The following is a 72,089-nucleotide window of genomic DNA, read 5'->3' on the forward strand; positions in this document are numbered from 1 at the left end:
TAAACAATGGCAGTAGGCAAAATGGAATAGCAGTAGCAGCAGGAGATTTAACATGGGTATGGACACAGACAGCACTGCTATCATTTTTCAAGTCACACCTATAGCGCTCACATATTCAGAGAGAGAGAGAGAGAGTTAAATCTTAATTATCTTGATTGTCTTGATCAGGAAATGCTTCTAGAGCAGGGAATCTGGTGGCAGATTCCGCCCAGCCAAACATACAGCTTCTGACTTTTCTCCTGCATAAGATAATAGATTTTAAAAACAAATGTTCAAGGTGGTCATAAATTGACATAATGGAAATATTTAATCCCAGTTCTGAAATGTTCCCCTACCATCATTCTTCAGTTATTTACAAATACTCAAGCCAGTTTTTTTTCCTGATGCGTGTTCCTGCCAGAAAAGGAGCTGAAGCTGCAAAATGTTAATTCTCAGATTTTCCATACCTCAAACAACAGTGGAGAGAAGAAGCCCTTTTGTCATATTTTCAGAAAGCCGTAGGGTTTCGCTACAGTTGCTGAGAACTCGGAACACTCTTGAGGCCCAGGCAAAAAGAACTTATTTGCATCAATAAAATGTGGCAGTAATTCACTGTGCAACGTCTTGTCACACGGTGTGGGACTCACAGACAGCCTAACAGATTATAGAAGAGCTGTGGCATATTTTCCTATATTAATAAACCTGGAGACAAAGGATGTGAGCTTGTCTGTATGGAATGACTCTTAGCACAGGCTGGCCTTTGTCAAGTATATTTGTGTCATGACTGAGGAAAAACTAATGTGAGCTGAGGTACAGTTCACTACCATCCTGTCTACCGATGATTATAGGTACCAGGAATTTTCTGAGACAACTAACAAACACTTTTTGGAGAACAGGATGTTGGCAATGGCAACGCTCCATTCTGAGGAGGAACAAAGGATGCTACTCAAAACTTAAGAACAGCGCCACTGGATCAAGCCATAGGCCCATCTAGTCCAGCTTCCTGTATCTCACAGCGGCCCACCAAATGCCCCAGGGAGCACACCAGATAACTGTGTTTGTTTTTTGTAACGAATCATTCCACATGTTTCTAGAGGTTTCTAAAGTGACTAACAATGATAATTAAGAAGTAAAACTTGCTCAGTAAGGGACATGAGCTGACACCAAGGGGGTTGTAATGGAGATATAGTGTACAATGCCTCTCTTCCTCCTACAGATCTGCTCCAGAGTTTAGTGTGCTCAGCAGGAGTGTTTCTGCAGGCCTTGGATCAAGTCTTATGTAAGCAGGCTCTTGTTGCCATACCAACACTGTAGGGATACTGTTATTAATATGACATATATTCACATATGACTATAGCAGGCATATATCAGTAGGCCTGTTGGGCTGGTAATGCAGAGGTTTGAAGAGCATGAAACTGGCTGGAATAGAGATGTTACTTACTGCTGAGGTATCAAAGATTTAAGGTTTCAGGTGCTGAGGTATCAAAGATTAAGATTTAATCCCAGAAGACTAGCACAAAAACTGCCACTGATAGGTGGTGTGTCGCCTGTACGTGGCGGGATGGTTTATCTATGTCTAAGAGTACTGCGTATGCGTGTGTGCGTGTGCAATGTCTCTTGTGTGTGTGTGTGCTCTGTGCATGTTGCTTCAACTTGCAGTTCCCCGACAGGCCATCCAGCTTCACAGTGTTGCCCTCACAGCAGCGATGTTCTCAAATGCAGCCCTTTGCTTGTCCCCAGAAAATGAAATGGTCATTCGTATGGGAAGAGGTAAAGGAGCGTACTCAGGGACACAATTCTGGGGAGGTACCTCGGCTCCCCCTCCCCCCGGCCCAGCCATTAATAACCGAGACTGTTCCTATCTGCACAGCCGTATGTGACAAAAGGTCACTGTTTCTTGGGCTGCAATCCTATCCACGCTTGCCTGGGAGTAAGCAGCGTTGAATATAGTGGAACTTCTAACCAGACATGCGTATGATTGGGCTGTTGGTTCTGCTGGCATGTGACAGAGTAGTGATACTTTTATTTAAAAAAAATATTATATTCTGCCCTGTAGCCCCAAAAGGCCCTAGTCTCAAAGCAGCTGGCAAAACATCACATTAAGGTTATTTGAAGGGCAAGAAACAACACAGAGTCACACGGTACTAGAATTATTCATGGTGCTTTTTCCACGGTATTCCTTTCTACTGCCATTTGGCCACCACGTTCTCAGCAGGAATTCCTATTGAGGACCCTGAGGCAAAGGAGTGGGGCTGAACCATTATTCCACAGCTCTCACATCTATCTTCTTATTCATTTACACTGTCTCTGAAAACTGTGCTAAAAAGAAAAGAGGGACATATTTCCAGAGAGCAGCCTGAGGTGACCCTGAGGTGCTTTTGCACTTGGCTTGCTTTCTCCCAGCTTCTCCATTCACTCTGTCTGTCACTTTGCAGACCACCTCTCAGCTGCTGAGCTGTGAAGTGACACCTCAGCAGAAGCAGTCTTGCTGAAAAGGCAGCCCATGTGACAATTGGGCTCTCCCATATCTTGAAAATATGGTCAAGATTTGCACATTTTCTCTTCTGTCATCTGTAGCTAATGAGTTTCTATGTGAGAACAAAGTACTTATTTTTGGCCCTCATCTGCTTAATGACTTTGCTTCCTGCCCTCAGCCGGCGCCGTGACGCCATGAATGCTATTCGGCCCACTAGATGGAATGACTTTCAGTCCTGCATTAGACTACCCTTTTGATGGTAGGTGGCAGGTGGCATTTTCTGACAAACTCAAATGGTTTGTTTAAGCTTTCCTGGTCGAAGATGCTGGTTTACATTCTTATTAGGACAATTCAATGTTCACCAACAACTCTGCATTTACCCTGCAGCTGGTGATGGGATTGGCTGTTTCATGAACCTTTGGCTCAGTGCAACCCACAGCTGTCTTTGGAAAAATTACATCATGTATTTGGATGAGAAAGGACTGTACACCATCTGCAAGCCAGGGAAATAGACTAGGGCTGCTGGGATGCAGAGCAACCTTTGAAGCATTGCCTTTAAAGCCTTTGTCAAAATAGTGTTGTGTTTCCAAGTGCAATTGAGAAGCATAATTAATGAACAGAAGTGCACCTAAGACTCTAGAAAGTCAAGACTAAAAGGCAGCGATTTGGGGTCCCACTTGCTGGGGGAAGGAGAAAATATTTTTCATTTAGGTATGTTTAATCATGAATTCTCTTTAATTATGATAAAATGCATATACAAGAATGAAGTGTTCTAATAATTATGAAATTTAATGCAAAGCCATCTAACTCAGCAAGGATCCCAGAGAGATCTTCTGGGCTAGCAATTGATTGAATTGAGTGCCAGCCCATGATGGGCAACCCCAAATGACTGGTATCAAAGAGGCATTGGTGGCAGAGCATCCCATGTTGGCAATACTGAAATGGCTGCAACCCGTTTACTGAAACCAATACATTTGGTTTGTATTTATGCTTTATGGTTTGTATTTATGCAACACAGCTGTATGGCATGTGATGCGTATGTTAATATTTAAGGATTTAAGATAATGGAGAAGGCTCGAGCAAACGGGTGCTACAGCCAAATACAACATAGCAAAAGTGTTTGGATTTTTGTAAGCATGCTGTAAATAATTAGACTCTTCTAGACAGGAAGAGTGTTTCACATTTAAACATGCACCAGCTGGTCTGAAGTAGAAGGGAATAATGTGTGGGGAGGAAAGGGGGCCCCAGTCTTCCTTTCCTTTGAAAAAATAGGAAGCTGCCATTTACCCATTTATCCATCTAGATCATACTGTCAACATTGACTGGCAGTGGCTCTCCAGGGTTTCAGATAGGAATCTTTTCTCTGTCCCTCGTGGAAATGCCAGGGATTGAACCTGAACCTTCTGAGCGCAAAGAGAGTGCTTTACTACTGCGCTACAGCCCTTCTCAAGACATTATATTAAAAGGTGAACACTCTAGCGGCCAATCCTATCTGGGCAGGCTGCCAGTAAAACATGCACTGCACTGGTGGCGACTGCTTTATGGCTGTTGTAAAGCAGCTGCCAATGGCACTCACTGCTTGGCCATCAGCAGGAATCAGCTGACTGAGGTAGGCTGACAGGGTAGGTGGGACAGGGTGGAGGGTAGAAAGGGGAAGGGGGAAATGGGGAGGGGTGGGCAGAATGAGGAGGAGATTGAGCCTAAGAAGGGGGTGAGTTCAGTAGTGGTGGCACCCACCAAATCCTAACTTCTTTCCTGAGTCTGATCAGCCTTCACAGGTCAATGTGGACATCTATAGAGTTGGCCAATGGTGGCTGCTAAGGCTTACCCCCCCCCCAAGGCAATGTAACAAATATTCCCTTACACTGAGGAGGCCCCAGCTCCCCTGTGGGATACAGTGGAGGCCGCATTGGCACAGCTGCATCTCTGTGCAGTTAGTTAGTTAGGATTGGGCAGCCCAGCAGACAGATTTGCAAGATAGATGGACCTGATTCAGGTCCCACAACTGAATGGCCATCCACAACTGAAGGCCAGATGCAGATGCAAGGGAGGGCACCAGGATGAGGTCTCTTGTTATCTGGTGTGCTTCCTGGGGCATTTGTTGGGCCACTGTGAGATACAGGAAGCTGGGCTAGATGGGCCTATGGCCTGATCCAGCGGGGCTGGTCTCATGTTCTTATAGGCCATCTAAATGTCAGCAAGAGTCCCATATAGTAGGCCTTGTGACTGTGATAAGGAAAATAGGTATTGTAAAGCTCAGACTAGACCAGGGGTGCTCAAACTTTCAACTTTAGGGATCCTGGACCTTTAAAATTTTGTAGGAGAGATAATTTCAGCAGGTGCAGCTTGTCATCTGTGGGATGACAAGTTGCACCTGCTGAAATTCTCGCTTCTATACGCTTGTTAAAGGTCCAGCATCCCTAAAGTTGAAAGTTTGAGCACCCCTGGACTAGACAAACACCAAAGTACAAGTGTTTGACCCTTTAATTTCTTCTTTTTTCAATAGTGGGGGGGGGGGCTGTTCATGAAATGGCCTGAAACCACTGGGGGGGGTTGCTTTGACACTTAATCCCTGCCTAACCCAATAGCACTCCTACAAGCTATTTATCTCCCATGCTGTTTTTAAATGTTTCTGTTGAAAGCCAATAGAAGCTTTTAAAAGTGCTTTATGGGAGGCATGTGGTTGGATAGAAACTGCAATAGGGGCTAGACAGTACAGGTCCCTAACCCTATGGAAGTTTGGGGCCACTTTGCTGCCCCCTATCCTATTGACTTAAAAAGTAAGGGTTAAGCACATGCATGTGCATGCTCATCTAGTTTGACCCCAGATAAAGTGAACTACAGATTGTGTATGAATGTGAGCAACAGTGCCCTGATGTATTCTTTTCAAAAAAAGGATGGTTAGTTTGGCAGGAGGGAATTTAGAGCCAAGAAGTGATGGTGGAGGGAAGGAGAGACTTTCCTCACCCACCATTTCCCTGCTTCATATCACACACACACCCCATAGCTTCTGTCACCTGCATAGGGTTTCAAATCTCTGATCTAATCTATGAAGTTGTTGGCCCTTGATAAATATTGTAGTCGAGTTCAGTGATTTCCAGGAAGATGTTGAAGAACAAATAATCACAGAAATGTTTATCACTTCCATTCCAACTTCAGTGTCTAGAAGGCAGCCAGGGAGCTGGCAACCTGAGCTTGCAAACAGGGAGGTTTTACACAGGAGGTTGAGTGGGGGAGTGTGTGATCCAGTGGAAGCATTTTCCAGCAACTCCAGGGACTCTGCAGACTTGGAGGAATATGGCCCATGAGGATATAGAAGCAGTGTTTTGCACAGAATGTGGCATGTTCCTGTTCCTACTGGCAGATATTGAGAACTAACAAGCAATAAGTGCAAGCTGGCTGCACTTTTGGAGAGGAAGGTGAGTGCCTGGAAGGTGAGTCTAGCCACCCTTCAGTTTATCAGGGAGGAGAAGTATCTAGGCAGAACAAAGGAAGTGCTTTTGGAAGAGCTACAGAATTCACAGGCTTCTAACAGGGACAAAGATAGCCACATGCAAGAGGCAATGGAGGAATGTTACCCAAAGGACAAAGGCGGAAATGAAGTGAGCAAATTTCCAGGGTGTTCCCATGTAGGGAGATTCTGGGCCTGGACAGAGGGCCATCTCCCCTGTTCCCAGAAAGGATGTGAAAGCCCAAGCACAATGAAAAACTGCCACTGCTACCCTAAAAAAGGAAGAGGCATGTTGTAGTGATGAGCGACCCTCTGCTGAGAGGGACAGAAGTTGCCACATGCTGACTGGACACGTTAGTATGAGAGGTCTGCTGTCTCCCAGGGGGCAAAGAAAAAAGAAAAAAAGTGGGATCTGATGCAGAAGTTGCCAAAGGTCATTAGGCCTGATGATGACTATTACCCACTCCTGCTGATTCACATGGTAACAAACAACTCTGCCAGGCATGATCCAAAACAAATCATAAAGGACTATGAAGTTGTTGGCCCTAAGGTAAAAAAATTTGATGCACAGATGTTGTCATCAGTATTTCTGGTGGAGGATTGTGGTGTGCAAAGGGAATGACAAAAACTACAGGTGAATAAACAGTTTTGCAGAAGGTGTTGAGAAGAAGGGTTTGGTTTCCTGGACCATGGTCAATGCTTCTGGGATCAATGTCTTCTGGTGAGAGATGGGTTGCATCTCTTGATGGCTAGGGAAAACGTATTTGGGAAGAAGCTAGTTAGCTTGATCAGGAAGGCTAACTAAGCCAAATGGAAGAGGAAGATGGCTGCCTGATCAACATGATGCTGAAAGGGGAATGTGGGTGATGTAGAGGCCACTGGGACCTCAAGGAAATACCAAAGTGAGGAACAAAATGGAGAAGCAGAAGAAGGGTTCTACACAAGGTGTAGAGACCTGAAACCTGCATAGAACCTCCATTTTCAAGCATGCTTAATATTCAAAGCATGGGGAATGAACAAGGTGAACTAGAACTGTTGCTGCTAGTAGGCATCTCTGAAACCTGGTAGGATGTGATACATGAGTGGAAAGTGACAGTTAAAGGGTATAATATATTCAGGAACAGGAAAAAACACCAGAAAGGGTGGAGGAGTAGGGCTGTAAGCTAAGGAAGATTTTGTCTGTGAAGAAATCCATAAAGGTGAGAGGGAAAGGCCAGAGGAGACCATTTGCATAAAAATAAAATGGGAAAAGAAGTGACTGTGAGATAGCTGTAGGAGTCGGTTGCAGGCCATCTAGTCTGAAGGAAGACCTGTCTCAGTTCCAGAGCCAGACCAGATTGAAATGGATCTTGAAAATGAGTATCTTCTAGAAACCTCTGAAGCTGGTTCACCGCTATATACTCAAGCACCTTGACCAGAAATGGCAGATGGGGAGACTGGCTGATAATTCTCAAATATATTCATGTTTAGGGACTGGATCATCTTTAACTTCAGGGAAACTGGAACTGGCCCTTCAAGCATCGAAGAACTGATCACTTGCCCCATTTGGCCAAACCCCCCCCCCCAGCGGCTGTCGCTAGCTAGGATAGGCAAGATTCAAGCTTGCATGTGAACAACTGGGTACTTCTAAGGATCATGTCCAAGTCTTCAGGCTGCATAAACAGAAAAAAAATCCAAAACGAAAGCAATTGCAGTGATATTAATTGTAGGACAAGTCAAATCAGCATCTAAGTTGCAATGGGTACAAGCAATTTTTTCTGCAAAGTCTGATCACAGTCTAGTCACAACCTTGATCCATAACATTGATCTGATTTTTAAGTTACCTTGAGCTTTTTTAAAGAAAGGCTCACTACATACATTATTTTAATTGCAGATGTGTATGAATTTATTGTGGTTGCTCTCTGATGAGGGTACCCAAAAGGTTCTCTCCCATGTACCCCAAAATAATTGTCTTTTTTCAAAATTCCTTCATATGTTTTAGATCTGAACCTGGGCTTTGAATACAGGTTCTGAGGCTTAGCTAAAAATAAATTATTCCATAAATGTAATTACAATATGAGTTGGAATAAAGCCAAATGGAAATATTTCTTTCCTCACTTGATCCTGATTTATTTAAGGAGGGGAGAAAGACAAAAGGAAGAGAAGGAGGAGGGAAAGATAAAACGTTAATGGGAGATGGAGGTAAAGAAAGCGGATTCCAGGGACTAAGACATGAAGTGTTGTCTACAATAGTAGGTCTCCTCAGGTTTTCTCCAGAAAAGCTACAATGATTTGAAAGAGATCTATCCAGATTATGTGACTTAAGGACTTTAGAGGAAAGTCAGAAAATAGACACAAACCCAAACACAGACATACTGAAAAGCTTAAGGACAGTCTGCAGTCCTTGGATATCTTAAATCCAGATTTAGGTGTCTGAATACGCAGAAAGATCTTAAAATATTTAGTAGTTAATAGGAAGTTGCTGGGTACATGTTTTTCAAAAATTTGACCTATTTGGACTTAGATGGTCCCTGAAGGGTTTCAGACTACTTGGTCTCCTTTGGATGCAACATCAGCCTCATAAAAAAGGTTAAAAAGGATGAAGGTTTCCAGCAAAGAAACTGACACTTTGCTACTGTCTGCAGTTTTTGCCTTTCATCAGCTAATTTCTCAAAATTGATCTCTTGGGTCCCAGGCACACTTCATAGATTATACATTAGTGAAAGAACCAAGATACATTCATGAGAAAAGTGCCTACAGAATATGTCGACACAATGAAAGCACTGTTTTCACACACATGTACGCCGAAACTTGTCACAAAGAAAACAAATGTTCATGTTTTTATATTCTGAAATCCACAAAAACCACTACCCGAAAACCCAGTTCTTTTTTATATAGGAGGGCTTTCTCAAAACTGAAATTTTCTATGCCAAAAAAGGGGAGATATAAGAACTGAGGCATGTTTTATTTTTCTTGCCTTTATGAACTCACAGCCCAGTGCTGTTGGGTTACCCTACTAGCGGCTACAGCAAGGAAGCTATGCCTTCCCATGCACGCCAGTGGATCCTGGAGGACCTACAAAGGCAGGTAAGATGGCATGGATGGGGAAGGAGGGTGGAATGGGGAGGTGATGAGGATGGGGCGTGACAGATTGGCACAGGAGGAGGCGGGTTCAGTGGCAGCAGCACCCACCGAATCCTAATTCCCTTCCCAGGTCTGATCGACCTTCACGGGACTATAATAATAATAATAATAATAACAGGTATTTATATACCGCCTTTCTTGGTCTTTATTCAAGACTTTATTCAAGGCAGTTTATATAGGCAGGCTTTATTAAATCCCTTATTAAATAGGGATTTTTACAATTTCAAAGAGGTTCTTTCTTTCAAGAACGACTACATTCAAGGTGTTTCATTCCGATCTGGCTTCACATTCTGGCCTCCATCCTCCCACGCTCAGAGCAGATGGAATTGCTCGGCTTCAGCTTGTCAGCTGCTTCAAGGTCGCACGGTGCCGGTGGCCTCGAACTGGTGACCTTGTGGATGTTATCTTCAGGCAGACGGAGGCTCTACCCTCTAGACCAGACTTCCTGCCCACTTTGTGTGCTTGCGCCAGCAATATCAGTGGCGCAGGTCTGGGTTGACCCATAGCAGCTGCTGGAGCTTACTCTGGGGCAAGGGGACAAATGTCCTTCTACTCAGGAACAAATGTCCTTATCTCTGTATAAACCTCCTGGTAGCCTATAGGTCTCCTCGGACATATGCTAGCCATATAGCTGCCCTAAGTCCAAGGAGAGAAAAGGAGTGGGGTTTGAAAAGAGGGGATAGGATCCTGACACATGCTGGTACCACCTGAATCCACTCCCTCCTTGTCTTTTCCCTCCCCACCTGAAAAATGCACCTGCCCTCCATCTCCCTGCCCACAATACAACCTTCCAGCACAGTCTGTGCTTGGCAGCAACAGGGGTGCAAAGCTGCTGTCACTTTGCAGTAACTGCAACTGGTCTGGCAACAGCCTGATGCTTGCGCTGTCACTGGACCTTTTATGACAGCAGAGTACTCATTCTAGGTTTGTAATAGGGCTGTAAAGCTGCAGTCCTATATTCGTATTCCTGGTAGGAAACTCTATTGAGCTTAATTGGATTTACTGCTGAATAAAAATGCTTAGGGTTGCATTTTTTTGTTTGCAAGAATTCAGCACAAGTTTTTCTGTCCTCCCAAACAGATGGAATTGGATAGATGAGTTTACTATAGGTACCATTACAAAATGAGAAATCCTGTGCATTCATTGAAAATTGTACTTTGGGTTTCAGCCAAAGGCAAACCTCAGTAGTTACACAGCAATGCAACTGCATGGAGACACTGTTCAGGCAGAAGCAAAGTATAGGCATGCCCCTGTACCCATGGGTGTTCCATTCTAGAACCCAACCCTCCCCCCCCCCGGTTAAGTGAAACTGCAGATATGAGAGAACACCATCCCCACCTGCCAGAGGCCAGGGGAGGCTTCTGAGCCTGGCAGAGGCTGTGCACATCTGCCCGTTGCCTCTGCTGGGTTCAGACTGACTCTTAGAGTAAAAAACAGTGACTTCCATTTTTTTTTAAATTGGAAGTGACTTTTTAATGCTTTATAAGGCATTAGGAGGCCTGGGAAAGCCCTCAGTGGTGTAGCTTCTTTTGATTCTAAGAGTCACTAGAGGCCGTGGGCAGATGTGCACAGCCTCTACTGGACTCAGAAGACCCTCTGGAGGTGAGGGGAGCAGAGCTCCCTTTGCCTTCATTGGGGGTATGCAGGGGAGCACACAGGGGGACTAATCCAGTAGATAAGTGAAATGGCAGATATGGGATCTGCAGATATAGGGCCCTCCTGTACTTGATGATTAAACAGGAGAATAGAACCCATAGTAATTTGTAGGCCATAAAATATAGGAAGGGAACTGAAAATTAAAGTGAGAAATGAATTTGAGTAGAAATGAAGAGTATGGAAGGTAAGGAAAGACCAAACACCAATCTATAGAAGCAGATCATTCTCAAAGCAGGTGGGATTCATTGAGGGTAACAGTCTATCCTCCATATCTACTTTACCCAGGCTTCGCGCACTGGAGAGGACACTCTGTTCCAGAACACTATTCAGAGCGTGATACCATAGTCTTCCGAGACTGAAGGATGCCAACAAGAATCTTCAATATGCACAGGTGGTGAGAGACATGTGAAGTGTTTAGATTTGCATCTTCTCTGCCTGTCTTAGAAAGGCACCTGTCTACATATGCTTTTTATTCCATAAGCTCCCTGAGATTAGCTTTCACTCCCCTTAATGCTTGGCAACTAACTGAGAAGCAGAAAAGTAAGAAGAAATAGCTAAGTCCTGCCCCCTCCCGCCCTGCTCTCTCCCCAGCCATACTTTCCCCCACTTCTTCCTGCCCTCCCCCCACTCAGAACACCTCCCCCCTCCCCCCATGCCCCCTACTCACTTTTCTACCACCTCACGGACCAGGTGACTGCCAGGCCACAGAACATAGGCCCGGTGTCGGAGCTGGCCCACTGTAGGATCCCACTAAGCTAGCTCCACTACCGGGCCCACAATGAGAGCTTGCAGATGTGCTTTACGGCATGTTTCCAGCAGTGCATGCCGATGGCGAGCTGGCACACACTGTTCGGGATGGGGCCCTGAATCATCTGAAATATTGAGAACCAGGATGGTGTAGTGGTTCAGGGGTCAGACATAGACCTGGAAGGTTCAAGTTCAGCCATGAAGCTTCCTGGGTAATGTTGGGCCAGTCACCATCTCTCAGCTTCACCTACCTCAATAGAATTGTTGTGAGGGCAAAAGGAGGACAGGAATGAGGCACACAATCTTGGCTCCTTGGAGGAAGGGCAGTATAAAAATACAATAAAAAAAATAAGCATGGACAGGCCACCATCTCATGAAAGCTGAATGGAGCAGCTGACAGCTGCTCCAGGTACAGTAGGACTGCATTCTGAATACCAGATTCTGGGGCCAACATCAGAGGAAGGCCAGCACCTTTATGCCCTGCTGGGAGTATCCAGAGGCATCTGGCTGGGCCAGCGATTTTCAGTCTTTTTCATCTCCCAGCACACTGACAATGCACTAAAATTGTCAAGGCACACCATTAGTCTTTTGACAATTGACAAGGCATATCATGCTGCTGGGGGGGGGGGAGTTAACATCCCTCAATATCCCTATTAATAAATGATATTTATTTAATAAATTTGCCAAGCTACCATGGCACACCTGTGGACCAATTGTTTACACACTGGTTGGAAATCGCTGGGCTGGACATCGATAGAAACAGAATGAAGGTGTATCTTTGCTCTGAGCCTAATTTTGACCCAGTGAAACAATTCTTTAAAAAAAAAAAACTTATATTCTTGCACATTAGCTCTTTGGCCATTCTATAACAAAGTGATACCTCTATTCTCTTCAGTCTCAAATTTCGTTACAGCTGCAAAGATTGGTAACAAATGCCAGTAGACTTTTGCCAAGAACAATAACAGACCTTTCACCAGCATTCAGTGTCTTATTGGATCCCTTTGGGACTGTGCTGCACTTATACGCATTTACACATGGGCTGACTTCTACCATGATATAACAAGCATTACTAAAAATCCAATCCTATTGTCCTGCATTAGTCAGTTATCCAACTTCAGGACCATGGACAGTCACCCTGGTCAAGGGTAAAAAAGCCCAGTTGCCCACAAAATAAATAAGACATTCCTTAATGCCCTGTGAAAAGCACCTTCCTTGCTTCTGTCCTGGCTGTTCTGTGGGTAACCCTGGCCTCAAAGTTAGAGGACCAACAGAACAGTTGCAAGCCAACAGTAACCAATAACACCAAGACTGAAACTTCTGCAAGCAATCAAACTGAATCTGCTCCTTTCTTGCTTTCTTTCATTAATCTCCTCTTTCTCCACCTCTTCGTGGACTTCAGGTAGATTGTGCTACACACTGTGAAAATAAGGCTGCATTCATTTTTCAGCTTCCAGTGCTGAAAGCAATAAATAACTTTTTTTAAAAAAAAATCTCCTTCTAGCATGCTTGGGTCACATTCTTTTTTCAGGTTCTAGCATGCTCGCCAAGCTAGCAATCTTTCCTTTGAGCTTGAAGCTAGAAAACAAGGCTGCTTCCATTGTATGGAGAATAGCATGGTGCCACTCTAGCCACTGCATCTCTGTGAAAAAAAACCATATACTTTTGAATTAGACACCATTTTTTCTGCCATTTGTTGTTTTTTTTAAATAGAGGTAGAAGCATGCTAGAGGCATGCTAGTGAGGACACCTCCTGCTATTTTCTAGTTGAAAAACAAACACAGCCTAAATGTCATTCTCCTATATGGCTCCACCTGAGTTGTGGCAGGTAATGTATTCTAAGTTCTGTGCAGTCTCTCTAGGAACCTTCCCTCAATCTCATCAACTCTACATTCTCCAGGTAGCAAATTAAATGATGTTCAGTGCAATCCTAACTTGCACTGGAAACAAGCAAGCCAGGAGGCTTGCGCTGTATCCAGCGCAAGATTGGGGCCAGAATCAGCTCAGCTGGATGCAAGAGGAAACTCTTCCCCTTACCCCTGGGTAAGCCACCATAGCCCCAATGGGTCTCCTTGAACCTGTGCCACCTCAGGAGGTGACGCAACTGTGAGGAAAATGGAATGGCTTGGAGCCACTCTGCGCTTCTTGGGAAACAGGGTTGGGATCCGGCATAACTGCTGGATCCCAGCTCTGCCTCCCACTCCCTACTGGACCGCCCCAGGACCGCCCTCCCTCCCACCACCCCGAAACGCCTCCTCCCCACCTCCCCAGACCCCTGTGCCAGCTGAGCTGGCCAGCACAAACTCACCATCCCCAGAGCCTGCAATGGCACATTTAGGCCAGTGCAAGTCTCCAGAGTGGTGTGAAAGTGCCTAACTACTACTTAGGATTGTGCCCTAAGTCACAGAAGGGAGTGGCACATACAAAGTATTCTTGAATGTATGGGGGGGGGGGATTGCTTCTTTAGAAAGTGTTGTTTTTTTTTATGAAAATTTTGTTACTTTGTGTCCCTCTAAGGCAGTGGTTCTCACACATTTAGCACCAGGACCCACTTTTAAGAATGAGAATCTGTCAGGGCCCACTGGAAGTGATGCCATGACCGGAAGTGACATCATCAAGCAGGAACATTTTTAACAATCCTAGGAATAACTTACCTAGGAGTAACTTACCTAGGACACTTACCTAGGAGTAAGTCCAATTGACTAGCTTTGTTAAAAGTATATAGTAGTTTGTTAAAAGTACAGGTCTGTAACATTTCCCCAAATGCAGTCACATCCCATGTAGCATCAAGTCTAATATATTAAAAATAAAATATTGAAATGAATGGAAACCCACCTGAAATTGGCTTGTGAGCAACCTAGTGGGTCCCGACCCACAGTTTGAGAAACACTGCCCTAAGGAATTATCTACATTCAAGTACTTTCCTGTTGGCAGTCCCATTTTGGCTATAGACCTATCAGCAGAAAATCTCGACCTCAGCATTCCAGGAAATAGATGCTGTTACTTGACTTGAGTCTTTGGGACAGGACAGATTACAAGGGTCATAACTAAATAGAATTCCAATAACTCCCTTGGAATGAACATTGCAAAATGTAAATGGTGTTGAATCTATGGATCAATGCGAAGTTGAACATCAACCCCAATGACTTTTACAATGCAATCACCTCTGTTGTAATGAGAGGCAAGCAGTTCTCTGGAGTCCTTTTTGAATTTATCCATCTGAGAAGAGTAGGCTAGCATTTCCTTTATATCATCTGTTCTTCCCATAGTAGAGTATGGAATGTCAATGTGTCTGAAAGGAAATTCTCTTTATGACAAGAATTATGCGCAGCAGATGGGCTCAACTGAGTGAGGTGGGTCAGAGAGAGGGGATGTATTTATAGAACAGTCATGCCCCCAACTAAAAGAGAAGCTCTTACTAATTCATGTTCTTTACAAGTTGCTCTGTGTGCATAAGACTCTAAGACACCATTCTCTCAGACTGTGTTCGTGCATCACATTTAATGACCCCAAGCTTGCCAACAACCCTGGTAGCAATGGGAGCTCTTGGGTCCTTCCCAGCCAGCCATATGCTTCTATTTCTTTCACTGGAAGAGTTCCAGAAAGTGGCTAGACACTCATAGATTTTCTCTCAGGGTTTGAAGGCAGTATTTTCACTATTAATGGCTGTTCGAAGTATTTGGGAAATTTTGCTCCCTTTGAACAGAGTGTGTATGGCAGGAGAGCCAAACCTCTGCTAAAGACATTGAAGATATATTTAAAGCAAGGGTCTTGGGCAGGGGTGCTCAATAGGTGGATCGCGATCTACCGGCAAAATCGGTAGGCAAAATGAGTAGATCGCGGAGTGCCGACCCCCACCCCTTCAGGTGCCTCTGGGAGGAAACGCCAGGAGTAAGGCCCATTGTACTCAATGGGGCTTACTCCCAGGTAAGTGTGGCTAGGATTGCAGCCTCACAGCCTAATCCTAGGCATGTCTACTCAGGAGTAAGTCCTGTTATACTCAGTGGGGCTCAAGGTACACCAACATACATTGTACACATAAATGTTATATGTTATGATGGCGCGAACATTGTAAAAAAAACTCTGGTAGATCTCCGGGCCTTGCTGGGTTTCAAAGTAGGAGCCAAAAAAGTGTGAGCACCCCTGGCCTTGGGTATCCGTCCCATTATGGTGGGTTGGACGCTGACCTTTAGAATTCTGGGGAAACATGAAGCAGGATAAATGCTACACACATTCGCTTTATCTTTGAAATCAATTTCATATGTGAATAAAGAGGAGGAAATGGGCTTAACCTTTTAGGTAGTGCAGCAAATGGCTTCTCGGATTGTGTGCACAAACCTTGAGAAGCTGAAGAACCTACATAGCTGAAGCCTAAAATTAGACCTACATGTATGTCATATATAAACATTACCCTAAAGGGAGGGAAAGGAAGAATATTACTAGACTATTGCATTTTAATAACATGCACATCCATTTCAACCAACTTCCTTCTGGCTATCCAAAGAGGAAATGCCTCCTGAGGGTCTCAGGGAAATGCAGCAGGAAACCTGGCTAAATTGTCTGCCTGATGAATTCATCACAGGGGTCTTCTCCAGGAAATACCAAGTTTCTCCCACACTTCTTACTCTATGAAGGATATATTGCTGTCAAGAGGCCTACTAAGAAAGGACCCAGTTCATTCTCATAAAAGCCAATGAGAAACTGTGGCAAGTGTCTGACTTCATAATGATCTATTTGATTTATATTCCACCTTTTGGCCCGTACCGGCTTCAATATAGGTTGGAAATTTCCTAAGATACAATTTCGATCCAATACAATCCAAAAGAGTGTGTGTGGAAAGAAACCTGCCTGTGAATATAAACTTCCCTGCCACCTGTTTATGCAGTTGCTGTCTGCACCCACCTCTTTGATGCTCTCTGCACCCACCAAAAACATGTTCTGTGGGGTTGGGGAACATCGGCCCAGAATAGGACTGCATAGGCCACAGAAGGCAGCAGAGTTAAGGGAAGACTAGCAAAGATTTCCCCTGCCTGTACAAATGGCCTGGTACAGTCCTGTTCTGGGTAGTTCTTTTTTGTCTCGGAAAAGGAGCTAACAGCTCAATCCTACCCACCATTTCCAGCATCATAAATGATATGGAGCCACTGTAAATGGTGTGCCGCTGCTGAGTACAGTGGAAATCATCAGCAGCTCTCCACATGCACCAACAGCCTACCCAGGCCACACCAGAGCAAGTAAGGTAATGATTGGGGTTGGCCATGGGTGGTTCATAGGCAGTCTGGGACAGGGAGGGGAGAGGTCAGGTGGCAGACAGTGGGCTTGAGGAGGTGAATCTCAGCAGCAAAAGCACATAGTAAGTCTATCCCTGATTTTACAACTTGCCCCACTCTTTTCGTCTCTTCAGTTTCTGCCATAGAACTAAGTTATTTCCCTCTCTAAAAAATGATTTAAAAGGTGCTTACTGCACTGTTCAGAGGCCATAGGTATCGGTTTTCACCATGTTGTAAACCATGTCACAGCAGCCGCAGGACATTGCTATGCTTATTACTCCTAACCACTGCAATTTTAGCGCGTCACCCTCCCAGTGCGCGTCACCCCCCCCAGTGCATCTGCTTGGAAGTGGAGAGGTGTGGCAGCATAGCTCTTCAAAAGAGATGTGGTTTGGACAAGGAGAGTGTTGAATGAGAGAGGTCAAGGGGCAGGAGCAACTGGAGAAGTCTGCTCTTTACTGCAGGGACAACAGTGGGGCAATCCGCTCACTTCTGTGCACAGCAGCAGTCTTTAGTGACAGTGGAACTCAGAAACATGGTGCCTGCAACAGTGGCACTTGCAAAAGGAAAGAAAAAGGCTGAAAAGCCCTGCTGTAGGTGACAATCGCACAGACTTTAGAGTCGGTGTGTCCCTTGCCCAGTGCTTACATCTCAATAATAGCTGTTAGCAGCAGAGAGCAGGGCTTTCAAGACCAAACTCTAATGCATTCCTCTTTGAAATAAATTTGGCACAGTTCCATGCTGTATCTCCTTTCCTAGAAAGCTATATCCATAAGGGTTTTGGTGTGTACATGATAATTGTGTAGGCATGTGAAGAGCAAGGCAATATGTGCTCTGTTAAAGAAATATACTATACATTGAGACTCTTGCTCTGCACCTGCGTGTGTGTGTGTGTGTGTGTGTGTGTGTGTGTGTGTGTGTGAGAGAGAGAGAGAGAGAGAGAGAGAGAGAGAGAGAGAGAGAGCACAGCTACCTTAATTTCTTTTCCAGAAAAAAAATACTATGTTCCTCTTTTTAGCAATTTTTCCATTATCTTTGCCTGATAGATCTATATATTCAGAAGCTAGCAGACCCATTTCAAAATTACTATAACATTTCCCTCTTTAAATGTTAGGAAAATCTGACATTCACGATCATGTATTTGAAAGAGCATTCCTCTCACCTTCACTTATGAATTCTAAATAACAGACAGTGAAATCATTAATTTACAGGCTTCTGGGAATGGGACAAATGTCATTCTTTCCTTATTCCTTAGCATACTATGGATGCCAACCAGAAAAGTTTCTCAAAGCATAAAACATATGATTAGACCTACTAAATGCCAAAACTATATTTAGCACGAGACATTCCAAAGTGTCTTGCAAAGCTCTGCAGTATTACAACTTTGGTTCATTTTGTTGAAAGGTTTCTTGACACAACTCCATGGAGAAGAATGGAAGCTCAGGCAATGTGAGATGTTTGCATCAGTGAAAGTGAAACGCCCATTTAAATCCTTGATATAATACCTGCTTCGATACTTTATGTAATCATAAATTTTATGTTGCTGGTTCATTTTCAGTAAAATCATGTAGAAAAATTCAATATTGAATGTGTCCTTTCATGATTGGACTTCAAATGAATCTCCCCAGAGACATGACTACAACACGACAAGTGCAAGCATATACAGTACATGCCAAATCTCCTCTAGTGTGGCCAGGTTCTTGCCTGGAGATCCCGAGTGCCTCTTTCAACGCCACAGGGCCCTGGGAGAGTATGGACCTATTCTTCATTCCAGCAAATGCCATCTACTATTCCATGTAGAACAAAATTAGAGTCCTGCAAGCTGTAGTAGGTGAGGGAAGAAGGTGGGGAAAGCAACTGGTGGAGAAATGGGGGCGAGAGCTGCATCTTCCATTGTGTCTCATGATGTTTGAAGGGAAAGCCAGGATATCTCAGTGAAGACCAGCAATGCTATTTTTCATTTTTGTGGAAAGCTCTTTATAGAACTTGTTATGAGCTATGGTCAATGACAATCGGTTCAGTAAAGGATCAATCTTCGACAAATGAACCAGTAATATTAGCCTTTCAAGTTACTGTCAGATCAGTTGTTCTTCACTTATTTCCCATGAAAGCATGGCAGGGGGCGTTATGGATGATGCTTCATAATTTTGTAATAAATTGCACTGGTTTTACTAGTAATAGGTTTGTGTTGTTGTTGTTTTTTTGTTTGTTTCTAAGGTATGATATGACTGATCAAGAAGTTAATAGCAAGGACCATCTTTTGGAAGAAACATGCTCCATGATATTAATGCTCCATGATATTAATGCTCCATGATATTAATGCTCCATGATATTCCAGGGTTTTGGCATCACAATTCTCTACTTTCTTCATTGGCTTCCTTTTCACCTGAGAAAACACGTTGGATGGATCAAAATCTCTCCACATCTGTGTAATGCTGACCAGTTGCCCTGTGTAATTCTTATTATTGGTGCTATTCAAAATGTATCATGCATTCTCTGATATCAAGTCCTGTGAAACGGATGCTTCCTTAACATTTTATTCAAGGAAGAAATGTCTACATGCCACATCCTTTAAAAAGGGGCTTCATTGGGTGAGCTAAAGAGAAAACTTCTGTAGCATCTTGTCAATTAAGTGTCACCATTAACACTGTTTCCTTTTGTTGCCTGTCAGCAGAGGGAATGCTGGTCTTGGATCTAGGTCTAGTTGGTCCAGAAAAATGAATTTCTGATGCAGATTGAAAGGCTGCAAAAAGGAAAGGGGAAAAAAAGAGGGCAAATAGGTTTAAGGGATGATAGCTTGGACAGCAGCAGAACTAGATTTTCATACCATTCTTTCCAGAGAATTTTTTCCTAGGCAGATATGTTAATGTCTAGACCAGTGATTAACCCAAACTTAATTTGTTCACAGTACCCTTCATGGGAGAGTAAGGGCTCAATCCTATCCAATTTTCCAGTGCCAGTGCAGCCGTGTCAATGGGGCATGCACCGCATCCTGTGGTGGGGAGGTAGTCAAAGATGACTCCTCAAGGTATGGGAATATTTGTTCCCTTACCACAGGGTTGCATTGTGGTTGCACTGGTGCTGAAAAGTTGGATATGATTGGGCCCTAAGTCCTTTACAGCGCCCCTACAGTTCTGTCACCATCTTAGAGACATGCAGCTGGAACCTCCAGGGAAATATCTTGTGGTGTGCAGCACCCATGTGCTGTGGCACTCCAGAAAGCCGCAGCACACAGTTTGGAAACCACTGGTCTAGGCCATCATCTTACCTAAAGGCTACCTGAGCAATGTGATGTAGGTTGTGCTACATGAAGGCCACAATCTTTGCAAATTTGTCTGAGAGAATTTTTTTTTCTGTGTAAACGTGCATAGGTTATGTAATGAATCTCTTGTGTTCTCTGATCCTTTTTGCCTATTTTCCAGTATCTGGGGCAGTTTTGGCTCGCCAGCAGCAGTCTGTGCCATTTGGATGCTGGGATCAGCTTACAGCTTTGGCCCTTTTGTTACAAATGTCATTTGCCATGAGGGGAATTCAGTTTCTCTTCCATCCAAGACAGTGAGTTCCCACCATGCCTGATGACTGGCTCACATTCCTGTCTGTCTTTTTCCACTCCTCCAATCAGCGAGCGCCACAACATCACCCCAGCAAATGTAAAAACTCCAAGCACACAGGATGTCGTTGTAGTTCCCTTCAGCAGCCCAAGAACCCACTGTGTGGGACTCAGAAAGGGGCATCACTCACACAACCTTGCGTGAACAGGGCTGGACAATCCATCAGGCAAGGTGACTTAGCTAGGGAAAAGGTTTAGCTAGAATGCACCAGGTTTTCTAGTCCATTTTGCAAAGTCCTCCCTTCTGGCACCAACTTTCCTTTGTGTGGCAAGCAGATTGAGTAGCATTCCAACCTCATCTACTTGACATTTGTGGTAATTGCACCTTTTGCAACCCTTTCCATTCCTTGCTTCCAACCTTTTCCCTCAACCTATCACTTTTGAACCACTCCTATTGTTGCTTAAATAAAACTAGTTCTATTTCAGCCTTGTTCTGCCTGGTAAACCAGGGAGCTTCTGGTTTAAATCTCACTTCTTCCACAAACTCCATGGAAAGCCTTGGAAAGCAGTATATCTCATCTCCCCTTCAACATGGAGATAATAATCCTGGTCTACTTCACAAGGTTGTTGTAATGATTACGGAGGCAAAAATAGGAGACCCTAAGAACTCTCTAGCTAAATCAAATGTGAACTAAATGCACTGAACCTTTGTTTGTTTGTTTAGAAATTATGCTTGAAAAAAAAGATGAAATGAGGTGAAACCACAGTGGGAGGTTAGAATCCACCACCACCACCACCACAATTTTTACTTGAAAATTTATAAGGTTATACTTAACTTTCTTCATTAATTCTGGCTCCAACTGTGGAAGGATTTACAAGACCAGGTTTTGCACAGAGTGATAGAAATGATGAAGTGATAGCCTGGCCACTTGACATTTTCATCACTTGTTGGCTCAGAATCTGCTAGCTTTTTCAATATGTGCAAATGGTTCTCATCAATAGAAAGAGAAGAGTGCCGGTGGTGAGTTTATGGGTACATGGTTAGCATGCATAGGTATTCAGAGTGTTCCGAAACCACATATAGTAACAAGGAAAAAAAATCCCATTTCTCTTTCAGCGCCCATAGAAGAGATTTCAGAAGAAATGCTCCTTGAGGATATTTGACCAAAAGGCAGGGTTGTTTTTTTCTCATTTGGAGCCCAAAGAGAAACCCCAGAGCAGCTAAAGGACTTTGAACAACTCACTGAAATAGATACGTTTGGCTGGAATTTGAACGGGCTTAGCTAATATTTAAAGTTTTAGCTACATATACGGCCCTGGCAATGATAAGAAATTGTTAGACAATCACATGCTCACACAAATGAGCCAACTTATTCCATGGATTCCTCCCCCGCCCTTAGGACTGATTCTTGTATGATTTGTTTAGTGCCTTCTGGAGATATTTTACTTCCCTCTGACTCATCAAGACTTCAACTAGTCAAAAACCAAAGTTAGGAGGAAAAGAACCACCATCGGGCAAGTAAGGGCACAATCCTCACTTGTGCTGAAACAGGCAGGCAGGCACAGCTGTATCCCCTGCAAGTTTGGTGCTGTCTGAGGCTCAGCCTGAGGCAAGGGGAAACTTTTCCCCTTACCCTCGGGAGAGCTGTAGCAGCCTCAATGGGACTACTCGGATCTGCACTATCTGACGAGGTAGCACAAATCCAAGCAGCTCAGGACTGCTCCAGCAGGGCCTCTGAGAGGAATTTTGTCAGGGGGTACAAAGTTTCTTTTGGGCCCCTTTGCAAAGGGTGAAGGTGAAACAGCAGGGGAGGGAGGTGACAGGTGAGCAGAATGGAGGCAGGGAGTGGGAATACTCCTTCGTGGCAAGCAGATCCACAAACCAAAGAGCTACTGTAGCAGGCCAGTTTCCTCCCAGATCTGACGCTGAGTTAAGGGGTGTCACGTATGCATGGCTTGCCAGTACCTGCAGGCCCATGCTTGTGGTAGTGTTCCCAGCATCCTGTGCAGGCAACAAGTCTGGATAGGAAAATGCAAGATCCCAGGAAATTTCTGGGCCCCCTCCTTTGGTTCCTGGGCCCCTTTTCTGACCTGGGCCTGGGTACAAATTACCCCTTTACCCCCCCCCCAGGCCCTGTGCTTCTGGCTGCCCAGGAACAGGGCTAGGATCAGGCATAAGTGCTGGATCCTGGCCTTGCCGCCTGCTCCCCATCCACCCCCAGGAATGCCTGCCTGCCCTCCCCCTTCCCCGAAATGCCTCCCTCTCACCCCCAACCTCTTCACACACACCCCAATCCCCACGCCAGCTGAGCTTGGCTGACACAACTCACCTGTCCCTGGGGCCTGCTTTGGCGCAGGGAGGCCAGCACATCTCATGTGCTGGCCTAACTCCCCTTATGTCAGCGCAAAAGTGCTTTACGGCACTTTTGTGTCAATGATGGGCCGGCACACTGGCCCATCTGCCCTTCAGGATTGCTCCCTAAGCCAGATTTCAAGATCTGTGAGTCATAATCACAGTGGCTATGAATAACAATAGGATTTTGCAGCTGCTTCCTTCATAGTCCATTTTTCCTGTTCAAATATTTTTGAGGTACAGTACTGACTACATTCTGGAGCTCGTTCAACTTCTCTTGGTGAATTGCAGCAAGACAAATTTATTGCTTCCATTGCAACTGATCATACTTGCTGTGTTATGAATGCCCTGTCTATGATTTGACATTTGATGGCTGTTTCAGACATGGAAGTTCCTGTGCATTGCCTGAGTGGTGAACATGCATGTGTGAACTCACCTTCATGGATTTCATTCTAATTGTCTTCTCAGTATAGTGCTGCACTGCAGAGTTTATAGATGGTATGCATGATATTGTCAGAGTTTATCAAGGTTGGCCCAAGACCTCCTGGTAATGAAGATGTGTACCAGTGCTGCCCTCTTTTCACCTGGAGATGTATCCACCTCTCCTCCACACTTCTATTCCTCCCTTATCTAGTCCAGGAAGTGGAACTTTGGATGTTTGGAGGTGGTGTCCCCAGCCAATCTGCTGCCTAGGGAAATGCTTCAGGAAGCCTCAAGGATAAGCAGGGTCTGAAGTTTATAAAATGTACAAAAAGGTAGTGTTGACCACTGCACACAAGTTTCTCTGCTTGGACAGAAATTTATTCATAGGTCGTTTGCTTCTGAAGTAAAGAATCAAAACTAGATCCTCCTGCACTAGGGTGGAACACACTGTTAGAAATACAGAAAGACAGATTAGAGACAGGAACATAATAGCTTGCTCTGGAATATTTCACTCAAAGGGCTGTGTCCCAAGGAAGCAAGAGCCAAAACACACATGACTTTTATCCTTTCTTTTTGATGTTTTGTTTGTTTGTTTGTTTTGAGCGCTTGTACATCACTCATCGGCTAACAGGCTCCCAGAGCAATTTACATGAAATCATTCAATGTGAAATCATTACAAAAGTAAAGAGGTGTGCCTCTCTGGCTTCTTTTCCTTTTCCTCCTCCTCCTCCTCCTCCTCACAGGACAGTTGGTGTTTCTCTATGATAGGGAAGAGCACAGTCCAACTTTGAAAAAAACACCAGCAGATGGAGGTAGCAATGATGACTCTTCTCCTTGCTGATTTTCCCTCCTCCTCTTCCTTCTCACAGGGCAACTGGTGTTTGTAAGGGGCACACATTTTCACAATGGCTCTGGTTCTCTGATTGTAATTCTACATGGACATCTTTATCCGTTGCTTGTTTTTCCATGCACTTGATGGGGTTCATTCCTCCCTTGAGCTGTGATTAGTTTTTTTCCACCTGGTTCAAGGAATATTTGATCATGAATTCACATGACAATTTATACATGTGAGTTCAGAAGCAGACCTGAATGCTACTACAAGTATTCAGATACTGGATCAGGCAAGATCAGGCTAAGATTTCCCACAGATGCACTCAGACATTCAGAGAATGGAATTACCCATTTTCGAGTGACAAACCACCACAGAACAAATCCTACCTGAGTGACAGCCCAATCCTATCCCCCACTGGAAATCAGGTATGTTTTCTTAATGGTAATTCAGTGAATCTGGAATTAGTTTAATATTTTATCTCGGAGAAGAGACACAAAATGTTCAAGTGTGAGTTGGTTTTAAAATTCCTAACAGAATTGGATTCTTACACTGGCAATGAAATCTGCATTCAGGGTTGTAATACATCTTCATGCAACTCAGTGAAGATTTATGTCATTGCCAAAACATTCGGTTTGGAAATAATATTCCCTGACTACAGAGACCAAGCTGGTGTAATTTATTATCTTTCAGAAATCATATTTTTGAAAGGAACCAGGTGCCTATGAGTAACTCTCCTGTCCTCTCTCCACTCCCAGCTCCACTGATGTGGTGAATATGTTCTGGGGGAAAAAGGATCTATCAGCAATTAATGGCCCAATCCTATCCAGTTTTCCAGTGCTGGTGCAGTTGTGCCAGTGGGGTGTGCACTGCATCCTGTGGTAGAGGGACAGTCACTAGGGCCTTCTCAAGGTATGGGAACATGTTCCCTTACCACGGGGCTGCATTGTGGCTACACCAGAGTTGGAAAGTTGGACAGGATTGGGCCCTAAGGCTGCAGCCTTTAATTTGTTTACAAGGGATAAGCCCCATTGAACACAGTGGGGCTTACTTCTGGGTAAACGTGTGAAGGGTTGTACTGCACTGCAGAACAGTGTGTTGGTTTTTGGGATACAGTTGCTGAAGGAGAAGATTTTTTTTCATTTTTTGGAATATATATTCTTCCCAAGATGTGCTGACAGTTTCTGTTTACTAAAAAGATACATGAACGTACCAAGGAGGGGAACTAGTAAAACCTTCTGAGCAAAATAGAGCCAAGTGAAAATTTTATGAGTTTTTTAAAAAGCAACAAGAACCTTAGAAATCTGGCCAGATTTCAATTGCAAACACCCAAACCACAAGAGGAAGATGCTCCCCAAAGCACAGGACTGGTGACCCGATTATGACTTGCGCTCCACACGTGGGTAGTAACCACAAGGACAGCCACTTCCAAAGGAGCAGGCTGCACCAGTGATCTCCTTCATCTGAAGTAGATCTCGATGCGCAGATTGCCATCTGCTTTTATTTTTGCAACTATCATGCAACCAGCAGTGTTGTCAACAGCCATCAGCAACTGAGCACATGGAGGGCAGAAGACATGAATCCTGGCAGGGTTGGAATTGTGATCGGGATGGAATGCCGCACCCGAGAGGCCTAAAAAGACTCTAGGACAGTGGTTCTCACCCTTTTTAGCCCGGGACCCACTTCTGAGAATGACAATCTGTCTGGGACCCACCAAAAGTGATGTCAGCAACCTGGAAGTGATGTCATAGCCAGAAATGACATCAACAAACAGGAAGTGACATCACTGATGTCAGAGCCAGAAGTGATGTCATCGAGCAGGAAGTTCTTGCCTAGAAACTCAAACTGTAAATGACAAGAGACAGTATTCCAGCTCAGAAGCTTCTTCCAATTCTCCCTGCCCTCACTACCATTGCTATCAAGCAAAAAATAAAACATCTGGAACAAAATATTTGTGTATTTATTTACTACTATTTTTATTTCTGTCTTTATTTACAAAATCTCAAGCTACTTCTTGTATTGCACTTGAAACTAACAAACACTGATGTGTTCAGATCTCCACCTACACACTCCAGCCCAGTCTAGCTGCAGGGAGGGGGAGCTGCTCTGTCTTGCAACCCCAAGGCAGCCCATCCCTTCAAGGCAGCCAAGCTGACAAAGATTGGTAGGGAGAAGCCGGGCTGGCTGGAATTGGCCCCCTTGAGGGAAGCCTCCAAGTACAGACAGAGGTCCAGCTGGAAGGCAGCAGCACGCTTTCTGGGGAAAAGTGGCACACTGCTTTCTTTGCACAAGTGCAAGCCGCTCTCAGTTACATCTCAATGCTGGGAAGTTTAAAATGGTGATGCCCAGGCTTTGCCCACTTCCAAAATGGCGCCGCCTAGGTCTTTTGCCATCTTCCAAGATGGCTGCCACCAGCTTCTCGCGACCCACCAGAAATCGGATCGCGACCCACCAAGTGGGTCCCGACCCACAGTTTGAGAACCACTGCTCTAGGAAATGGGCCTGCCTCATGGTGACAAAGGAAGTCAAAAAAAGGCAGTCACTGGTAAGCCAGCATCTAATTTAAGACATCTCATCAAATCGGGTTGGAAAAAGAAGGAAGAGATGAGAGGATGTGTGGGCAGGCAGATAAGGAAGTGAGAAGACTGGGAGGGAGAGAAGACGAAGGCCACACAAACCAGGTGTAAGAATGGTTGTTGCCCAAGCAAAGATCCAGGCTGCTTCTGAAAGTATTGCACAGTCAGACTAACAGATCCTTTGGCCTGGTCTGCCTGCTGGTGGTACCCTGTGGGACAAAGTGAGGTTCTTGCAGGACCATCCTAGTCCACATAGTACCCCATGCACAACATTGGTCATGGAGTGCAGCAGGCAGCTGAAACAGGTCAGACCGGCTGATTGCTGCAGGAGCTCCTACTGCTAGCTCCTCTGCTGGCAACTAGCATCAACAAATGTCAGAGCCAGTTCAGCTCTCGTACACTGGAGCTCTCCTATCCTGTAGATGCAGCCAGGCTCTGCCTCCCTCAGGGCCCAATCCTATCTAACTTTCCAGCACTGATGCAGCTGCAATGCAGCTTCAAGGTTCAAGGAACAAACTTTCCCTTCCCTTGAGGAGGCCTCATTGGCTGCCCCCCAACCACAAGATGCAGTGCGTCCCCATTGGTATGGCTGCATCAGCACTGGAAATTTGGATAGGATAGTCTTCTTAAAGGGCTTGTGCTTGAAGCTTTGCTTGAACACTTCTTGCTTGAGCACTTCTGTCGTGCTCAGAAGCAGCTTTGGATGACTGTGATCTCTGGGGAAGACCTTCCAAAGGCTCTAACTGGGAGCTTTGGCAGGCAGACCGGTGGCTCTGGGGTTCAGAAATCCTGAGACACTGCTTCCCTCCCCACCCAGCACATTTCTCCCTGGTGAACTAGGCCATCAGTTCAGCCAGGGTATAATGTCCTCCATGACGTCTCCACCTCTGCAAGTATTGTTCAGACTTTTGGAGGAAGGGATGGAGATCAGGCACGGAAAGAGCAATCCAAAGTCAATTACCAGCACAATACACATGCATTCCCCCCCCCCAACCTAAAAAGGGCGAATATATCTTCCTTCACTCCAAGACAGCTGACCTTGAAAAGCTCACCAGAAAGAGCACCAGTGCACAGGCCACAAGTTTTCTGGTTGATCCTGATATATTGAAATGTTGTTCTGGAACTTCCCTGAGTATTAATGGTGCTTGGGTATCGAGCCTACTCATCACTTAGAAAACACAGCAGATTTTGTTATGAGCAAATTCACATTTAGAATTTGCAGCTGGCAAATCTCATCTGGTCTTAAAGAGCAGAAAAAGTCTCATGAGGGCCAGTTCCCTTGACCCTGAAAACAGCCAGATTGATGGAGCGTCAAATCTCAGGGCTTATTCTCTCAACCAGTTGTGAATATAATAGCAGTACTTCAAAGTAGAAACCAAAGATGGATATAGAGGGAGACACTGATATAGATAAAGGGAGAAATATCAACGGAACACTTGCCTCATCCCTTGGCCTGGATGATTTATAAAGACTGAAGCAGTAAATTCTTCCTTAGTGCAACTTTTAATTTAAAAACAAAATGCTAATAAGTCAGGACTCATCTCCTTCACACGCACAAGCACAGAAACTCTTGCTCTTTAAACAGTAAAAATATAAAGAGTAGGGAACACCAGTAAGTCTACTCCTTCTCCCTAATGCAATGCCCCACCATTTGTGGGTTGCTTTTTTTAAAATACACATTAGCCTCTTCTTGGAAAGCTGCATGCTCCTCCTCTCTAGTGTTTAAGCATCTATCTCCCTGATTTTTTTTAAGTGACAAACATGAATACAGTTTTTTCCCATAGCGTGGAATCCATATCATGCTACTAGAACTGGATTTGGTCTAAGGAAAATAATCTGGTCTTTTAAATCATCTGTAAGGGTCCTAAGTCATCTGGCTGTTGTCACTTTTGAGAGCCACATATTGTCAGGCTGTTTCTTTACCATTCCCAGTTTTTTCCTCTCCAAGATCTTAAAGAAAACATCTGTCTTAATATTTTTTTTCCCCTACATGTTCAAAGAAATATGTTACTCTTTTTTGCCTTCCTGGGAAAATCTCCAGCCTTAGATATACAGAATATGTGCTCCCCATTTTCTTAGTGAGACGAGTGGCATCACTAAGGGAATGTGGGGGACGTGGACCACACTGGGTGACACCCCAGGGGGGTGACACCACTAGTGGCCAAAAGTTTGGAAACCTTTTGGAAAATTTGTATTTATTAATACTATCATTATGTTATATATCATTGGAAAGGTAATTGAACATTTTAATAACAGAGATTCAGAGGACACAAGGGGGTCTGTGAAGGGGAAGGACATTGGGGAAGGGGTCTATGATAGAGCACCTGCTTTGCGTACAGAAGATCTTAATTTTGATACCCAGTGTCACAAATAAAATCAGAAAAGACCCCTGTCTTAAAACCTGGAGAGCTGCTGTAAATCAGCACAGATAATAATAATAATACAGCTATTTATATACCGCCTTTCTTGGTCGTCAGATTTCTCCTTTAATTCAAGGCGGTTTACATAGGCAGGCTGTTCTAAATCCCCATAGGGATTTTTACAATTAAAGAAGGTTCTATCTTTCAAGAATCACAACATTTCAGATGGATCTTTGCTGATCTGGTATCACATTCTGGCCTCCAGTTTCCTCCCACGCAGGCTGACAAGCAGCTCCTTCATCTCTCACTTGAAGGGCCGCCAAGAGGCTTACAAGTGGAATAACTCAGCTCGGCTTGTCAGCTGCTTCAAGGTCTCGCCATTCACGGCGCCGGTGCCCTCGAACTGATGACCTTCGAATGTTATCTTCAGGCAAACGGAGGCTCTACCCTCTAGACCAGACCTCCTGCCCATATGGAGATAATACGGAGAAAGATCGACCAATGATCTATTATATAAGGTAGCTTACCTAAGGTCCATTTTCAGCTTCCTGGGATAGGTGGTAGAGAAACCTGACAAATTAGTACAAGACTCAAACTGAATATCTTCAATCCAGCACATCATTAAGCCTGTTGAAATAAGTAATCTTGAGCATTCTGTGTTAAGACTGCAACTATAGTTTTTTAACATTGAGCTGGTGACACTTTCATTGGAAACATGGCTCTAACCTCATGTCTTCTGGCATTCTTTAACATGATGACTGCATCATTTTTTGTAGATGTCATGCTTTTTTCTGGTTGTGGATGTTAACTGTTGAAAAACATTCCAAAATCTTTTGACTTGTTTTCTTTGGACTTGAAACATCAACAGATAAATTGAGGTAGTTTCAGAAACCTGTAGAGCCCTTCTAGTGTGATGCCCTTTCAGGGTGATCCTAGCCATGTGGGAGTTGCTTTTCCATGATCATATTTAAGAGTCCTGACTAGATGGGCAAGGGCCAACCACATGGGTGTGTGTAACTGGCACTCCCTCTCTCAGCAAAATGCCAATTCCATAATTAGGATGCATACATTTAGACCCCACTTGGCTGGATCATTTTCCACTCGTGGAAAAGTTGCTCCCATGAAACCAGAGCAACATTTTCAGGGCCTCTGGCTTACTCTCTGCAGTGTTTTCTTATCTATTCAGATGACTAACTTACTGGTTAGTAATGCTGCTTGCCCTGTTACAGAAAGCAAAAGTAAATCAATGTGAACATGCAGTTAATGGCTTTGTTGTGGATGAGAATTAGAGTTCCCAAATGAAACAGAGCAGGCTTTCGGAGTTTTGCTGGAGTCATTGTCAGGATCTTACCGTCCCCAAAAAGGGTGGCACTAAGTTGTCCAGGACCCACAGCCAAGCTTTGGGCAAAGGCCTCTTGTGTCCACATGAAGCTCACATACACTCAGGCACCTCCCATAACCTGGATCTTCTCTCCCCACAACATTCCTCCCCCCCTTCACTGCCAAGCTTACTTACCTGGTTTTCTGCCTACTGCAGCTGCAATCCTATCCACACCAACCTGGGAGTAAGTCCCATTGATTATAGTGGGAATTACTTCTGAGTAGTTGTGCATAGGATTTGGCTCTGGGTACACTAGTGAATGGTGAAGTGCATGCTTGTTTATTTCCAGGAATCCTCTGCATCTAGTGGGTCCCTGAGCCAAGCTGGTTGACTAGGGGAGTAGGGGGAAGGAGGAAGAACCTATCTTCTGTGGGCTTTTCTTCCTTCCTCATCACTCTCGCCAATCACCCTTGTTCTTGAAAGACCCTCTGGGTCTTTGTGGAACAAGTGTTGTTAGAGGGGCGGAACGAAGCAGGAAGGCATGGCTTCTGAGAGAAATTTTATCAGGGGATACAAAGTTTCTTTTGGGCCCAAAGAGGAAGGGGTGAAAGAGTGTGAGGGGTGGCAATGGAGGTGGGCAGAATGGGGGCAAAACAGCTGGAATAGACTTTGGAGAACAGGAGAACAATGGAGAGCTGAGGTGAACCTGTCTTCCTGGCTTTGGCAGCTAGATAAGGAAACCAAACACACTCCGAAGTCTCTCTAAAATCTTTCAAATATAAGAAATGATTGCAGGAGATTAGTATCGTATTTAGGCTCACACTAGAATGGAAACACCAAAACTGACTTCTGCATCAGCTGCAGTCCTACAGCTGTGTCCTTGAGCTCCTCTACGCTCCTTCATGGTTTGTGGATCCACAAGCCAAAGAGCTACTGTAGCAGGTCAGTTTTCTCCCAGATATGACATTGTTAAGGAATGTAAGCATTCCTGGGCCTGGTGTGTATAGCCTGTGGCAGTAGTCGCCCCCATGTGCCCACAGTAATGCCCCCAGCATCCTACATGGGCAGTGAGTCTGGGTGAGCCTGGAAAATGTAAGATTCCAGGAAATTTCTGGGGCCCCTTCTTTGGCTCCTGGGTCCCCTTCCTGATCCTGGGACCGGGTACAAATTATCCCCTTACCCCCCCTCCTCTTAGGCCTTGCAGGAAGGGCCTACGTAAGAAGATTGGTGTTGATTCCTGATTCCTCCAGGCCAATCCTAGAGGGTTGGCAACCTTAACTGCAGTGTACAGCAAGACATTGTGATATTATCCGCTGCAGTGGGGATGACTATATTACCCCAGCAGATAGCTAGGTACCTTCCTATTGTCAACACATGCCCAGAAAAGCCAGGAGGCCCATAGGCTTGGAGATAACAAAGAATGCTAGATAAGTTAATTGGAAACTTTCTGGCACAGCGGGAATATCTTTCTAGAATATGATCGTTTATTCTCATATTCATTGACTTGACTTTTCCTTAAAAGGAAAAAAATACACCAGTTAACTGTGGCTTAACTTAAAGTCCTTAATACACATCCGCTTTATGCTCTTTACAAGCTGTATGCCAGTTTATAAAATGAGGCCAGGCTCAAAGGAATATACTCAAGGGTAACTGGAATTAGCAGGGCTGGAAAAAAAACTAGACTGCTGCCAAATAAATATACACTTCATGTTCCCAGGAGGCTTGTCTGTGGTAAGGGCAAGCTGAGTTTGCATTTAACTGGAAATGCAGGATTCACAGAGGTAAGCACTCTTGACTATGTTAGCACTATGTTAGCTCCATTCATGACTTGTATTAAGCAAGCACTTAAAAAAAAAAAAAAAGAGTATTTACCATGACCCTGGCCCTGCATTAACTTTGTGAATAGGGTTTGTTCAAATGCAACAGAAATTAGAAAAAGGGGGGGGGGGAATCATTCTTCAAAACGTGTCTCAATGTGCATTTTCTGCCTAAGGCGACAGTGCTAAGCACATTTACTGGGGAATAATGCCACTGAACTTAGTGGGCCATCATTCTGAATGCAATTAGGATGATATCAGTGATTGCAAGGCAAAACCCACAGAATTCAATTATGACAATGAGGGCATTGGAATCAAGGAAAGTTTGCTCATGAAAATGAATGGAAACTGGAGCATGGCATACTGTGTCAACAGTCTGCTTAGTGTATTCAGTGTATGTCAGCAACTTTAGAAGTTTTCTTCTTGGCCAAAACTGGAATCCCTATTAAAAAAAATGCATTGCCAGATAAAGCTGAGAAAAAATATTAGATTTCAAACAGGAGTAACAAATAGAGTGAGAAGTAGAAACTCAGGTCAGCGCATGGAGAGAAGACTGGAGGTGTTCAGAATATTGTTATGGAAATTGGAGATTCTGTCTAGAATCAGTCTGGACTTCTTTAATCAAAGATTTCCATTAAGACTGTTCCATAATTTGTTAGTAAAATGAGGACACTATGACAGCCAGTCCTGATCTATTGTTCTAGGGATTATAGACTTTCTGCCTTTCTGTCCCAAGAGGTATGTCAGCAATGTATTAGATATTGTCAGGGAAGTGTTGATCACAACCAGAGCAGAATCTCATCCCGTCTGAAAAATCTAGAGAAGGAAGAGAGCAGCAACATTTTGCTAATTTCTCAACCAAACTCTACAACAGACAATCTAGTCTTAATGTGTTTTACTTACTTACCGTAGATACTCGCCTATAAGGCAAAAAATTTCTTCCCAGAAAAGCAGCCTGAATCATTGCCCCGCCTTATCTCCGGGGCAGGCAAGCAGTGAGGGTGGGGGGGAGGCGAGTGAGCCAGCCAATCACTATTGTGGGAGGGAGGGAGCAAGTGATCTTCTGCATAGAGGAAGCTGTGCAGGCTGGGGCGCTGCTGAGCGTTTGCAGCTGCCTGCGGGTGTGCTCCATGTGCTCCTTCAGGCTGTTGCACAGCTGCAGAAGCTCCAAGGGCAGGGCAGGGCAATTGCCACCACAGGCCTCTTGCTCAGCACCAGCGCCCACAGAGGCATCTCTGGAGCGGCACCCAAGACAGAGCAGGAGACAATGAGCTGTGTGTGGGAGGGGCCCTGCAAGGCATTCTGGAGCACTGCCATTATTCCATTATCTTTCAAGTATCCCTAAAGGTCCTGTTGAGTGCCCCTGGGGGTACATGAACCCCAGGTTGGGAACCACTGTCCTATTAGTATGTTGTTTACAGTGCACTTAATACTCTGACAGTGTTTACAAAAAGGTTTTGGAGACCAGAATTAAAAAAGCTACTGAATACAAATGTATTTTATGATCTTTTACTTTATTTTTAGTAAATTAGATGGTACAGTTCTTAGATAACAATTACTGGACATTTTTTCAGGATCTGGCTTCGGGTAAAATCAGACAAAATTATAGTCAGACACCTCCCTAAGTTAAACCCCCGACTTATCCGAGGGTCATAGCAAATTCCATGATTTTGGGCTCAAAACCTGTCCTCGACTTATCTGTGAGATTGACTTATGGGCGAGTGTCTGCGGTAGTTTTCTTTTGTGTGGGGCCATGAGATCACTCACATCATCTCGGCCCCTAGGTGGAGAAATTTGTTATGTGAAAATACCCCCTCTTTGTCTTTTAGTTCTGATCTTTTTCTATACCTAGTTATGCTATTATAGACTATAATATCACACAAGCCCAACTGTTCTCCCAGCATACAGGCCACATTTCCAGGACTTTGGTCAAGCCACAAGCCCATTGTTCCACAACCACCTCCCCCCCATAGTCACACCTTATAGGAGGAATTCTTGTGTCTTAATCCAATCACTTTTTAAGCATCTCCCACAGTACTGTATGCAAACTAGAACTGCCTTCCATGATTTTGGTGCTGAAATTCAGTTTCTGATTCATTGTACTGTACCTACATCCTGTATTTGTTCCCCTTTTGAGGAAGCCAGCCATCAACCCCTGACTGAATTTTGCTGATAACTGATACCTACATCCTGATCCCCATTCAAAATTATACATATGAAAGCAGTACCCCAAGCACCCAGCCTTGTGTTAGCAATCAAACTACCTTCCAGCTCAGCACATAAGCACTGTCTACCAACCCCTTATAAGAGAGGGCTTCCCCCCCCTCTCTCTCTCCCTCCCCCTCCCTCTTCCTCTCTCCCCCCTTCCAAGGCCCAACATATTTGTGTTGTGTCAGAGGGTCCTCTCCACAGGACTCTCCCCCCACCCCAACTGCTCTACAGGACAGGTACCTATCTTGCGCCTGGAACTCGTTCCCTTCTTCCCCCCCCTTTTCTCCCCTTTTTTCCCCATCTTTAGTTAGCAGCTGGGGATGGCATAGCAGGGACCCCTAAAATCATTACCTACAACCCCCTTCCTTTTTCTGATTTCCCCGGATAATACTCTTCACACATAACCACCATGATAGCTAGGTACACTGTATTCAATCATTAGGACCAAGAAACATACCTTTATCATTTCTCCATGTGCATTTTTACCTTTGTGCTTTTGTAATAAAACCATAATCTTTCATTGAAAGTTATCTTTCTCTCAGTCTCCTCTTTAAGCAAAAGGGAATTTCTCTGCATTACGCTGTCTTGTTATCCAGCCTAAGGTCCTGATGTTCCAATAAGGGCAGCATAATAATTCCCTTACACAAAACAGTCCTTTTGGTAACTGCGACCAGAACTGGACGCAATACTCCAGGTGTGACCTTACCATTGATATGTACAATGGCATTATAATATTAGCCGTTTTGTTCTCGGTACCTTTTCTAATGATCCCAAGCATAGAATTGGCCTTCTTCACAACCACCACACATTGGGTCGACACTTTCATCAAGCTGTCTACCACCATGCCAAGATCTCTCTCCTGATCTGTCACAGACAGCTTAGAACCCATTAGCCTATTTGTGAAGTTTCAATTTTTTGCCCCCATGTGCATGACTTTACACTTACTGACATTGAAGCGCATCTGCCATTTTGCTGCCCATCCTGCGAGTTTGGAGAGATCCTTCTGGAGCTCCTCACAATCATTTCTGGTCTTCACCACTTGGAAAAGTTTGGTATCATCTGTAAACTTGACCACCTCGTTGCTCAACCCTCCAGGTCATTTATGAAGAGGTTGAAGAGCGCCAGTCCCAGGACAGATCCTTGGGGCACACCGCTTTTCACCTTTCTCCATTGTGAAAATTGTCCATTGACACCCACTCTCTGTTTCCTGGTCTTCAACCAGTTTCCAATCCATGAGAGGATCTTTTCCAGTAGCCTTTGGTGAGGGACTGTGTCAAACGCCTTCTGAAAGTCCAGATATATAATGTCCACGGGTTCTCCCACATCCACATGCCTGTTGACCTTTTCAAAGAATTCTAAAAGGTTCATGAGGCAAGACTTACCCTTACGGAAGCCCTGCTGATTCTCCCTCAGCAAGGCCTGTTCGTCTATGTGTTGTGAGATTCTATCTTTGATGAGGCATTCCACCATCTTACCTGTGACATATGCTATCCTTCAGTCCTCTGGCACTGTGGCCGTTTTGAGGGACAAGTTGCCTATTTTAGTCAAGATGTCATGCTGTCATGTCTGTGTGGAGTGTGGAAGAGTCAGTTGGCCAAAAAACAAAATGGATAACATCCTTGAGAAGCTGGCCTGAAGCTTGCTTGCAGCTGACTGCAAGAGCCTGGAAAGCAAAAGAGCCGGCAGCCAGGATGATGACTGCACTGTGAAGGGAAACAGCTGGTGAAATGGAAGTTTTATGAGATTGTCTCATGGAAAAATACTTGTAATTTAGTTATCTGCTGATGCACTGATCCCCCCCCCCCACACACACACACACCCCTGTGCCTGTTACGGTATCTTATTTTTCGTGTAGTCACTCTGGAAGTGCAGCAGGTGTTTCTGTACTGTACTGTAATGGTTAAAAGGTACTGTAATGGGTGTGTGTTCTGCCAACCTCCCGGTTCTGAGCTTTGCCTAGAAATCCTATGCCCACTTTAAGACTAATTAGGTGGCTTGCCTGTAAGTCTGCAGGGTCCCAGCTCTCCACGCAGCAGTCCTTCCAAGTACAGCAGCAGCACCTCAGCGCTTTACTGCTCAGCACTCTGTTTAAGTAATCAATTAGTTAGTGAGCCAGATAACACAGGCCAACACACATTTTGCTCCCTTAAACGTTACACCAATTACTGGGTATGTTTGGGGTGCCAATTCCAAAAATGGCATCCGTTTTGCCCTATCACATCTAGTTTGGAGACATGGCATCGCCTCTTTAGTGAATGGTTTAAACAGCTTCCTTATGAGGAAGCCTACACCATGGTTTCCTCATAATAATAATAATACAGGTATTTCTATACCACCTTCCTTGGTCCTCAGATTTCTCCTTAGACTTTATTCAAGGCGGTTTACATGGGCAGGCAATTTAAATCCCCATAGGGATTTTTACAATTTGAAAGAAGGTTTCTATCTTTCAAGAAACCACAACATTCAGATGTTTCTTTCTTGATCTGGTTGCACATTCTGACCTCCATCCTCCCATGCTCAGAGCAGATGGAATAGCTCGGCTCAGCTTGTCAGCTGCTTCATGGTCGCATGGTGCCGGTGGCCTCAAACTGGCGACCTTTGGATGCTATCTTCAGGCAAATGGAGGCTCAACCCTCTAGACCAGACCTCCTGCCTCATGAGGAAGCTGCTTGAACCATTCACTAATGAGACTATGCTATGTCTCCAAAACTAGATGTGACAGGGTAAAACAGATGCCATTTTTGGAATTGGCACCCTAAATTCATATCAAACCACCAAAAAGTTTGGGGAAAACTTTTCTGACCCTCATTAGCCAGTTCATTGGTTTGTTAGCAGAGCCATGGGTCAGTCTGTGAGTCAATAGCCAGTAAGTCAGTTAGCCAAAAGGTCAGTCCAAAATGCAGAGCCATAAGTCAGTCCATGAGTTAGCACTCCAGTTAGCCACAAAGTCAGTCTATTCAGTCAGCAAGCAAGTCTCCTTTCCACTACAAACCCTTCCTGCATCAGGTGCTCCTTATAATCCTAGAGACCTCATTGGCTCTAGTGGCTGCAGCTGTGCAGCACACCCTCTGCTCAAAGCCCAGGCCTTAACCCTTCAAGGGGCCACTGCTGACACCACATCTTATCTCCTCACCAGATCTTCTGCAATTTAAATACAGTGTGTGTGGGGCACATGGAATCATTATTTACATAGAGTTCATTGCCATCCCTGGTGACCACAGGGTGGTAGAAAAGGAACATGAAAAAAGAAGACAAGGACCATGTCTAGAAACCACCCAATTGTGGATGAAACACACTTAAGTGCTGCCAATAATCATAGGTGCACTAGGAACCATCTCTGCAAATTTTGATGACTATTTGCAACAACTGAATGCACCAGCAATTACACTCGCTGAGTTGCAAAGAGCTGCTGTTATTAGAACTGCATCAATTATCCATTGATACCTGTGATGATCCTAGGCCCAATCTTCGCAGGCAATACCAGTGATACTGTGATTTTTATTTTGTATGTTCTTATTTCGCCTCCAGTTATCACTGTGATTGTTCTTAACTTGAATAAAAATGTTATATATACAGTGATGCCTCGCAAGACGAAATTAATTCGTTCCGCGAGTCTTTTTGTATTGCGAAAATTTCGTCTTGCGAAGCACGATTTAAAACAAACCAAAAAAAATGTAAAAAGATTCGTCTTGCGAAGCACGGCCATAGAAAAATTCATCTTGCAAGTCACCAAAAAAATCACAAAACGCTTTCGTCTTGCGAGTTTTTCGTTGCGCGAGGCATTTGTCTTGTGAGGCATCACTGTATATATAACATATATAACAGCTCCGGCCAGCACTGGACTAGTGCGTGGTGGTTGCCTGGGTTCTGCGGCTCGGCAGTCTCCCAGACCGCCAGGCTGCAGAACGGGAGGCAGAGGCGTGGCCGGGGGCATGGGGGAGGCGTTCTGGGGAAGGGAGAGGCATGGCCGGGGGCGGGTGGGAGGCATATCGGGGGAAGGAGCGAGGCGGATCCGCAGAGCCAAGCTCCGAAGGATCCAAGGCACTTGTGCAGGGCTGCACACCCTTCACGAACACCTTTACTTTAACGCCAACCTTTTGGTCACCACTAAAGTGAGTAGCCCCGTTGTGGGGCTGCTTCCGTTACTCGGGGGAAGGAGACGAACATCCCCTTCTCCCGAGGAGCCTCTCGCGGTAGCGCAGGAGGCGCAAGATCTGGTAGTAGCCCTCCATGGAGCCGCTGGACCTGGCGCTGCGGACAGCTCAGGATTGGGCTGTCAGTCTGTTAACAGATGTCCTAAAACAATTGCAGGCAAGAGCCACTGCAGTTCCTTCTTTTATGTATATATTTTTTACCCTAGAAGGAAGAAATGAAATCAGTTTGATATCAGTTGCTTGTGGATAACATGAATTGCCTTTGATCAATACTATTCCTGGAACTGAGATTATCTCTGGTTTCTCACATGGTCATCTGTTCAAACATATGCACAGGATAAATGGAATGGCAAACAACTGACTTGGAGGTCAAAAGTATGCAAATTCAACTAATCTTCATAAATTTTGGATGCCACAGAAAAGGGAAAATGTTCTAAATTCTGAAATGCCCAATCTTCTGGAAAAATCTGGCAGCGTCAGACAGAAATAAATGCCTCAATCTCAGGAGGGTGTATGGGGTGTTGGTGCTTCTCATTTCAGGTTTCAGATCAAAAAAGAAAGGTGAGGCATCGTGAACAGAGGAAAGAGAAACAGCCATTGTAAATTCCTATATATTGCATCATTTCGGAATCTGCATTTTTCAATTAAAATTTTGCATTAATGTTAAGTTAAAAGAAAATAGCTGACTGATCAAACATATCACCCAAACATATGAGCCATCTGTAAACTGGGTAAAAAGGCGCTTTTTCAGTTGGTGCTCCTCTTATATTTAGCCGGGGGAGAGGAACTGTCCTCTCTTGATTTTCTCATTAAACCACTTTGTCACCTTTTTTTTTAAGTGCTATATAGGTATTCATAATAATGTGCTTTTAAATTGGTCACGTGGCAGCTCTAGGTGCAAACTGCAAGTGAAACACTTGTTTAAAATTATGTAACCAAATGGAAACAAACTGCTGTCAGAAAAAAGAAAAAAAACCTGTGACATAGCATTCCTAGCATTGTACCATTTCTGATTCCAGGTGGGAAAAATTGTATGATTTGAATGCTTCCACACATTTAAAAGAATAAAAAGGAACTCGCTGCACCTAAAAGCTTAGCACACTAGGCTAGCTTGCTTTGCGCTGAGTGTTTTCAATGTGAGGGCAGCATTTCTCATTTTACTTTCATTTCAGTTTCTTATGATTATGGACCCTATTCTACTTCTTGTGTGTAAGGGGCACAGAGCAGTGCCATTTTCTTCAATTAGCAGGTCCACCCTCTGCCCCCACCCAATAAGTGCAGGCTGTTGCTTGTGTGTAGTAGGACTAGTTTCTGAATAGGGAGACTATTGTGCAAAGGCTGTTAGGACACACTGTACATTTAGAGATTGGGTAAGTGCCAATCTACCGTTGACAGTCCCTGTAATCTTATATCATAAGCCCTCTCCCATTCAAAACAGAAAAGTCACTTAAGTTTCTCCTGACAAAAACTAAATGTGTACGTGGGTCTGCCACCACCACCTAGTGGGTCCCAACCCACAGTTTGAGAAACACTGCACTCGTCTATGCCAGCCGCATTGCAACTTTATCAATCTTTGTTTCCTTCCCCCATTTATTTTTGATCATCCTTGCAGATTGTTGTAAAGCATCTAGTCTAGAATCTGCCACCAATGTATTTACAACACAGTACTGTATTGGCATGATACATGCTTAGTAGTTTAAATTATTTGAGGGTTAGTACAGTGAACTAGCTAATATATTGAGAAGCCTTGCTAGGAGGCTAAAGTAGGTAAAGCTCTCCATCTACTGGTGAAAGTCAATATACAGTAGTAGGTCATGTAACCACCACCACAAATTTTGCTAGGTGCAGAGCTCATTGAGGCAAAACATTTTCTTTGATCAGCATCTGTGACTCTTTTCTTATGTTATTAAGCTATTAAGCACTGCACTAGCACAAACCAAGTCTTTGCAAACTTTAAAGAATTTTTAAAACCAAATTATTTTAAACTGGATTTATTGTGCACATCTGTGAAGACAAACTGATTGGTTCTACCTTTACTATTTAAGTAGAATATTATTTATAAAAGAGATGGACATGTTAAAAACAATCATTGTATTAGAAGAGGGAGCAGTGACTACTAAATGAATTGAGAGCACTGAATGGTAAAGAGGAAGGAAGGGAAACTGGTGGGAAAACTCTCTGGTGAGAAAACTCTGCTGCAAATGCAAAGGAATGAGGGAGGGGAAGAGTCAGGTGTGTCATTATTATTATTATTTATATACTGCTTTTCAACAAAAAAGTTCACAAAGCTGTTTACAGAGGAGATCAAATAACTAATGGTCCGTGTTCCAAAAGGGCTCACAATCTAAAAAGATGCAAAAGAAAACCAGCAACTGTCTTTTTGGCCTATGTAACAGATGTTACATATTTTTGTGGAAAAAACTAGTAATTTCTTATTTTACTTCCTTAAGAACTTTTGCGGGGATGTCACCAGGACCCAATGATTAGTTAACTTTAAATTTGTCAATATTATACATTCTAGAACAAATAATTCACTCTACTTTTCTGCAGTCTCCATTGAATCTTCTTTTATTTCCTTGCTATCTATCAGTCCAGCCACATCCTTTTCTGCTTTTGACATATTTAAAGTTTTCATGGTTTGCCTTGATGTTTTTAGCTATGTGCTTCTCAATCTTTTTTCACATCCGTTCTTGCCAGCTTGCATTTCTATTGCCAGAGTTTGTGTTCCTTTTTATTCTCATTTGAGCAAGACTTCCATTTTCTGGAGGAAGCTTTCTTGTCTTTTATAGCTTCCGTGACTCCACTCATGAGTCATGCCGGCAGTCTTTTGGACCTAGTGGTTCCCTTCTTACTTGGTGGTATATACTCGTAGTTTAGTTGGGATTCTTTACTGTGGTTTTAAATAAACTCTTTGGAAACTCCCCCATTTTGAAGTCAAAATGCCTGTGTTGGATCTTCTTGGAAATTTTCCAGTTACGTATGCACTAAGCTGTAAAACGCTATCACTGTTTCCTAGCAGTTCAGCAACACTTGCATCTCACATGAGATCCTGGACACTACGTAATATGTATTCATCCCTTTCATTTCCACCTCTAACCAACTGCACAGAACATCCAGGTTTCTACTCTAGCCTGTTTCTTGTTGCACTGTCACATGGGTAAAACAAATAGATTTTAGAAAGATTTACTGATCTTCTCCAAAATAAAAGGAGATAGCTTGCAATGTCTGAGTGCTTGGAGAAGAAAACAGTAAGAGAATAGTTTTAGGTTATATAACCATCCCAGTGATCATTATTAAGAGAGCGTGAGTGATATTTCTAAAGATGACATGGAAGCTCCATCTGCTGGGCAAGTTAGGGACTTAACTGTTAGCATTTAATAATGGAAGTCAACAGTGTACCACTACTAGAGACATGTGGAAAATTTGTAAGAACCTCTCTTCCACTGAGCCCCCACTCTTACTGGCAGGTGGACATGATCGTAAACACAGCAAGAGTTTCCCCATGTGCCCATTCTCTTGTTTCCTGTACCATTTGGCAGTGAAATAAAGATTACTCATTTGCACCCTGATAACAGTACAGTAGTCACTCAGTTCCAGCTTTACGGGTATTAAGAGCACACCTACAGAACACACACTACATTTGATCACCATAATAAGTGAAGGGATTCAAGAGGCTAAGATTCTTCATTCAAGAGGGTACTGAACAAGACACACTTAGAGCCCAATCCTGAGCTCCTGGGGCGCACAGCTGTGGCGGCACCAAAAACAGCTGCCGCCGTATCCTGCACACCTCGGGCAGCCACGGGCAGCACCTTGGGGGAAGGGGACTTTTTCCTTCCCCCTGGGTAAGGGAAGTAGCCTCGCAATGGGGCTACTCCCCTTACCCAGGGGAAGGGGACAAAAAGTCCCTTTTTCTTGAGGTGCCACCTGTGGGTGCCCAAGGTGTGCAGGATAAGGTGGCAGCCATTTTGGGGCTACTCGATTCACCTGCAATGGGACTGCTCAATTCGCCTTTTACAGGTAAAAGCTTCACACTTTTACAGGTTCACGCTTTCACAGGTAAAAGCAGTGTCGAGTAGTGAGCCCCACACAAAGGCTCAGGGTCCCGCCTCCCTCCCTCCCCCCTGCCCGCCCACCTCCCTGTCATGCCTCCTCCCCGCCCTCTGCCCGCCTCCCCACCTCCCTCCACACCTCCACTTACCTTTCCGCCAGGAGGCGCTGGGCTACCACTGGTGCTCAACCAGCGGTAAGCCCTGCAAACATGCCTTATGTCTTGTTTGCGACAGTGCGTGCCAGCTGTGAGCCAGAGCACCGAGCCCAGGATTGGGTTCTTAGTTATGGCACCTCTATAGTGAATTCCTCTTTGGAACAAGTTCCACTTCAGACCCCTGTGATTCTATGCATACCTCACCTCTAGCATGGAGTTCTGATGCTGACATTGCAGTTGATTAAACCACAGCTCATTGGGACACAGAACAGCTGTAACTGTGGTTTACATACCCCAATCACACAAAGATATGCCAAGTGTTGAACCTCGGTTTCACATCCTGGTTTAAGCCATAGTTTGTATGCCACAGTTAAACTGCACCTCTGGGTTTAGATGAGCGGCAGATAAACCAACTAATGTCCATGTTAAAGGTCTGTACAGGATTTCAGAAATAGAAGAGTTAGATGCCACATTTGCACAACTTAGAAAAGTTAGATTAGTTAGCCACATTTACAATTACAAACCAATCATGATTTGTTCATCATGTGGAGAATCTAGGAATAGAGCTGGTTATAGGAAGTACAACTGCTAAATTGCAAACTCTTTTCAGGGACAGAATAATCCCATTTAAGACATGTAAATCCATAAGACTGTGCCCCTTAACTTTCCAACATAAGCAGCTTCATCTAATCAGCTTCAGTTTAATTTATGCATCTTCTCCAGCCCATTTCTAACTGCATACAAGAACATTACTGCTACAGTTAATCTGAAGTAGAAGAGAGTATATATAATGCTAAGTCCATCTGAATTTTTCCTTTGTATACCTACCAAGACTAATATTTAAGAGCCACTCAGTTCTAGTAACTTACTGAACCAGTTATGCAACTTGTGCTTAATTTGCTCAAGCAGAAGACATCAGAATGTGCCACTGATCTGAACAAAGCTGGTAGGCAAGAGTTCAAATTATCCACGCCCAGCAAGTAATCAATCTGTGAAACTCCTTGCCACAGGATGTTGTGATAGCACCTGGCCTAAATGCCTTTAAAAAGATGGGACAAAATTATGGAGGAAAATATCATCACTGGAAGTGTCTGTTTTGTTGTTTATTTTACTCAGAAGTAAGCCCATTTTGTTCAGTAAGACTTAGGCAGTTCTATCTTACCAGAAACACACACCTCTAGCCATCACAGATCATAAGCCATGATGACTATGTACAACGTTCAGATTTTAGAGGTAGCCTCTTTCTGAATTCAAGGGAACAGCAACAGGATACAGTTATCTTAAGTGCTCCCCAATGTATCTGGTGGATCACTGAACCACAGGAAGCTGGACTTGATGGGCCCCCTTGGTCGGATCCAGTAAGGATCTTCTTATGCTCTAGAACAGGGGTGCTCAAACTTTCAACTTTAGGGATGCTGGACCTTTAACAAGTGTATAGAAGAGAGAATTTCAGCAGGTGCAGCTTGTCATCTGTGGGATGACAAGCTGCACCTGCTGAAATTCTCTCTTCTATACACTTGTTAAAGGTCCAGCATCCCTAAAGTTGAAAGTTTGAGCACCCCTGCTCTAGAAACTACTTTCCAATACTGTACAATGCCCAGTGTCATAGCTGCCTCTGATGTACTACTGCCTAGATTTTCAGCTGTGAACTATATTTACAGGCCCTTTGCACTGACTGCCTGCTTGATCACATAATCTGATACTGTTCCTCATTAAGTATAGTCACAGGCAGTTACAACTGGCTCAAATGAAACTCTAAGATGCAATTTCAGAACAAGCTAATAACAGCAGTTTCCTCAGACTTGATAGATGGCTTAATAATTAAGGGCCCAATCCTATCTAACTTTCCAACACTAGTGCAGCAGCGATGTAGCCCCAAGAGAGGGGAACAAATGTTTCCATATCTTAAGGAGGCCTCTGTGACTGCCTCCAATCACAGGATGCAGTGCATGCTCCATTGGCATGGCTGCACAGACACTAGAAAACTGGATAGGATTGGGCCCTAAATTCCTTGAGTTTTAACTACTCAGATAAAAATGAATTAGAAGCACATTTTATGCAATAACTTTGTAGAGTACTTTTAGATTTTATTTTGATCATTTGTCCACAAAATATTGTAGTGCGAAAGGAAGCGAGTTAGTAGCAGAAGACAATTTCACTGAAGTAGCAATGAAGGATACTGTCCCATTTTCAAAAAGATTTGAAGTGGATAAAGGCAAACACATGTTAAGAAACCCTTAGCAATGAACTGAATAGTCTATAAATCTGGAACACCAAATCTCTTCAGTTTATAAAAGACTACTTTCTCTTTTGAAAAGACAGCAGTTTCACGATAGCGAATTCACTGTTTTGAGAAATAAACACCATTAGGTATCCTGATGCAAGAACAAGTGTTTACCATGCTTCTGTCATTGGGAAAACTATAACGGATTGCTTTTTACCCACATGTTGTCAGGTTTGTACCAGCTTTTCATGAAGCCTAGTTTATAAAACACTCTGGAAGTTATATTTTTCAGCTCTTCCTTCTGAATTTAGTATACTTAGTTTTCTTCTTTCAAGTATACTCCTACCATAAAGTATCAAACTTACTTGCTATCAAGAGGAACTTCAGCTTGAATTCAATATTGATGTTTCAATGAATTATTATTTTAAAGTACCTGATAAACAATTCCTGTTTTTGAACAGGAAATAATTTTAGAACTAAACTAGATACACACCTAGCTTGACTATGAAGAGCTTGTGTTTTGTGCGCTAGAATGCTTTCAGTGATTGATCAATTAGCAAGTAAGCTGTTCAACATTACGAGAAACAATCCAATCAACATCAAGGTTCTTCTTCCAGTCCATGCAAGAGTTTTGCTCTACTTTTTGCAAGCTGAGTATCTAGAAGATACATTTTCCCAGTTGATCACATTCCAGATAGCTTTGAGATAGTCAGGTCTAACATTTTTATACTGAAGATAATATGCATGCTCCCATACATCAATTCCTAACAGGGGAACAAGACCTAGGAAAGAAGAGAAATATACCTCTGAAAATATATACATTTTATTTGGCTAAGAAGTTATACATAAAATACTTTCTACATAATTATCAAAATCAGCTGTGAACACCACTTGGATCAGACATACATCATTATTTAAAAGTTACTCGGAGTACCTAGTAGAGGTTTTGATTTGGCTTGAACAAAGGCAGCAGTCCTCAAGCCACTTATTTTAGCCTGCTGTACTGTGCAAGTCCAGTGCTAGATGGAGCCACAATCATGAAAAAGCAGAAGTGCAGAATACATAATGGGTGTACAATTCAAATTCCTGAGAATCTCATTTTTACAAGGAAGCTTTCTAGCCTTTTACAATACTTGAAGAAAAAGTGGAAGAAATTTCTGCTTAAGGGTGCAATCCTATCCTTGTGTCAGCCCAGCTGGCTTGTGTTGGCCTCCACAGGCTGGCGCTTCTCTGAGTGCCGGCCCAGCTTCCTCCAGAGGAGGCGCAAACGTGCCTTACGGCACATTTGCAACCCTCCTGGGTCAGCGCAAGGGACTTGTGCCGGCCCAAGTGAAGGGCAGGATTGTGCCCTAATTTGCAGAAACCAAAGAAGTGACTGAGGGCCCAATCCTAGCCAACTTTCCAGCACCGGTGCAGCTGCAGTGCAGCCCTGAGATAAGGGAACAAATATTCCCATACCTTGAGGAGGCCTCTTTGACTGCCTCCCCACCACAGGATGTGGTGCATACCCCATTGGCATGGCTGCACCGGCACTGGAAAATTGGATAGGATTGAGCCTTTACTCTCCCAAGAAGGGCACTGTGAACAAATTAAGTTTGGGAACCACTGGCCTAGACAGCTACCACAGCCAATTCAGGCATGGCCAGAAAAAGGAAAAAGCAACAGCCATCACCACCACCAACAATTTCAACATTTAAATGAGAGCTATAAAACCACAGATGGCTTTTTCCCACCTTAATCAGGATGAGCTACTATTGATTCAGGAAGGGGAGGAAAGGATAAAAGAACAAAACAACCTATGTAGTCAGTTTAAGAATTTAAGAACATATGTAGTCAGTTTAATTTAAATTTAAGAATTTAAATGACTGCCTTCTACTTTTTCCTGACCATTTGCTTCAAATTGTATTGTCTAGATTTTTTAGGTTGGTCTCAGGATTTTTTTTTAACATAAAGGTAAACTAGTTAAAATTAGTGTCCAAGCACACTGTTACTACTAACTAAAAACAGCTGATTAATAACTACAGCAAATTGGGTCTTCCTGAACTTTCCACATACTGTGCAACAAAAAAAGGTACCTGACAACTTCAGGCAGGTTCTGGGTAGAGAAACTCACCTGTGGTTCCTTGGAGGGGATCCTGATTGGAACATGCAGTAATCTGCAGTCGTCCTTGTTCTTTATTAAAACCAAGCCAACCCCATCCAGAGCCTTGAACCCCAACTGATACAGCTGTCAATTTCTCCTTGAAATTTGCAAAGGAGCCAAAATCACGCTTCATGGCTTCCATTAGCTCTCCTTAAAATAAACCACACACAAAAAATACACAAATAATTAATTTTCCATTTAGCATTCCAGAGACCTGCTTCCAATTAATTTAGCAGAAAACAAGTCGAGGCAGATACAATAGTGGGGAACTCTTAACCATGCTCAACAGAAGTAACCCCCCCTCACCAATTCCCCTTAATCATTAAATGCAACACCAGCGCCACTATTTACAATAGTTGCCAGCTTTCTTTTCAGCTAAGATGTGGTAACTAGCTTCAAGCACATTTTGAGAGAAAATCCTGGTTACCACCAATGTCAAATGGTAATGCTCAATCATGGCTAGGTCAGAATTCATGTCAGAGAAAGGAAGGGCTAAGTGGAGAAGGCACATGATCCTGCACTCTGCACTTTGGTTAAGAGATCTTCAGGATTACATCTGTACTGGTCTTGGATATGAACCTTTGCATCTCTCTATAGCATCTGGTACATCTCAGTGCAGACTATACTAAACAACTGCTACAACAGTTAATCAACCTTGTCAAAAATTGCATTTTGATTTTTTGCTTAATGAGCTTCTCATTTCTAATAGTGACAAACCATTTGATACCATGACCCAACATCACATATGGATAGTCATCTCAATGCAAAGAACCATGGAAGCAGAAGATGGCTACACACAGAAACAGCATATGGTTTTATTAGCTTGTGCACAGGAGCTCACATTACAATGCCAAAGGGGGAGGGGAACAGAACACATGGTCATGGTCTGTTACTTCTGTGCTAGACCTGAGCTACTGTATTAAATTTTTTTTCTTATGACATTCAGGTGGATGTTTTCCAAGATCTCTGCAGAAAGCCAACAAGTGTATGTACACTATTAAAGCTAAAAATATTATACACACACCGCATAAAAACCAGGCCCATCATTGGATCTGATTTCTGAGTAAAGGTATTGAAGACTAAAACTCATCAGCTGATATTTAACAGCAATAAACAAAATAGAAGAATTCATGCTATAAGCAGTAGAGATTCATTGTTTTACTACAACATCTTGATCCTTCCTCAAAAGCACCACTAGGACTGAGCTGCCCTATGCTAAAGTAGTGCTCAAACCAGATCTCCAAAGTGACAATGTAGAAAGATCCAAGTAATTTTAGCTGACTATAAATGAGGCATGATTTTTTGAGAAACAAGTTTGTTAGGTCTCCTTAGTATTTAAAAGTTACAATAAACCATTTTAAGTGGTCACAAACCTTTAGGCTCCCCTCCGCCATTAGGAGAAAGGTTTGTCCAGAAAATTGTGTGATTAATGTGACCTCCACCATTGAACTTCAAAGCTGGCTGAAGAGACACTTGTGCAATAACATCGCCTGGAGATACAGAACAGAATGTTAGGTGGACCACCATCACCAAAGCTAAGCCTTAGCGTAAAGCATATGTATACATTAGTCCACTTATTTACCAACAAAATTCTGAAGTAGATTTCTGCTTGTAAAAGAAACAAACACATGTTGACAAAATATAAATATAGTATATTTGTGTATGTGTGTACACACACACACACACACACACACGTATATATATGTGTGTATATATATAGTATATACAAATAAAAAATATTTGTAAATATATTCACAACTATTCATAACAGAGACTACTCTATGTAAAACACAGTCTACAATATACTTCCAGTACAGGGGTCATAAATTTTAGCTTGACCCAACAGCCAGTTGTCATTTCTGGTGTCAAAAAATCTTACCTCTTATCTTCCAAAGAGATTGAAAAACTTGAGGGAAGGGAAATCAGAAGTTATTTGGAAGGAGGGGAATCTGGTTCCCCTCCCCACTGTATCCATCCCCATCCATGAGGCATTTTCTTCAATTCTTTCAATTAAAAAAATAGGAATTGGGGGGAAATGTTGAGAAATTATACAGGTGGTGCCTCCTTATCTGTGGGGGTTTTGTTCCCGCACCCTCCCATCCCATAGATACCAAAAACCAGATAATGAAATCCACAGTTTTCGGGGCCCACTGGAGCTCCATACGCCACCGAAGCCTTGCTTCAGTTGTGTCTAGAGCCTTGAAGCGGTTTTTGGTGAAAACTGGAAGTTGCCGAAAAGGGCTCCGGACAATATTCTGAGCCTCGGAGAGGCTGTGCATGATGGTGCATGACCTCTCAAAGGCTCAGAAAATCTCCCAGACATGACCAAAATGAGGTTCAGGTTGCGTCTGGGAGATATTCAATGGGGCGATCTGGGGGTTCTACATCTGCAGCAAAGCAAATCCGTAGATGCTGAATCCATAAAGAGGCTGCATCTGTAGTTTGTTTTTGAATGAGTGACATTTGAGAATAAGTTTTTAAAATAGTGTTTCAGCTTTCCTATACTACTGCCAAATTTTTAACTATGCAATTACTCTAGGTCGCACTGTGTAAGAATACTTCATTAGGCACAGATTTCTATGGCTATGATCCAAAGCTGCTCAGCTCTAAAAAGCACAGTAAGTAAATACAGTGTGGATCGGAGGTGTTAATTCGCTCAGTTGCATTTGGCTCCTTTCTAGTGAAGACGGGAAGCTTCCAGAAAAAAATGGGTTTCAGATGCTTGTGTGTATAGTCAGCAGTCCCAGAAAAAGAATGGGATGATGAATGCATGAATGCTTTAAAAAAAAAAAAGCCACACGCAACCTAGGCTATAGGAGTGTACATTAGTACAGTTCAAACTTGCTTGCTTTTGGGATTTAGAGCTTAAAACTTTTTATACTGAAACACTGTTTCATCCAATTGCAAGAAGAGCCTTCAAGAATCGGACTGCAACTGAATTTACCCTGAAGAGGTGGACACAGCTCAAAACACAACACACACTGGGCTTTTAAGTGTTTTTTGTTCTACAATAAGTCTATACAGTACTTGCCAGAGGCTGGTTTTCTGCTTTGTGTGGACCCTCCTGTTGGTTAGATTACATATCTACTGACCACCCAGGATGCAACCAAGGGCAATTACCAGGAAGCAAGACAGTGGACAATTACTTGCTTATCATTATCTGCCAGTCAAACTGAAAAAGGGTGATCTTTTAATCATTAAATTCTCACAGTAACAGTACTTTTCCTCCCTTATTTGGTTCTCTTAGCATAGCCTCTATGAAACACATGTTCCAAGTCTTCCTCTCAGCAACTGTCCTTCAGATTCAGCTTCCTTGGGTTTAAAAGGTAGTTGAGGGACATGGTACTAACAATGAGTAAGTGCTGTGACTGGTAAGTTGCTGCTATTTCTCTCCTGTATTTATCTCGAGCCAATTTTTAAGATTCAGGGAATGTCAGAATCAGTTTGGGAATTTGAGGGGCAGCTACTGAAATGAAAAAAAAATTAGGGATGTGCACAGATGCTAGCACAACCCTGGACCACAAAAGGTGTTCTTCACAGTGTTTAGTGACACATTCAAACTGTATTTCATGCTTGAAAGGCAATGACCTACTGAAGTCACTATGGCATAACAAGAAAGAAGTTGGAATTGACAGAGAGGAGGTCTCTGTCATTACTCTGAGTCATTGGTTCCCAAACTCCTACAGGGGAGTTGGGAACCAGGTGGGCAGGGAGAGGAGCAGTAACAATGCTGCAGAGATCACAGTGCTGCCACTGACAAGGGACTTTTACACTCGCCTGGGGACCAGCGCTAGCCCCCTGCAGGATCCTCCCCACCTCCCCCCGCCCTAGAACACCTCCTCCCACCTACCTTACTGCCACTCACCGGGCCACGCAAACACTAAGCAGTAGAGCACTGGTATTCCACCAGTGCTAGCCCAGCACCTGCTGGCACTGGGCTAGCTCTGGTGCTTCGACAGTGCTAAGCTTCACAAATGGCACGTGCCTTATGGCTCATTTGTGACAGTGTGCACTGGCGGTAAGCAAGCGTGCACTGCTTAAGATTGAGCCCTTAAGTCTCAGAAACCCTGCAGTTCAGGAGGAAGAGACAAGAATTTCCTGCAAGAAGATGCAATTAACTAAGTCTTAACTGCTTACCTAGTGGCAATTGCTAGCTGCCCCAAGTAACTGGCAAAATCTGATCATTGTACACTATATTTACTAACAGAGTGACAATATGCTCGTTAATAAGAAAAAAATGTAAAGTCTTCCCTTTTAGCAGAGTGATCTTAATTAAATGCTTTTAGTTCTCAAAATTTAACAGTAAATAGTAAGGAAAGATTTGAGATAATAAATAGGAGCTCAAGGTATAAGCTATTGCCTTCAGAGCTTAAGCTATGAACTCTGGTTTCACTGCATTGCTGCTGGAACGGTATATATACAAACAAGAACGAGGTCCCAGACCAAAATGGCTTCTAATTGTGGCACAAAAGAACAGGGGGACTTGAGATAGGCAAGTAGCAGCAACTCTAGAGGAAGAGCGAGACAACTCTGACTTAAGATTCTCCATACCTTTCGCTAAGGCTTCTTTGTATTTTTCTTCTGCTACATTCAGGTTATTGACATATGCAGCATGATGTTTGCTGTGGTGAAGCTGCATAATTTCAGCACTAATGTGGGGTTGCAGGGCACCATAATCATAAGGCAAATCAGGAAGCGTGTGCTTTTGCCTTGAGACCAGGCACCCAAGAGGTACAGTCAGTTTAGTGCCATTTCTGAAAAACAAATAGAACATATTTGACTATGCAACAGCGATGCTTTCATTTCCTATTTACTGCAGAATTCTTACCACTTAAGAACTGTCAAAGTTCCTTACATCTTTACTGCTACTTGTCCTTACAATTATCATTGTCACCCTCATTCCCCACTTAACAGGGACCTGAAGCTCAGAAATCACAACTTCATACTGCTGAAGGGGGCATTGAAAGCCCAGCTCTTTCAGATCCAACCATCATTCTCCATATCTGGGACTGTACTCTCATATTTACATGAAGGACTACCAAGTGGAAACAGATGTGCAAGTTAAGAAAGAGAAATTGAGCAGAAATCTTTGCTCTCCCTGTGAATCACACGCAGGTTTAAAGTTAATAATCCCAAATAAAGTCCTGGAAGTCTAGTAGGTCACAGAGCCCATTTATGGGTTTCTCAAAGGTACATGGGCATGCTGTGATCAGTAAAGGGTGGTCTGCATAAATAAATGGTTTTCACGAAAACAAATTAGTCATTGATCAATTCTGGTAAAAATGCGCAAGTACGGTACAGTTTTAAAATATTATCTATAAGTCCTAATTGACAGCAACATGTCCAAAAATATTGCAAAGTACTTTAAAGAACTTGACCATTGTCATTTTGAAGTACTGCTGTATTTAAGGGTTTACAGAGCAAGAATGCAACTCACAGCTTTCTGCACAAAGTAGACATTACAGGCATCTTTACCCCCATATACCTTTCCCATATGACATTTATTCAACTCCATCTGTTCTGATGGAGAACAGAAGCAAACTAGGCCACACAGTTGTTCTAGCTAGAATAAACTACAGTAGTTACATGCAACTCCCAGCCTATACCTTCAATACAATTCATTCACTGGGATTGTAGTTTAAATGCCACTAACTTTTTTTCAGCAAGTGTTGCTAAATATACTGTGCCTATAAACAGGCATATATCTCATTTTCACCACATGGGGACACGCTTATACAAACATCAAGTGTTGAAAAATGAAAATGTTAATACTAAGGTTACACATCTCTTTTAAAAAGAAGAAAATATTTTTTTCTTTTACAAGGTATTGAACTATGGCACCTGCTTGTTATTCACACCATCACAGATACATCTCTAGAGTAGCTGCACAATTGCACTTGCTCACTCCAAACCAAGAAAGCAAAGAAAACATGTTGACATTCACAGACAAGACTAAAAAAACAAAATTGACAAAACTGACTTAAGATCAGGATGGCTCCAGTCCATGAAGCTGAACTGAGGCAGTTGCCTCAAGCAGCAAATTGGGGGGGGGGGGCCTGCTAGCCACCCACCTCCAGCTGCCCACTCACCAGCCTCTCCCTCCCACTCCTTGGATTGAAAGAGGCAGAATGGAGGGCCCCCCCTCAGCCTCCTCTCCTCCACACTTCCTCTTTTCTCCTCTCTTTCAACCCAGGAGCCGGAGAAGCTGAATGGAGCAGCATTTGACACACTGCTTCAGGTGCCAGAGGCCTTGCCCAGCCCTGCTTAAGAGCTTAGCTCCAAAAGGGAGAGCTGTCAGAGCTCCAATTTGCCTGGAAGCCACATTCATCTAGTGGCCTGAAGAGTCTTAATCCCAGATATGGAAGAGTTCCTTGCATTCTTCCTTAGAGCAGTGGGGAAATGAGGCACCTGCACATGCTCTCTCCCTCTTTTATTATAGCTCCGTATTAGTGGCCCTGACTTCCACCCATTGTGTCCAGGGTGAACAGATACCTTCTTTTTTCCAGGACATGTCCTCTTTTTAGCCTTGTGTCCTGGAAAAGAACTCAAATGTCCTCCTTTTCCCTGTAAGTGGGCAGTACATAGCCTTCCTGTAATTAATAAATTGTATGTAATATAGTTTTTTAAATTTAAAAAGTAATATAGTGTTTAAATATTAGTATTAGTGATCATGTCAAGCCCCGACTTTCACCCATCGTGTCCAGGGTGACCTGACATCCTCTTTTTCCAGGACACATCCTCTTTTTGTCCTGGAAAAGAACTTAATTGTCCTCCTTTTCCCTGTGAGTGGGCAGCACATAGCCTTCCTGAAATTTATAAATTATTTGAAATATAGTTTTTGAATTTAACAAGCAATATAATAAATATTAGTATTAGTGATTCAAGTCAAGCCCCAGCTTCCACGGCCAGAGGTCATCTTTTTCCAGGACATGTCCTCTTGCCCTGGAAAAGAACTCCTCCTTTTCCCTGTGAGTGGGACCCTGCAGGCAGCACACAGCCGCCTTGCAATTAATATATAAGCAATAGTTTTAAATTTAATAAGTAATTTGGGGCACAACCCTAACTCCTTACATCAGTGCTTTCCAGCACTGGCATAGCGGTGCCAATGGGACGTGTGCTGCATCCTGCAGTTGGGTGTCACTCTCAGAGGCCCCCTCAAAGTAAGGGAATATCTGTTACCTTACCTCAGAGCTGCATTGCCCTTATGTCTCTGACATAAGGGGTTAGGATTTCGCCCTTTATTTTATGCACCCTTTACAAAGTGGGCACTCTGCACTAGTAGATTGGCTTTGGGTGCAACCCTAACCCTTTATGTTGGTGCTTTCCAGCACTGGCATAGTGGTGCTAATGGGACGTGTGCTGCATCCTGCAGTTGGGTGTCACTCACAGAGGCCTCCTCAAAGCAAGGGAATGTTTGTTCCCTTTCCTCAGAGCTGCATTGTCCTTATGTCACTGACATAACGGGATAGGATTGCGCCCATAGTGTTTTAACTGACCAGGTTAAATCCATCTATGAGTGTTTTTAGCTTTTATGCTGTCGTGTCCTACTGTGCTGCGAGGGGTCCACAGGTGTGCAACAGGAGGGGAAAGGGTATTTATCAGTAGGGTCAATGGGGGGTGCCAGCCCTCCCTTGGCAGCGTGGTGCGCCCTGCCAACTGTCAAGACCCCGATGGTGTGCCTTGACCACTGTAGTGCCTTGAGATGCTAAGGGCTGGAAGAGCTGCTGCCCCACAGTGTTCTTGGGTGTCCTGCGCTTTGGGGTGCCCGGTCCGCTTCAGGGGCTATGGCACCTGGGGTCACCCTGCAGGCGGGGCAAGGAGGCGCTGCACATGCTCTCTCCCCCACGCACCGCGGCTGCGCGTGAGTGGCCCCACCCCCAGCCAGCGCGCCCCTCCTGGGCTAGAGGCTCCCCGCCTCCTTCCCCCACCGCCCTCGCTCTCCTCTCCGCGCCCGCCTTCCAATCTCCCGCCTCTCTGGGCGCCAGGCAGGCAGGCCCCCGCCGTGCCCTTGGCCAGGGGCGAAGGGGGGCTCCTCACCTGCCCCAGGAGACCAGCCGGCAGAGCATAATGGCGGCGGCGCCCCGAGGGGAAGGAGAGCGGGAAGGAGAGAAGCGGCTTCCCACGGACTCCACGGAAGAGTCGCTCGCCCTGCCCCGCTCCTGGCAGCCGGCCTTGTCGCGGAGCGCCTGCGTCGTCCCGCCCCGCCTCACCTCGCCCCGCCCACCTCTCCCGGCTGCCACTGAGCGGAAGGGGGGAGGTGTCTCTTCTGCCCGCCTGGAGCACCAGTGACCTTGGCCGGAGACGAGCGCGGGCGCTCGCCTGCTGCTGGCGGGGCTCTGGAGCAGCTGCAGTTCCCGAGAGGCCGCCTTGGAAATGGCTGCGGCTGCAGTCCTGGCCGCACCTTCCTGGGAACATAAGAAGAGCCCCACTGGATCAGGCCATAGGCCCATCTAGTCCAGCTTCCTGTATCTCACAGCGGCCCACCAAATGCCCCAGGGAGCACACCAGATAACAAGAGACCTCATCCTGGTGCCCTCCCTTGCATCTGGCATTCTGACATAACCCATTTCTAAAATCAGGAGGTTGCGCATACACGTCATGGTTGTACCCCGTAATGGATTTTTCCTCCAGAAACTTATCCAATCCCCTTTCAAAGGCGTCCAGGCCAGATGCCATCACCACAACCTGTGGCAAGGAGTTCCACAGACCAACCACACACCAAGTAAAGAAATATTTTCTTTTGTCTGCCCTAACTCTCCCAACACTCAATTTTAGTGGATGTCCCCTGGTTCTGGTGTTATGTGAGAGTCTAAAGAGCATCTCTCTATCCACTTTATCCTTCCTGTGCATAATTTTGTATGTCTCAATCATGTCCCCCCTTAGGCATCTCTTTTCTAGGCTGAAGAGGCCCAAACACCATAGCCTTTCCTCATAAGGAAGGTGCCCCAGCCCAGTAATCATCTTAGTCGCTCTCTTTTGCACCTTTTCCATTTCCACTATATCCTTTTTGAGATGCGGTGACGAGAACTGGACACAATACTTCAGGTGTGGCCTTACAATCAATTTGTACAATGGCATTATAATACTAGCCGTTTTGTTCTCAATACCTTTTCTAATGATCCCAAGCATAGAATTGGCCTTCTTTACTGCCGCCGCACATTGGGTCAACACTTTCATCAACTTGTCCACCACCACCCAAGATCTGATCTGTCACAGACAGCTCAGAACCCATTAGCCTATATGTGAAGTTTTGATTTTTTGCCCCAATGTGCATGACTTTACACTTACTTACACTGAAGTACATCTCCCATTTTGCTGCCCATTCTGCCAGTTTGGAGAGATCCTTCTGGAGCTCCTCACAATCACTTCTGGTCTTCATCACTCAGAAAAGTTTGGTGTCGTCTGCAAACTTAGCCACTTCACTGCTCAACCCTGTCTCCAGGTCATTTATGAAGAGGTTGAAGAGCGCCGGTCCCAGCACAGATCCTTGGGGCACACCGCTTTTAACCTCTCTCCATTGTGAAAATTGCCCATTGACACCCCTTCTCTGTTTCCTGGTCTTCAGCCAGGTCCCAATCCAGGAGAGGACCTGCCCTCTAATTCCCTGACTGGAGTTTTTTCAGTTCTGAAAGTCCAGATATATAACGTCCACGGGTTCTCCCGCATCCACATGCCTGTTGACCTTTTCAAAGAATTCTAAAAGGTTTGTGAGGCAAGACTTACCCTTACAGAAGCCATGCTGATTCTTCCTCAGCAAGGCCTGTTTGTCTGTTTTAAGATTCTATCTTTGATGAGGCATTCTACCATCTTACCCGGTATAGATGTTAGGCTGACCGGCCTATAGTTTCCTGGGTCCCCCCTCTTTCCCTTTTTAGACATAGGCGTGACATTTGCTATCCTCCAATCCTCTGGCACTGTGGCTGTTTTGAGGGACAAGTTGCATATTTTAGTCAAGTGATCAGCAACTTCATGCTTCAATTCCTTAATAACTCTTGGGTGGATGCCATCAGGTCCTGGTGACTTATTGATCTTTAATTTATCAATGAGGTCTGAAACATCTTCTCTTTTAACCTCTATCTGACTTAATTCCTTGGTCAGGAGGGGCCGTTCGGGCAGCGGTATCTGCCTGAGGTCTTCTGCCATGAAGACAGATGCAAAGAACTCATTCAATTTCTCTGCCATCTCTAAGTCTCCTTTTATTTCCCCTTTCCCTCCCTCACCATCCAGAGGGCCAACCGCTTCTCTGGCAGGTTTCCTGCTTCTAACATATTTGAAGAATTTTTTATTATTCCCCTTAATACTGCTGGCCATGTGTTTCTCATAGTCTCTCTTGGCCTCCCATATCACCTTCTTACATTTCTTTTGCCACAGTTTATGTTCCTTTTTATTCTCCTCATTAGGGCCAGACTTCCATTTATGGAAGGAAGCTTCCTTGCCCTTTACGGCCTCTCTAACTTGGCTAGTTAGCCACCTCCTGGACTTAGTTGAGCGCTTCTTCCTTTGCAGTATACACTTCCGCTGGGCCTCTATTACTGTTGATTTGAGCAACCTCCATGCTCTCTGTAGAGACTGGACTCTTTTTACCTTCCCTTTCAACCTCCTTCTAACCAGCCTCCTCATTTGAGGGAAGTCCACCCGTTGGAAGTCAAGGGTTTTTGTGAGAGATTTGCCTGGTATTCTTCCCCTGACATGCATGTCAAAATGGATGACAGCATGATCACTGTTCCCCAATGGCTCAGTAACATTGACATCTCTAACCAGGTCCTAAGTACCGCACAATATTAAGTCCAGAGTCACCTATCCTCTGGTGGGCTCCATGACTAGCTGCTCTAAGGCACGGTCATTTAGCATGTCAAGGAATCCGGTCTCCTTTTTGTGACCAGAACACAAATTGAGCCAGTCAATATAATTGAAGTCCCCCATGGTTACAACCCTGTCCCTCCTTGTCACCTCCCTGATCTGTTTCCTCATTTCAAGGTCCCCTACCAGTTTCTGGTCTGGAGGACAATAGTACGCCCCCAGTATTACATTGCTCCTCAGGCCTGGTAATTTAACCCATAGAGATTCTATGGAGTTGGACCCACCTTCAATCTCTACTTTGTTTATAGTTTATAGTCTATATAGTATATAGAGTTTATAGCCCGGGATTGCAGTATCCCACTGATTCTCTGCATTCCACCAGGTTTCCATTATGCCCACTATGTCAGTGTTTTCCCTGGTCACCAGACATTCCAGTTCTCCCATCTTTGCTTGGAGACTTCAGGCATTTGCATAAAAGCATTTGTACATGGAATGCCTCAGGATGGGCTGCTTATTCGCTCCTTTATCCCTGAATCCTCTCATTGTGCCAAATCATCTATCACATCCCATCATGCTACCATTCCCAATTTCTTCTCCTACTCTGTCTATGCCTTGTTCTCTAACCTCCCCATCCTCGTTCCATAGGGATGAGGAGTCCCAAACCGGATGCCCCTTGGCTCCTGTCGGCCTTCCCCTAGGGATCAGTTTAAAAGCTGCTCTGCCACCTTTTTAATGTTATGCGCCAGCAGTCTGGTTCAAGTGAAGCCCGCCCCTCTTGTACAGGCCCCGCTTGTCCTAAAACGTTCCCCAGTGCCTAAGGAATCTAAACACCTCCTCCCTACACCACCATCTCATCCAGGCATTGAGACCCCTGATCTCCGCCTGCCTAGCTGGCCGTGCGCGTGGAACAGGTAGCACTTCAGAACATGCTACCTTTGAGGTCCTGGACTGACTTCTGAGTAGGCACGCAGAGGATCAGGCTCAGGCTGCAGTCCTAGCCACACTTTCCTGGGAGTAAGCCCCATTGACAATGGGACTGACTTCTGAGTAGAAAGGCATGGGATGGGGCTCTGCCTCTCCAGGTTGCTAGCCCTGTTGAATGTCTGCCCATCAAATAAGCTGCTTGGCTTGTCCACTCTGCTATAGGTAGGGGTGTTTTTGTTTGGTTGGCTGTTTAAAAATACATAAAAGCACAAAACACTGGCCTTTTGGTGTTAAAATGTCCAAATAAAAACACTAACCACCACCTTTCAGTGTCTTAAGCCATTTCTGTGCAATGTGGCATATACACAACAGGGATCAACTGTGTACACCTGGGCAGAAATGGGTTAAGATATTTCCCAGAAATTAAAATAAATTGCTTTTCCCTTTAGAAGTACTATGGCTGCACCACTGAACGCTTTCCACATGCGCTGCCTCCGACGCGTCCTCGGTATCACCTGGCAGGACAAAGTTCCAAATGCAGTCCTGGAACGAGCTGGAATCCCCAGCGTGTATACACTGCTGAAACAGAGATGCCTGTGTTGGCCTGGTCATGTTAGAATGGGCGATGGCCGGATCCCAAAGGATCTCCTCTATGGAGAACTTGTGCAGGGAAAGCGCCCTATGGGTAGACCACAGCTATGCTACAAGGACATCTACAAGAGGGATCTGAAAGCCTTAGGAATGAACCTCAACAGATGGGAAACCTTGGCCTCTGATATTCTGCTTGGAGGCAGGCTGTGCAGCATGGCCTTTCCCAGTTTGAAGAGACACTTTGCCAACAGACTGAGGCAAAGAGGCAAAGAAGGAAGGCCCATAGCCAGGGAGACAGACCAGGGACAGACTGCACTTGCTCCCAGTGTGGAAGGGATTGTCACTCCCGAATCGGCCTTTTCAGCCATACTAGACGCTGTTCCAGAACCACCTTCCAGAGTGCGATACCAGTCTTTCGAGACTGAAGGTTGCCAACAACAACAACCTGCTGATGCTATGTCATCTACCTGGTACATTTTTAACGTGATTATAATGTATAATTATAATGTATTATAATGCACCCTTGGAATGCATCCACAATTTGCCATTTTAAACAAGAAATTTGGGGGAAAATATCACCCACAAAACACCCCTAAGTATATGCAGTCATCAGCCTGCACCAGCCTTGCTGGACCCTGCAGATGATGGATCCTTCACAGGGTTAGAGCTGTATGAGGCTTCTTAAGATGAAATCCTTTTATTATTCTCTCATAATTCAGGTGGATTTCTGAGGTGGGAGAAAGCGCATGTGGCGGTGCTGCCCACAGCGAGGTGAGCACACCATCTAACCCAGGTCTCGGTTTCCAAGAGTGATGCTGGCATGGACCTCTCATGGCGTCCTTTCTTCACAAGGCCATCCTATAGGCAAAACATGACTCCCTCACAACAATGCACTCCCTTTGTGATGAGTTTGTTGATCATTCAGATATTCTGGATTGGTCCAAAATATCTCAGGCATCCATCTGCAAGATATCCATGATTATGGTGTGGAATGTGCATGTGTGTTTGATGTGTGGTGCTTTTTGTTGTTTAGGCCAGATGCAAGAAAAGATACTCAGCACATCACATTGCACTGATAATAATCAAATGAGCTCTGCAGCACATCTGATTCCTCCCACTTCCAGTCCATACATGCTAGGGGATTTATATCTGCTCAATCACGGGGCATGTATGCACAGCCAACACCTTTTTTTTTTTCGTTTGTGCAGCTCATCCACAAGGCTTCCCAAGTGATTTACTATACATAATAAAATCAAAAACACCAAAAGCAGCCTGTTAAAACAATGACAATGCACATAACCCAAAATCAAACTTAAAATAATAGTTGGGGAGTAAAGTGTTCACTTGGTACCCAAAGACCAACAGTATAAACACCAGTCAGACCTCCCTAAAGAGAATTCCATAGCTAGAGCACTCCTCAGATAGCGCCTGCATCACTTTGAATGGCAAGGGTATCTAGGGGAACCGTTGCAATTATGACCTTAGTGCAGTCCAGTTGATTTAGGAGGGAGTACCCTGCTCCCAAGCTGTGTGGGGTTTAAAGAACTGAACACCAGCACTTTGGATTGTGTCCAGAAACAGACTGGGGTATCCCCAAGTATGGTGGTAAGCCAGTATAGCTATTATGCACTGGGAAGATATCTTCCCAATAGTTGGTCCCAGTTTGTTGCTTTGCTACTATATTTTGAACTAACCCTTGTTCCCAGACAGGGAGCCCCCACAATGAAGTCTAATATGAAGGTAATCAGATTGATAATAGATGACATAGCCAGGCTAGGAGGCCATAGTGTGGTACACCAGTCTTAGCTAATGGCAGCAGAATCGATCTAGCCATGAACAGAGCCACTTTGGGCAGCATATGGCGGGGCACCTATGTGCCTATCAGCCACCTCACCTAGTCCCCATTTGCCACTATTCTGCTTTTTTTGCCTGCTGCTCTAGGGGTACAGCAGAATTGAAACAGGAAATACCACCCCACTTCCACTTCTCTCAGCTCCTTTGTTCCAGTCCCACTTGCCACTCTATTAGAGAACAGCAGAGTGAAGAGGAACAGGTAAGTTAGGCAAGATTAGGCAGACAGCAGGCTGTGTGCAGGTAGTGTCATCTCCATCACTGCATCCTTCCCTAAATTGAAGCAGAGGAAGCAAGCAGTGGAGTAGGAGGAGGTAGTGGTGTTATTCCCTCCTCTCAACTGAAACTTAGGAGGCAGGACAAAATGTGTACACCTGTGGACCAGGCCAAAATGGGTTAAACCAGTGAACCATCTACTCACAAAACCTGCAAGAGCTTCAGTTGGTCAACCCTTCATCTTAGATTTCAGTTACTGATTAAGCCTCAACACTTGAGATGTTGAGGAAAATAAGTTAGATGTAGTTATAGCAGATGAGCCCTAATTTACATTAATCAGTTTTATGTAAATATTAGAAAGCGTAGAATATGCAACTCTGCAGGACCCAATAGCACAGGACCCATAGGATCAAGCAGTAAGCCTGTAGTATTAAGAGATCATGCCTGCTGTCATCAGAGTGGCAACTATGCCAAACTAGATTTCCAGTAGTGTGGGAAGCTATGGCTTTTACAACTTCATATAATTCTTCTATTCAAGAAAAAGACTATAAAATAAGCAAGATGAACACCTGCTTAATACAGACTTGTAAGCCAATAATTCAACTTAAAGGATATTTGAATTCTTTTCAGCAGTACAGAACACACATAGCTCTGGCATTCTGTTGAGGTGGGAGAAAACAGTGATAATGAAATAAAAATGTACAACATAGCTTTCTGCACTTCTAATTTTTGTAAAAAAACCCTGACATTTGCAGAAAAATATCTTGTTTGGTTTTTATTTATTGAAGGTGCATGGGTAATGACTGTGGCTGCTGACGCTATACTACCTGTACCACCTAGTACACTGTACACTTTTAAAGTACTCATAATTTATAATTATAATGTAAATTTTGAATAAAAACGCATAACTCCATTTTCTGCACTTCAAACTTTTGGAAAACACCCAAATCCCTAAAAATATAAAATTGTTTTCTCCCACCTCAACATGAGTTGACCAGTCCTAAGCTTAGAAATCCTCTTTTCAAGTTAGAAACAGAAAAATGAAATTGCTTGTCACGAACTATAGTCAATTCCATGCCTCCAGATTTTAATTCTTATTTCAGATAGCTTCTATAATGGGCAAACTGGAAAATAAGGTAACAGCAAAATTCTTATTTCTCCTACTTCCCCCTCCCCATGATTACAAATAAGTATATAAATTACACAAATCTATGCCACAAAAAGCCTTCTAAAAGATTTGTTACTGATAATCATCATGCTTGCTCTATTGCAAAATTTTATTTTTATCCAACTACCTTAAGTAGTGCAGATGAGTGAACCATGGGTTTGTTGTAATAGAATGGTAGATCAGTAAACTTCATTAGTTACAACAGTGAGCAAGTATGTTTTTGAAGCAGGACATTAAGCCTGTTGCAAAAGGCTTACAGAAAATCATGAGAAGATACTAGCATCAACTGGTGATTTACAGCCTCAAAAGTTTCCATTTTGAAGTTCCTCAACAAGCCATTTTGGAGTTCATATGGGTACAACCCATGGAACACTACCCAAACAAAGGGACCTCTAGACTTTAGTTTGTAAGGGCCAGATTTGTCTTTCATGTGGCAGGTAATAGTATTGCAGCTGTTTAAAGACAGTTGATGTGTCAATTCTGGTTAATTGCTCCTAAAAATGATAAAAATTTACTGATCTGAGGGTTTAGAAATCTAGTTCTTTTATGGAAAGTGTTTTGCATATGTATACTTTCTCCTTTCTGCCTCAACAGCATGAGATACAGTGATTAAACATTTAATTCCTGTAACACATGAGTGTACCACTTTCACCACATAGTGCACATTTATACAAACAGTAAAAAAATATGACTCTTAAGAGGTTTCCAACCACTGGATTGTGTGTGTAAACCCATATCAAGTTTTAACCATGAATATCTAGTAATTACACATTAGCAGACCATCTATACATTCCTAGATCAGTTGTGTATAGGTCAAGACACAGCAGACATACACCAGAGCAGCATCTGCACAATAAGTGAAACAGGTCATAAATACTGATAAGAGCACCATGAGGCCTGCTTTAAACTGACCTCTGAGTACACATTCTTGCTCATTACAATGACCTCCTATATAACCTGGCGGTAAAAAACCACCCAAACAAATTATGAAGACAACAAATGCAGGGGACGAAATAAATTACATTGTTAAAAATCTTTATTTAGGTTTGGTCAGTACAGGTAAGATAATATTGGAGTCACAGAGCAATATGTATTAACAGGATACAACAGTTTTTAAACTGAGTAACTATGCACACAAAATTCTTAAACATTCGGTCATCTAAAGAGAACGCACAGATGCATGGTGGCAAAACTGGAACACAAACTACTACAGGACTCCTTCACCAAGTTCATTTTAGTTATAAAACTACTGTACTGGGTAAACTTGGCAATCATTGACCCACAACTATTATGACAAATTCTGAGTGTTATAACAGTATGAGTAAAGAATGCCTTTACACAGCACAAGTTCTAGATATACACAGATTTGTACAGACATCATTTTTGTTATACCTGGAAATAAATTCCATTTTCAAATTTCACATTAACTCAAAAATACCTTGAGCCTACACAAATATCCTTTTAGCAACATTCAACGTAATTGTTAAAATTTCAGAAGTGGCAGAGGTATTGAAGCAAAAAACCCACAAAGGCAGAATTGTGACATATATGCACTAATTTGAACAGTTCTGGACAGTTTCTTTTCCCAATTTAAACGACACTATATAAAAATGTTGCAGGAAAAAAGGTTACAAAACTGAACCCTGTACATTTACATTTGAGTCCAAACCATTCTGAACATGACGAGACCCCGCAGTTCTGTTACCTTTCACACTCACTGTTTTCTCCTCTTGAGGATCATGGTTTGAGTCTGTGTCATTTGAATGGTGAGTTAAAGAATTTTCACTACCAGTGGGAGAGTCTACACTTTCGTACCCAGTACTGAGTTGATTTATATAGCTACCAGATCCTCTGCCAGTTCTATCTTCAGAGTGGTTGGAAAGATTATTACCATTGCTTGGTGAGGGTGGGAAGTCATCCTCTGTTCCACTGCCCTCTCTATAAAAACCAGGCCCAGATGTCCTCTGGTGGGAAGAGCTGCCATTGCTCGGTCCATTAGCTAGACGACTGCAGTCTTTGCCCATGGCCTCTCCCTGATCTGTTGTTTCAGAAGTTGGAGTCCGGCTGGTACCTGGGGCTGAAGTTTGCGACTGCTGCTGCTGGTACTGAACCAACTGCTGGCGAGTCTCTTTCAGTTGCTGCTGTAGGACTAGAATGGTACTCTGCATACCTTCTACTTCCTCATCAAGCTGGATGATGAAATCATTCAGTTCTATATGAAGAAAAACACATTTGGAGCATACACTTAATAGTTCATATCTATATCCTCAAATTGTAGCCATTAACCTCAGTGCAACAGAATTCATACAAGGTCTAATGTACAACTCTGATACCGTACTCTAAAAATCACGTTTGTTTAGTTTTGAGAGTCTGCTGCTAGTAGAATAATTGGAATGAACCACATATAGAAAATTCAATCTGCCTGCAAAAAATACAGAGCAGGGGACATTTTGTAGAGTGCTTCTTTGCTATACAGATTAAAAAGGATTATAATCTAATCTGGATGCCCATACATATCTAAAAATAAAAATATGTACCTGGATCTGACTTTGACAACTGGTATGGAACCCCAACAATAAGAAGCTGTAATGGCTATAAATTGGTTTGAAAAGATGAAGACAGCATCTGCAAAAGTTAAATAGCTGGAACCTCTCTGATCTGCATGACTAAAGCATTTCCAATACAACTAGTTACTGCCTCTTAAACCATACACCTTTACTATTCATATGCTGTTTATACTTTCTACAAAAAAATTTCAAGTACTGAGTAAAACATGCACATTGAAACTACATACAAAAAAATTTGCATGCCCTGGCTGGGATCTAAATTTCTGCAAGTGGAAGCCAGCTTTTGCAAGCAATTCCACCCCATGCAGAGCCCTCACACAGCCTTCCTTAAGGTTCCCTAACCCTCAGGAGATTCTTCAAGGACTGCAGTGGATGGAAAACCCCAATGCAGGAACATATTGTTAATTTGCATAATTTATGCCAGTTGGGAACAGAATTCTGGTTTCCACAACAATGAATTTCAAATCTCCCCTAAGCCATGAAGCTTCCTGGGTGACCTTGAGCCAGTTGCTTTCTCTCAGCCTCACCTACCTCACAGTTGTTGTGAGGACAAAAGGAGGGGATCAGTTGTGTACACCGCCCTGAGCTCTTTGGAGGAAGGGCAGTATAAAAATGTGAAAAAATAAATAAATAATTTGCCAATTCCATGCAGAAAATACATGCCTGATTCCTCTTATAAACTTTATTATGTATCCAATCACATTAACTGTAAAAATCTTCACCGTAACATTCTTGAGCAATATTTGACCTCAATAACACACCACAACAATGTAGATGTTCTGATAGTCTTCAGATTATCACCAGCCCCAATTACCAAGTGTATTCAAACACTGGCAACTTACAAACAATGACAGCTTCACTTTCACTGTGTAATAAATAAAATAGTAAGCAATTTTTAATTTGTAGACTGATTTGACATAGATCTAACATTAAATCTCAATGGGACTGCCTAGTAGAGTTAAATGTCTTCAGTTTCCTTTTTTACAACATCCCAGAGATATGGGGGGTTGATTCTGGATCTCAAAAACAACCATGCCTTGGAGGTGTTTTCATGACAAAACTAAAATTTTCAGCTTTTAAAAAAAATTCTCAAGCTGAAGAAATGTTTTGATTCGTTCATGTGCAATTTCACTTGATTTCTCAAGTGCAAACTATCTGGCTACTTGTATCTCAAACAATGGAAGAAGAGAGGAAAGAACAATTTCAAATGAAGTGTTAAAGTATTCACTAAAGTTTCCCCATATCCACTGAGATTATTAAAGCAGTTTCTGTGGGTTATGATATTTGTATGACAGTCTAAACTTTATACCAAAGGGCCCCTGATGTCTCCAACGCAGTCAGTTGTCTATTTACAGCTGAAGTTGTAAATATATGCAATGTCAAATGCAACATTCATGGAAATTTTCTATGGAAAGTTTCTGACAACTTCTTTTTAGATACTGTGACTTTTAAAAATACATGAAAACTAATATTACAAGCCAAATAGCAACCAGGATCCTGTGCACTAGTTTAGGTGCCCAAGGACTTGCCTCTCCACAGAAGGATTTTTCACCTCCCCCCCTTTTGAAAAGCAGGTCACCAAGCTATAGCTAGAGGTGTTCTTAAACAACGGGTTTTCCTCCCACAGATCTTGTTTTATGCCCAAGGAGCAAAAGTGCACAAAGTAGTGTCATGTGTTTTTACTCAAAGGGCACATTTTTAAAAATTATAATCACTTTAAAAGCATACTAGGTAGGTGGTATAGTCAGCAGATGCAGTCACAGTCTTTACCCATGCACCTCCCCCCAGTCCAGCTCATTATTAATTATTATTAGCAGCTAACTTCAGGATTTTACAAAAATGAGAAGCGCAGAAAGCGGTGTTATGAGTTTTTATTTTGTTATCACTGAAAAAAAATCACACCTCCAGCTACAGAACACACATCTTTTCTATCTCCCTATTTTCCTATCTAGGCCAGGGGCCTTCGGTTCAAGAAATAAGTCCAAAGCACCTTCGGGGGCACAGAACTAGTCACAAACATATGCAAGTTGCCCATATACATGAATATTTTCCTAATTTGTTTTTATTCTAGCCCGTTTATTTTTATGTCAAAACTAAGTTCATTTTAGTGAGAAACCAGCATTTTAAAAAATAGATCTCCTTTTGATGTTTCTTTATAATTTTAATTTCTGTTAAGAACAGCAATAGGTTAATTAAGTTTGAAACTATTTCCTCATTCAGAACATTTGTGCATGCTCCATGGTGGGAATGTGTAATCCCCACATCACAACATTTAACTACTGAAAGCTGCAAAAACACAAGGCAATTCTCTATTTTCTTTAAAAAAAGCCCTTACCATCCTGACTGCTTTTAAGCTCCTCACTATATTTCTTCTGTAAAGCCAACTCTGCCTCAAGTTGTGCAATACGTCCTTGGGACAGCTGCCTTCCCAGCTCTTGATTCTCCTGGATAAGCATTCGACACTTCGCCATTAACTTTTTGCCTGTTTGGCTGTAAAGGAAAGAGCCATCTATCACAAAATGAAGACAAAATTCTCTCGTCTCCCTTGTTAAACGCAGTCAATAAAAATACTATTTCTGCATGTCTCATTCTACAAAACCTTACTGCCAGTTGTCATAGCACAGTCGCCCTACAGGTGCCACAGTCTGATCAAGCATCTGGTGATCTTCCACATCCCTTCTGTGAAACTGAAAAGGAAGTCCTACAGTTGAACATTTAAGCGATCAGCGCATTAATTACAATCAAAGGACCTCTGCAGTTCTTAGACTCCAACTACATTTTGGATAACTTTGAAAGGAAAATGAACCAAGTTAAGCCTAGAGGTGAAGGGGAGGGAGAAGAGTCTTGAAAACATTAACAGATGCAATTTCTGGTCTGCGTGCACTGAAAAAACCCACTATTATCAACATGGTCCAATGAATAAGTTCAATACAGGTTTGCAGTTTTCATTCATAGATTTTGGATCAGCACATTTGACTCAACGCAGATGGCCACAGCCATCCATGAGAAGTCCCTAAAAATGCAGTTCCAGTAAAAAAAAGCTTCTTTTACCTTATCCCTGCAAGCTGGAAGGCTGCAGGGAAGTCTACAGCACTCCTGAAAGCCATTTACGGGTCATGCAGAGGCCCCCTTCCCCTTCCTATGGCTCTGCATTGCCCCCAAGTGCATCTTGGAAGCATTTGGGAAACACTTCCACAATGCATTCTGCAACAATTCGGGGCCATGGGAGGGGGCCTTGATGTGACTCAGAGATGGCTTCCGGAAACACCACAGATTGTCCTGCAGCCCTCCAGCTTGCCATGCTAAGGTAAAGGAAGCTCCCCCCCACCACATTTTTTTACTTGTTTAAACATTTAAATGAATTTTCTGAAAACCACAGATTTCGCTTTTAGTGGTTTTTGGCATCCACAGGTGATCCTAGAACTGATCCCCCACAGATAACAAAGGCCAACTGTACATGTTAAATTTCATGACTAATGTTATGATGCACACCAGTACTTAACTAGCTCTGCAGAACTGGTCTAGCCAGTCAGATGTCTCAGGAAAAAAGCAAAGCCTGATGCAATAAACAGAAAATACCAAAGGGTAAGGGAGAATTTGGGGCACAATTCTTACACAGCAGAGTGGATAGGACTCCCCATAGAAAGCATCATTACCCTCCCCTACTGCTCTCATACCAAGTATTCTGTTTCTATGCCAAACATACTACTGTACAACATGACCATTTCTGTTAAGTGAAGGCTCTCCTGCACCTCACATATATATCCAGCAGACCACTGCTTTCCATGTTCCAAGTTCATAGGCTTCTATCAACGGTGGTTCCCTATATACATCAAAGTGAGGCACAATAGAGCCTTGGCTTACCTGGAAAAGCCAAATACATAGCAGCACACTAGCACAAGGAAGTTATAATTCACTTTCCACATGCAGCTAGATCATGTCCATTATTTTGGATATTTTTAGTATACAAGCACTCTGCTCATGGCTCAATGTGCAATTACTGAATTAGCTTCCTTTTTTGTAACTGAGACTACAAAAACTGCATGAACATTTAAGGCACAATATGATTTAAAAAGCACATTTATCTGTTCAGGTTTTATATGACCTATTTAAGGCTAGGAAAGAGTTCAAAATATACTGAAAGTCATTTTTCATGTTTTGACAAACACACAAGCTGTTTTCCAGTTTAGAACAGCAGTATGAATCATTATATGACTTAGTTCAATCCTATGCATGTTTACTCAGAAGTAAGTTTATGTTCAATGGGGCTTACTTCCTTGTAATTGTGTTCAGAACTGCAGCCCTAGTATATAACAAGAGGGGCCAAACCTCAATGACAGAGGACATGCCTGGCATACAGTAAGTTCTACGTTCAATTCCCAGCATCTGCACGATAGGCCAAAGTTCAGAGACAAGAGGATGCACTTTCCATATACAAGGTCCAATGCCCAGAATCACCAGTAAAAAGCATCTCTTATAGCAGGGTTGGAAAAACCTCTATAAATGATATTTGAAAGCTGCTAGGAGAAGACAACATTAGACTAGAAGGACCAATTGTCTGACTGCCCAAGACAGTTTCAGGTGTTCCAACACTCTAATGTTATGGGCTGGCTAACAGCTGAAGCAGTGGGCATGTTTCCCACTCCTCTGAAGGCCTCCCATTGATACGAAATATATGCATGCATACACATTCTTGCTATACCACTAATATACTGCCAAGATAGATGTTGCTATTTTTCTTGAGGAATCCTTATTCCTTACAAAACCCATGGACACCTGCCAGAACACTGTAAACAGTTACATAATGGTTTTATTACCCAATTGCCAGCTGTTGCTTGTTCATGCTGTTTTCTCCTTCAAACAGGTTGATTGAGGGCTACTTCACACGTTTCCTATCTCAGTCTGGGAAAAACAACTATGCACTATAAAATGTGACAACTGAATCTGTATTTTGCCACATATACAAGGAATCCACCGAGCGTAATGACATTCCAATGAAAGGTAAGATACATATCTGCATGTGTCGCACATAATAGTGCAGAGATGTTTTTTCCATAAGCAAGCAGTATCCATACAGAAAATAGGCATGAAATGAAGCTTATTTATCATATAAGCTATGGCAAGGTTTTAAAGAATTACTTTGTGCAATTTAAAGTGCACAAAGCCTTGTCCTAGTGGAATTTTCTTTCAATAGCAGGCCACCAACCCATATCAAACTCTTCTGAAAGTCTCCACAATTTCAAAAGTAGTACGGCATAAAGAGCTGTTCGGGAAATAGAATCATAAATACCCAAACTCATGAACTTGCTGCATGGTCTTTTAGATCCTGGTGTCTCCAATGAATCCTGCTGCTTCTGAATATCTGTATTATATTTCTCAAGTATACCCTCAGCCCAATATAAAAGTTTTTTACAATTTCATAAAAATTTGAAAACATTCAAATGGGTAAAAGAGTCGAAGACAATACCTAGGTAATCGTATGGCATGAAGAACTGCAGGGCAAGACTGCAGTGTTATTACTACCTTATTAACAAAGCCAAGTCTTAAAGCAAACTTGTAATTTTCCTGTTAACTAGGGAGCTTTCACAGTGATGCCTCTTGAAATCACTATTATATACTGTGTGTGCTGACAGTTACACTGTACTATAGAACACCTGGCATTTCCTACTGCAATCAAACAATCTGTCAACAAGAGCAATACAATACAATACAACATACTGTTGAAATATAGTCAATTTTGAGCATAGATTTTAGCAGAGCACTGGTCCACCAAAAGTATTTCATAAGTACAAGAACTGTTAGACAGTCTAGAATCACTTTAACCATGTAGGTGCACTCGCACTTTCAAGTCAGAAAAAAACTGTCACAACACGCATGGAAGAAAGTATTTTTAAGAAAGATAGTTCATGAAAAGGGATAAATCAAGATCCCATTTCTTCTTTTATGAGAAGTGTAGCCAATTCAATTGTAAGGTGGGTCAAATAAACCTCCTTTAAATATTCAAAGGCATGCAATTTCACACCACATGGAAATAAAGACCCATTTAAGACTACGAAGTCTTATTTTTTAAAAGTGACAAAAATAATTTTGTAGATGTTCAGTTGAAGTGGAAATGAAATTTGTTACCCTCAGGTAAAAATTCCATTTAGAACCCAAACACATGTCAAGTTACGATCCTCTGCCAAACAGATTCATTTGGTTAAGCTGGAGTTCACAAGTATGACATACTACAACAAACATACCTATGAAGAATTAATTTCTGATTATACATTTAATACATTTTACAAAGCCAGTTGTAACACAGTAAAATGAATGCTTGTACACTTCTGACTTCTTACCTTTGTTTTGATGCTAGATGTTTTAAGATCTTCCATATCATACCACGATTGTTTTCAAAAGACAAGATTTTAATGCAGCATTTCTTTCAATGTTTTACTCATTAATTAACAAAGGTTCAATTACTACCACATTTTATATGCTGCAATGAAGCAGCACTAAAATTTACTTCATAGAAGTATATCTTAAAATTTAACTCAAATATTGCATTTGGAATGCTGGAACAGATAAGTTAATTATAATTTTGTCTGAGATTTTACCTTCTATTAAACAGTCCTAAAATTCTCCCACCGAAGTCTATATTGACTAAAAGTACATAAATACTACATATACCTGAATAATTTCAGTTCTCTCTGCTGTGAACTCAAGAACATACTTAGTGCTGTGAACTAAGCAGCCCCACACTAATATTCCTGGAAGTCATTTAGAACAAAGTTTTCTTAACTAATGCCAACCAGTAGGATGCATGCAGTAAGCTTTAACACCACCACCTCTTCCAAGAACAGGACAAGACAAAACAGCATCCTGTTCTCCATTCTTTTATATTATACTTCAAGAAAAGCTTTGCATACAGTAGTATGACCGGTAGCATTCCCTGAACTATGTGGTACAACTATTTCAAAGCACATTTTATGTAGGAGTGCAGTACAAAAACCAAGTATACAATGGAATCCAAAATGCCCCCCACCAACTCCAAAGGCAACTGCCGCTAATGTGCCTTGAATAGTATGAATATATGTTCTAAAACTAAAATTATAAATGGCACTTC

The 72,089-nt window shown here is 43.3% G+C and overlaps 2 protein-coding genes across 2 annotated transcripts in view; both read right to left on the minus strand.

Moving 5' to 3' along the window:
• Window positions 1-44,566: 44,566 nt before the first annotated feature.
• SOD2 (superoxide dismutase 2) lies at window positions 44,567-55,057 on the minus strand. The gene is made up of 5 exons (XM_066616170.1): window positions 54,905-55,057; window positions 51,419-51,621; window positions 48,241-48,357; window positions 46,838-47,017; window positions 44,567-45,506 (listed from the first exon to the last, which is right to left on the minus strand). Exons 1-5 carry the CDS (start codon window positions 54,931-54,933, stop codon window positions 45,361-45,363), a joined length of 675 nt encoding a protein of 224 aa, XP_066472267.1. The 5' UTR covers window positions 54,934-55,057; the 3' UTR covers window positions 44,567-45,360.
• An 8,378-nt stretch (window positions 55,058-63,435) lies between these two features.
• Window positions 63,436-72,089, minus strand: part of WTAP (WT1 associated protein) — a 20,607-nt gene continuing 11,953 nt past the window's right edge. The window contains exons 8-9 of the mRNA XM_066616182.1: window positions 67,320-67,474; window positions 63,436-64,629 (exon numbers count right to left, since the gene is read on the minus strand). Coding sequence (XP_066472279.1) covers window positions 64,046-64,629; window positions 67,320-67,474 — 739 coding nt within the window. The 3' untranslated portion in view covers window positions 63,436-64,045. The remainder of the gene's footprint in view (window positions 64,630-67,319; window positions 67,475-72,089) is intronic.

Source organism: Tiliqua scincoides, chromosome 1 (assembly GCF_035046505.1).
Source record: "Tiliqua scincoides isolate rTilSci1 chromosome 1, rTilSci1.hap2, whole genome shotgun sequence".
Lineage (NCBI taxonomy): Eukaryota > Metazoa > Chordata > Lepidosauria > Squamata > Scincidae > Tiliqua > Tiliqua scincoides.

Excerpts from the sequence above, each read along its gene's own strand:
- SOD2 (XM_066616170.1), bottom strand. The coding sequence starts at position 54,933 with ATGCTCTGCCGGCTGGTCTCCTGGGGCAG. Across the intron at positions 47,018-48,240 it reads TGGCGGAGGGGAGCCTAAAG|GAGAGCTAATGGAAGCCATG; the intron begins GTTTGTGACCAC and ends GTTTATTTTAAG. Across the intron at positions 45,507-46,837 it reads TCCCCTCCAAGGAACCACAG|GTCTTGTTCCCCTGTTAGGA; the intron begins GTGAGTTTCTCT and ends CTTCTTTCCTAG.